Below are 71340 nucleotides of genomic sequence, written 5' to 3' on the forward strand. Positions count from 1 at the left end.
CTGTGCACTCTGGCGGGTCAAAGCAAGTTCGATATATCGTGGTTTCACCTATAACACAGTAAGATTTTTTGGCTGTGTCTGTGTGGACCCTGCTGCTGTGCACTAACATTTCCCTAGTGCTGTGAAATGGGAGTAGATCAAAGCACATTAGGGAACTATTAATGCGAGGCAGCATGGTCCACATGGACACTGGGTGACTGGCAGGACAGTGCAGGGGAGATTTATACCCCAGCTTGCCACAAACCAAATGTTTGTGTAGATCTGCTCTCAGTCTCCCCCACCTCACCCTGGCTGCTTATTCCAGTCTCTTTGCCCAGTTAGTTTTAGATTGTCCCCACACTCTGGCTCCTTATCTGGTCATTCTCTCCTCAACCACCCCCAGTTCCACCCCACTGGTTTCCAGTCCCAGACTCCTCTTCTAGTCAGTCCCAGTCTCCCCCAGGTCCCAATCTCCTTGCTCAGCAAGTCACAGTCTCTATCCCCTGACTCTTGTTCTATTTACCCAGCCTAGCCAGTAATACTCTCTTCCCCCTCCCTCCTCCCAGAACCAGTTCAGAATTTCAAAGTCCTGGCAATAAGGCTAATTTTTATAAAGTCCTGCCCATCATCTTTATGTTTTAACAATGCTAGGAAATTGCACATCATGCCCCCCCTTCATCTCCCCCATGTTAAGGGGATGTTGAGATTTTGCATAGAAACACTCACAATCCAGAGAGGGTTACGATTAAACATTTACCTTTAGCCCCCATGGCCAGGGGAGCTCCTAAAACATTTGAAATTCTAAGAAAAATATTCTACTCTTCCTTGTGCTGTTTGCATAGGAATTTATTACTCCTACTAACTGTTAAAAAGAGAACATAAGAACGGCCATACTGGGTCAGACCAAGGTCCATCAAGACCAGTATCCTGTCCTCTGACAGTGGCCAATGGCATGTGCCCCAAAGGGAACAAACAGACAGGTTATCATCAAGTCATCCATGCCCTATCACCCAATCCCAGCTTCTGGCAAACAGAGGCTAGGGACACCATTCCTGCCCATCCTGGCTAAAAGCAATTGATAGATCTATCTTCCATGAATCTATCTAGCTTCCTTTTAAACCCCGTTATAGTACTGCCCTTCACAACACCCTCTAGCAAGGAGTTCCAGAGGCTGACAGTGTGTTGAATGAAAAAATACTTTCTTGTGTTTGTTTTAAACCTACTACTTATTAATTTCATTTGGTGGCCCCTCGTTCTTGTATTATGAGAAAGAGTAAATAATACTTTTGAAATCTAGGTTTGAAATCTAGAAGCCTCTGTTCATTGGTTGAGCCTTAGTCGGGGGGCAGGGCTATCAGGAAGTCCAGGGCTTTATATAGCCATGAGCAAGTGACCAGGGAGCTTTGCAGACAGGGGCCTCTAACAGGGAGTTATGAGAGGGAGTTTGGAAGGGGAGTGGGAAGAGGGTGAGGTACACTTGCCAGTCTTTAAAACCTTTCAACCAAACTATAATCACATCTTCTTGATTTAAACAAAAACCCTATCATTAACCTAGGTAGCTGTAGGAGTGAATGCAGGCAGAAGCCCTGCAGCAGACTGGGGGCTATCCAGTTTATTGCACTCAGTGTAGCATGTATGATTACCTGCCCTGTGGGTGGGTGGCAATATGTGCATTCGATGCAAGGAGCTCCTGGCCCTCAGAGACTGCATACGGACTTTGGAGGCCAGGGTGGCGGAACTGGAGGAGCTAAGGAAGGCAGAGAGGTGTGTTGATGAGGCTTTCCGGGACACTGTAGATTTGTCCTACCTCTGGTCAGACAGCCCCTGTGCTGTTGAGGATGAAAGGCCCAGGGAAGCAGAGCAATCACCGGGAGCAGAGGGAAATGTTCCCATAGTTGGGACCCTCCTTCCAGATGGTGTTAGGGTATTCTCTTGCACTGAGGTTACCTCTCCGGGGGAGGGAACTCCAGTCACTAGGAAAAGGCAGGTGTTAGTAATAGGAGATTCGATCATTAGAAACATAGATAGCTGTGTTTGTGATGGCCGGGAGAACTGTATGGTGACTTGCCTGCCTGGTGCGAAGGTTGTGGATCTCTCGAGGCATCTAGATAGATTTATGTATAGTGCTGGGGAGGAGCCGGTGGTCGTGGTACATGTAGGTACCAGTGACATAGGGAAGGGCAGAAGAGAGGTCCTGGAGGCCAAATTTAGGCTGCTAGGGAAGAGACTGAAATCCAGGACCTCTACGGTGGCATTCTCAGAAATGTTCCCAGTTCCATGCGCAGGGCCAGGTAGGCAGGCAGAGCTTCAGAGTCTCAATGCATGGATGAGATGATGGTGTAGAGAGGAGGGGTTTAGATTTATTAGGAACTGGGAAACTTTTGGGATAGAGGGAGTCTATGCAGGAAGGATGGGCTCCACCTAAACCAAAGTGGATCCAGACTGCTGGCACTTAATATTAAAAACGTTGGAGAGCAGTCTGAGATGTAGAACTGCCAGGTCTGGGTGAAGTGCATGACCTGCATCCTGAGACAGGAGATAAGGAATGGCTGGGAGCTTAATCTGCTGTTGGACACAACTGAAGCAGGAAAGAGTACTGTGATGGATTTCCCCCACGCCCACTGCAAGGTGCCACCTGATGTACTGGAGTCCCACTGAACCCGCCCATTCCAGTAGCCTGGGCTCCCTCACCCTGTCCTTCTGTGCCCCACCCTCAAGCCTCCTCTAGCACACACACAGGTAGGGACATACCCAGCTGCAGAAAGACACAGACACTGAAATCAGCTCTGCATGGGAAGAATCAGCTATGGGATTGCCCAGCACTCAAGTGCGTAACACACTCCCCTCCCTCCCCCCCACCTCCCGCAGGTGCAAACCCAAAATTGTATTGTCTTGCACTACACAGAAAACTGTACAACATAAGCTCTTCACTCCCTCCCTCAATGTGGAAGAAGATATGCACAGCTTTCCCTCCCCCTGCCCCAGTTATGAATTGCACAAACTGGTTCAGAGAAAACAAAACAAGTTTATTAATTACAAAAGGTTAATTTTAAGCAATTTTAAGGGTTAGCAAATGGATCAAAGGAGAATACTGATCAAATAAAACAAATATGCAAGCTAAGTTCAATACACTAAAGAAACTGGTTACAAGTCATAATGTCTCACCTTAAATGTTGTTTTAGGCATTTCTTTCACAGGCCAGACACTTTTCCAGCCTGGGCTCAGCTCTTTCCTGCCCTGCCCCTCCCCCACCAATCCTAGTTTCTTAGATGTTCTTAGCAATCATCCTGGGCGGGATTCAGTGAAGAATGAACCAAGATTAACTGACTTCCCTGCCTTAAACAGGATTTACATAACGCGGGAATCTTTTGTTTCCCAGTTTGGTCCCTACTCCTATTAGTGGAAAAATACTAGTAGGCCAAGATGGGGTCCAGTACCAAGTGACACAATCGCATTACCCTGCAGTGACACAGCAGCATCCCAAGAAGCTTCTTAGGAAGGTAGGAGATTAGTATCATTCGAGCCCTAGTGTTCTCCCTAATGGCCTATTGATTAATCAGCCCACCTGATTGCATTTTGTCTGGTGGGCGTTCCTCAGGTGCAAACATGTTTGTAATGATACAGAGTCCATATTCCTAGCTTCAGATACAGAAAAGATACATGCATACAAATAAGATAATCATATTCAGTAAATCATAATCTTTCCAATGGTATCTTACATGACCCATCTTGCATAGAATATATCTTAGTTATGTCATATTCATATAACAATATATTTATGAATAATATGTGATGTAGGGTCACAGGTACTAAGCTTGTCTTGGCCAGGTACATACCATAAGAATAATTCTGGCCTTGTCCTGCCTGATCCTGTTCGTCACCCTTAGAATTAATGACATGAGGGAAAGGCATAGAACAGATTCCTCTTCCTCAGTAGCAGGAAGGCAATCCTCAAGCAGCAGTGCCTCCCGTGCCCTCTTGAACAGAAGAGAGGTCACTTCCTGTTCTTGAAGGTGGAGAAAAGATCAATCTCTGGCCATCCCCATGTCTGGAATATGTCCTGGAGGATCTGAGTATCCTGCTCCCATTTGTAGTCATGGGAGAAGTGTCTGCTGAGGGCATCAGCAATGGTGTTTCAGATGCTTGGAAGGTAGGCTGCTGAAATTTAGATGTGGTTGACTATGTACCAGTTCCAGAGCTTTATAGCTTCAGAGCACAAGGAGGAGGATCTTGTGCCTTCCTTCTTGTCCATCATCATCTTGATCACTCTGCCCGATCAAGGGCAGGAAATGGAGACAAATTTTTCTGACCATCTTGAGCTTCAACAGGTTGATGTGGAGACTGGACTTATAGGCCATTCATCCACCCTAAACTGTGAGGGTGCCAAGCTGGGCTCCCCACCCTGACAGGGATGCAGCAGATGTTATAGCCACTGATGGGGTTGGGTAGCAGAAAGTGATTCCTACACAAGGGGAGTCACTCCTTCTGCTAATTCAGGGAGTTCTTTATATGGAAGTGGACTGCCACTTGCTTTTCCAAGGCACCTTTTGTCAGAGAGTTCTCAACCAACCTTGGAAATAGCAGATGCATAACCTGGCATGATTGATCACAAAGGCGCACACTGCCAAGTGGCCAAGGAGCTGAAGACAGTTTCTAATTGATGTCCAAGGGCTTCCCTGAGTTGTTCTTACCAGTTCTGACAGAATCACAAATCTGTCTAAAGGGAGGTTCGCTCAGTTGTCACTGAGTCCAAGTATGCCCCTATGAACTGAATTCTGTGCACTGGTACTAACATGGATTTCTTTATGTTTAGCTGTAGGCCTAACTCTTGGAATACTGCAAGGGCATTCCGAGTGGATGACAACACTGCCTCACAACAGTAGCCTTTGATAAGCCAGTCATTAAGGTATGGGAAGATGAGAATTGCTTCCTGTCCACAGTAAGACACCACTACCACTAGAACCTTCAAGAATACCCTTGGAGCCTTGAAAGCCAAAGGGAAACATTCTGTACTGGAGATTATATTGGCCCTTAGTGAATCAGGTATTTCCTGTGTGATGGGTGAATGGCTATATGGAAGTAGGCATCTTGTAGGTCCAGGGATGAAAACCAATCCCCTTCTTCTAGAGTAGGAATTATAGTTGTGAAAGTCACTATCCTGAACTTCTGGGGCTTCCAAACTTGTTCAGCTGTTTTAGATCTAAGATCGACTTCCAATCTCCATTCTTTTTCGGTACTAGAAAGTATAATCCCTTGCCCCTGGAAGGGAAAGGAACCATCTATATCACTTCTAAACAGAGGAGAGAGACCACATGCTTTAGTAGAAGTTTGTGAGAGGGTTCCTGAAGAGGGATGGAGAAGTGTGGTGGAAAGGAGGGAGTATGTCAAAAACTTAACAATGTAGCCCAAAGCTATGACCTCCAAGACCCATTGGTCCATGGTGATCTGCTCACAATCCAGATGGAAATGGACAAGGTGGTCCCCAAAGTAAGGGAGATGGGCTAAAGGGTTCAACTGTAAAATCAGAGGAGCAGGAGGACTTGAACCCTTGACCAATCCATCAAAACTGTTATTTAGATTATGTCTGGATGTCCCTGTGTCTCTTTATAGAGAGGTCTGTAGGTCTTTGGTACTCCAAGAACTGACCAGGGCATGATCTCTGAGCAGTCTCTGATCTCCTGAAATGCTTCTTACTTATAAATGTATAAATGCCCAAAGAACAGAAGATGGTCCTGGAGTTCTTAAGCATGTGCAGGGAGTCACTCTGGGTCTCCAAGAAAAGTTTGTGACAATCAAAGGAGAAATCTTCTCCTGTATTTTGGACCTTTCTCAGAAACCCTGAAAGCTGGAGGCAGGATGCTCTGTGCATAACTACCATTGTGGAGATGGACCTGGCAGCAGTATCTGCAGCATCTAAGGATGCCTGAAGAGCCATTCTGGCCAACAGCTGATCCTCAGCAACAATTGATTGGAATTGTTCCCTGCTGTGGCAGGTGTTTAGTAAAGGCCAGGAGTTTGCTATAATTAGTAAAGTTATATTTAGCCATGACCTCCTTATAGTTTACGATCTGAAACTGCAAGTTTGTGGATGAGTAAGACTTTTGTCCAAGGAGATCCAGTCATTTTAGTCCTTGTCATATGGTGTAGCCATGGAACAGTGTTGTCAACCCTGCTCATTCACAGCATCCATTATGAGGGAGTGAGGTGTGGGATGGGAAAACAAAAGGTCACAGTCCTTAGCAGGCTCATAATACTACTTGTCTGCCCTTTTACACTTGGTGGAATAGTGTCTGCCATACCATCTTAAGTGGATCCAGGAGGGAGCTGCAGAGTGTCTGCTACCCTTCTAATGAGGTTCTGGAACTGTCTGAAGTCATTGGTGATGGAAGGAGGGGCAGGCATAAGTATCTTATCTGGCAATGACTATGAAATAGGAGTTTCAAGGGCAACTTCCTCATCTACCCTAGCTTCCAATTCCTCAAATGTTTTCACTTGTGTCATAAACAGATAGTTAAGGGTTAATAGAACAGTAGTACTTCATGTCTCTTTTGACTGTAAAGGGTTAACAAGTGTAAGTGACTGCCCCATGTGCGGGAGGGGGAACAGGCAGCCTAGATATGCCTACCTTTAAGATGCAATAGAGGCACAGCACAGTATTTGCTGCTTCTTTTTTTTACTCTCTCTGCTGCTGCCTGATTGGTTACTTCCAGTTTCACATGGTGTCTGGTTGACCGGTCAATTTGTAACTTTGGTGCGCATATCTGAGGTTCTATCGTAGGTTGGCTTGACATGATTTGTTCTTAAATAAGCTATGACAGGTAAAATATGCCATGTAAGCCTCACTGACTGTCGCAGAAATAGATTTTCAGAGCCTCTCCTCAGCCATTCTAGCCTCCACCCAGATTGAAAATCCCCCCACACACACACATTAAAGAAGTCTCAGGCTCATATGTCTGTTTTGGGCCACACGGGTTGTCATAAACAGATAGTTAAGGGTTAATGTCTCTTTTACCTGTAAAGGGTTAAGAAGCTCAGTAAACCTGGCTGACACCTGACCAGAGGATCAATGGGGGGACAAGATACTTTCAAATCTTGGTGGAGGGAAGTCTTTGTTTGTGTTCTTTGTCTTGGGTGTTGTTCGCTCTTGGGACTAAGAGGGACCAGACGTCAATCCAGGCTCTCCAAATCTTTCTGAATCAGTCTCTCATGTTTCAAAATTGTAAGTAATAGCCAGGAAGGCGGATTAGTCTTATTTTTGTTTTCTCAACTTGTAAATGTCCCTTTTTTGCTGAGAGCATTTTACCTCTGTTTGCTGTAACTTTGAACCTAAGGTTAGAGGGGGTTCCTCTGGGCTATATGAATTTGATTACCCTGTAAAGTATTTTACATCCTGATTTTAAAGAGATGATTTTTACCTTTCTTCTTTAATTAAAAGCTTTCTTTTTAAGAACCTGATTGATTTTTCCTTGTTTCAAGATCCAAGGGGATTGGATCTGGACTCACCAGGGATTGGTGGGGGAAAGGAGGGGGGATGGTTAATTTCTCCTTGTTTAAGATCCAAGGGGTTTGGATCTGTGTTCACCAGGGAATTGGTGAAGTCCCTCAAGGCAACTCAGGGAGGGGAGAGTTTTGGGGGGACAGGAAGTGCTCCTGTCATAAACAGATAGTTAAGGGTTAATAGAACAGGAGTACTTCATGTCTCTTCTGCCTGTAAAGGGTTAGCAAGTTCAGTGAGCCTGGCTGTCACCTGACCAGAGGACCAATCAGGGGACAGGATACTTTCAAATCTTGAGGGAGGGAAGTTTTTGTGTGTGCTGTTAGTTTTGGTTCTTGTTCTCTCTGGGTTCTGAGAGTGACCAGACGTGCAACCAGGTTTCTCTCCAATCTTTCTGATACAGGCTCTTATGTACTCAGAATAGTAAGTACTAGGTAGATAAGGCGAGTTAGGCTTATGTTTGTTTTCTTTATTTGCAAATGTGTATTTGGCTGGAAGGAGTTCAAATTTGTATTTTGCTGAAAGGATTTTAATTTGTACTTGAATTCTTAGGCTGGAAGGGTATTCCCAGTGTCTATAGCTGAAAGACCCTGTAACATATTCCATCTTAAATTTACAAAGATAATTTTTACTGTTTTTTCTTTCTTTAATTGAAAGCTTTTCTTGTTTAAGAACCTGATCTTTTTTATTCTGGTGAGACCCCAGGGGACTGGGTCTGGATCCATCAGGGAATTGGTGGGGAGAAAGAAGGGAAGGGGGAGAGAAAGGTTAATTTTCTCTCTGTGTTAAGATTACTTTCTCTCTCAGGGAGTGTCTGGGAGGGGGAGAGAGAAGGATGGGGGAAGGTGAATTTTCCTCTCTGTTTTAAGATTCAAGGAGTTTGAATCACAGTGATCTTCCAGGGTAACCCAGGAAGGGGAAGTCTGGGAGAGGCAACTGTAAGGGAAAGGGTTTACTTTCCTTGTGTTAAGATCCAGAGGGACTGGGTCTTGGGGGTCCCTGGCAAGGTTTTGGGGGGACCAGAGTGTACCAGGCACTGGAATTCCTGGTTGGTGGCAGCGCTACAAGTATTAAGCTGGTAATTGAGCTTAGAGGAATTCATGCTGGTACTCCATCTTTTGGACGCTAAGGTTCAGAGTGGGGAATTATACCATGACAACTTGCCTTGAAAGGGTGAAGGGAGGATGTAGAACTCTGGTCTCTCTCTGGGATGGTACTGGTGGTTTATTGAACTGTTACCTATAGGCAATCCAGTGGTTCTAAGATTGCCATTGCGGGGGGTCCATAAGGGAGAGGGAGATGGCATATAGGGCTGGTTCCACCATGCTTGATGCACTTCAACATCCTCCCTGAGTGAAGGCAGATTTCCAGAGGGGTTGTAGGAGAACCCCTATCAGAAACCGAGGAGACCAACTGGGAATCTTCTTCCTCCATGTTCTCCCATGGGAGAGAAGTCAATGGAAGAAACAAAAAGGAACAACATTTGAAGCCTGGGGAATTAGGCATACCCCACCAGAAGAAGACAAATCTCATGGGAGTAAAGAGAGCAGAAAAAGCAATCCTCTTACGTTAACTATACTAACACTAACAACGTTAAACTAAACTAACTTTAATAGAAGTGAAGAAAAAGGCTGAATATGCTCAAGATGGATACACTAGTGAGCCGTCTTGGGCCAAGGTGGTAGAGAAGGAACTCTGGGTAGTTCACCCCTTGCACTCCCATATAGCCTCAGTGTCTGCCATGAAGAAGTAAAGGACACATGCATGGGTTGAACAGGCACTGCTAGCTAGAAATCTCTGATTAAGGCCTTGAGAGGTGTATGTGCACCTATAGTGGAGCATCCATATGGGCATTACTTGAAGAGCTATCAGGTAGCTTCCAGTGCATAGAGGGCAAGTGAGAAGTGACTAGGTAGATATGCCAGGAGAAACAGAAGCAGGACATTGTGGGGATGACATTGGAGGACTATCTAAACATGAGGCCAGGAGCCTGTACTTTTGTTGCCTCCACACTGCAAAGTGGGCAGGTAAAAGCATAGGTCAAGTATTAACATATGTTTCGCCCCATGCTACGAGCCAAACACACCAGCATAGATTCAGGAGCCTTGTAGCAAGGGGGCATGGCCTCCCTCTGAGACTAATGGGGAGGAATCACAGCCCACCCTCTAGTGGGCGCAGCCAGGACACTCATGCCCGCCCCGCTGGAAGCAGAGGGGCAGGACAGGAAGTATAAAAGGTGGGTCCAGCATCTCAGTTGGGCTGGAGCCACTGAGGGAGACATATGCCTCTCGCCAGCTGCTAGAGCGGAAGCCTGAAGAGGATCTCTACAGTGCTGAGGACTCACCGAGATCGCCAGAGCTACCAGCTGACTTGGACACTGAGGAGCTACTGGGAATGACACTGGTGGTGTACCCCGGGGAGATGGAGGAAAACCCTCACATACAGGTACCTAGAGAGGGGAGTGTAGGAAGTAGCCCAGGGACACCAGATTATTGTCTGGTTGTGTTGTTGCCTGAATCCAAGTCAGTGTGTTTCTGCTGGAAACCTGCTGATCCAGTGGCAGAACACTCCACCACTGTTAGGGCCCTGGGCTGGGACTCAGTAGAGTAGGATGGGCCGAGTCCCCACTACCCTCTGCTGCCAACCTCACCTCTGGGTTGGCAGCCTTCCCCCACCTTAGGTCAGGAGGCCTGTGTTTGTCTGATGTCTGCCAGATCTAGGACGTCAGACTGAGGTGGAAGGGATAGCTCAGTGGTTTGAGCATTGCCCCCCAAACCTAGGGGTGTAAGTTCAATCCTTGAGAGGGCTGTTTAGGGATATGGACAAAAATCTGTTGGATGATTTAATTGGGGATTGGTCCTGCTTTGAGCAGGAGGTTGGACTAGATGATCTCCTCAGGTCCCTTCCAACCATGATATTCTATGATTCTACTGTTTGTTGCTCTGCCCTGCCTGTGGGTCTGAGCCCGTCAGTTGTTTGGTGCACCACCCTGGCTGAGGGCCTGAACCTCTAGGCTTGCTGCTCTGCCCTGCCTGAGGCAGATCACTGGATTATTTGCCTCTTGGCCCTGCCTAGAGGGCCAGGGCTGTAGAGACCGCTAATCGCCCAATAATCCTTGTCTTGCTACAGATCTGAGAACATTGGGGCGTGGCCTCCTTCCATGACTGAGGAGGAGGGATGACCACACACTCCTACACATGGTGCAGAATGCAGGCAGCACTTGCCTCTTGAGACAGAGGGGGACTGCACTTGTTCATAACCCACCATCAGGCCAAGTGTTACCCCTGGAACTGGATCAGCTGATGAAATGGTGGACTGAGAGCCAGCAGCAGCTGCTCCAGCAACTTGGAGGCCCAGGAGCAGCAGCTAATCTGACAGCTGGGGGTCCAGCAGCAGGAGTACCAGCTGCAGTGTTTCCAGCAACAGTCTGCCCTTCTGCCTAGCCTCTCCAGTCTGGCTCCCAGAGGAGTGGCTATCTCTGTGACCCCCGTGTTGTCAGTACACCTCACAAAAATGGGACCACAAGATGACCCAGAGACTTTTCTAATCATCTTAGAGTGGGTCTTCTCAGCTGTTGGAGGGCCCCAAACCAATGGGCCATACTTTTGGCTCCCTACCTAACAAGGGCATCCCAGGCCATATATCGTAACCTCCCCAATGATGAGACCCGCTACAATAGGACGGTAAGGATGGCTATCATGGACAACTTAGACATCACCCCCAGAATCTTTTGGCACCAGTTTTGAGGGAAGACCTATCAGCTCTTTGGAACTTAAAGACACCTGTTGGTGGTGGCTCCAACCCAAGTGTTATTCCACAACCAAAGTAGCTGAGCAGGTGGCTGTTGAATAGTTTGTGCATATCCACTCACCCCAAGGGAGTGCCTGGGTCCTGCGACATCTACCCACCACCCTGAAGGTGGCAGTTGGATTCATGGAGGACTTCCTGGATGGACAGGCTCCTGTGATGCCTGGAACCATGACGACGGTGTGAAGCCCCCCAACCTCAGCCTCAGAAAGGACCTCCAGTGCTAAAATAGCAGCCCACTGGGAGTCGAACCATGACAAGGACCATCATAATGGTCCCCTGCCGCCACCCGTCCCAAAGTCCTACAGGACACTTGCAAGCCACAGCAGAGAGGGGAAGATGAGGCCCAGACTGTCCCTGCCAAGATTTGGCCTCATTTCACTTGTGGCAGCTTTGGACACCCCCAGCAACAGCGCCCAACCATGGACTGCTCCTTTGTGCAAGTTTACACAGGGGAAACCCATGCCCGCTGGCGCCCCACTGCCAAGGTGCTGATTCCCATGGGCCTTAACAGGAAAAAGGTACATGCTCTGGTGGACTCTGGCTGTGGACAGACTCTAGTGTGTCAGGGACTTGCCCCAGCAAGTGACCTGGCCAGATTGGGCTCCTCTGTATCCATGGGGATGTGAAGATGTATCAGAACACTTGAGTGCCATTATCTATGGATAGTGTGACCTGGGTAATAACAGCAGGGGTCGCCCTGAAGCTGCCTTATCCCATCATCCTCAGACTTGCCTGGCCGGAGTTCACCAGGATTTTGCACACCAAAACTGCCAGAGCAGATGGCCCTTGAGGGAAACCCCCCATGAGGGCAGGCTGAGGTGTGCAGGGAGGCTCACCTAGCCCCACGTGCGGATCTCAGCACCCCCAGAGGAGACACTCCAACCCAGTCAGACAACCGGGGCAGCAATGAACCTATAGCGCGCAGCTCAGTGGCCATAATCTGAGCTGACAGGGAAGCACCTATGAGGGTTTCCCAGGATCCTCAGACCTGCAAGTCCTGGTTCCAGCGAGTCATGCCACCAGTGTCACCGGCAGACAGTACATAAGATGGCTTGTGGCGTCCCCACAGTCAGCCATTTGGGTCAGGTGAAGACCATGGCTGGGGTCTTGGCCTGTTTTTTCTAGCTGGGCATCTCAAAGATTACTGTGCTTCCTACCTGGAGTGTCAACTGACACTACCTCCAGAGGTACCGAAAGCTCCCCTGGTCCCATTTCTGGTGGTGGGAACACCCTTTGAGAGGGTCATGAGGGAACTAGTGGGGCCTCTCACTAAAAGCGCTGCTGGCTATCACTACATCCTGGTAGTGATGGATTAGGCCACCCACTTTCCTGAGGCAGTTCCCCTATGGAAAGCCACCGCATGAAGCATCATGGCAGAACTCCATAACTCCGGTGGGCTTACCCTGGGAGATTGTGACGCAGAAGGAGACATATGTCACCTCCTGGCTGCTCCGTGAAGTTTGCGGCCTTCTAGGGATCAAGACGCTGCGGACATCAGTCTATCACCCCCAGATGAACAGACTGGTTGAGCACTTCAATTGGATCCTCAAGGAGATACTCTGAAAGTTCCACCGAAAGACTTGTACCCTTGGGACTAACTGACCTTCTTCCTCTACTGCTTGCCATCAGGGAGGCACCGCAAGCCTCCACCTAGTTCTTGCCATCTGAGCTACTGTATGGGCGTCTACCTCATGGTTTGCTTGACCTAATATGGGAGATCTGGGAACAGGCCCCGACCCAGACCCAGACCCAGACCCAGGGGCTTCTACAGTATGTCATGCAACTGCAACAACACCTAACCCTGGTCGGGGATCTAGTGAGGGAGAATTTGCAGGCCGTCCAGGGGGCCTAGCCCAGGACTTATAACCGGGGAGCGCACTCAGACCTTAGAACCAGGGGATCAGGGCCACGTACTGCTACCCTCTGAGGAGGCCAAAATTCTAGCCCAATGGCAGGCTTCATATGAGGTAATCTGCCAGGCAGGCCCCATTATCTATGAGGTCCACCAGCCAGATCAGTGAAAAGAGTGCTCAATCTATCATGTGACCCTTCTGAAATCGTGGAACAAGCAAGAGGGGCTGCTGATCACTCTGTAATCCCCTTCTCCTTCCCTCCCCCCCCCCGAACAGGAGCTGGGACCCCTGGTCCCTGCAGCTGCCAAGCCCAAGGTGCCCCTGCTTGGGGACACCCTCACCGAGGAACAAGTCTGGGCCTAAAAGCCACTCATTCTCCACTAATGGTTTTTCAGCTGTTCACATGCTGTTCTGAAGTAGCCTTCTAAGCAATCTAGCAATTTACACACCTTAAATTCCTTCGTGGAGCTGGGTATGGGCTAGGCAGAGCAGTTTGAGATTATTTGTAAAGCTTTTTCTTTATTCAACCAATTCTACTATGAAGCCTGCACTTTGGAGAAATTAAGATCACATGAGGTCACCAGTTTTATTGAATCAAATTTATCCAAGAGAATTGCCAAAACCACGTGAATTCATAACAAGAGCTGACCACTGACAGTCATATCCGGCTGTGTGGGGGATGGTTGTCTTCCTGGATCTATTGTAGGTGGAGTGCAGGTCAACACCTGTGCTCCAGACTAAAGGTAACATTGCCAGAGCATTTCCATTTTAAAGGGATCCTTTCCACCTCTTCATAACTTTTTATCTTTAAGGCTGAAATTTTCTAATCTAGACTCTCCTTAAAGTGATTAAAGAATAAAATCAGCTAAAAAAGGCCAGACATTTGTAAACACAAGAAAAAGAAAAAAAATACACTTTTACCGTTATTAAAACAAAACAAAACACACCTTATGCTGAACAGCAGTATCATCTCTGGGGTTTGATGTAGAAACTAGACATTTTGCAGAATGGTTGCAGATACATTCTTAGCACAGAGAAAATCTTTTAGAGAATTGGCCTAGCACTGAGAATTTAAAAAATGGATTTTGCTAATGACCTATTAATACAGTAGTACAAATAATTACAAATAATGTTACTGTTCAGAAGCCCTCGGTCAGGATTAGGGTCCCACTGTACACTGAGGACTGTACAGACATATATGTTAAAAGATATTCCCTGCCCTGCAAACTTTTACAGTCTAAAAATATATAGGAGTGAGGGCCGGTGTATCACAGTTCTATTTACAGCTGTATGTTTGTATGAGTGCACATGTGTGATTTTCAGCTGCTGTTATCTCTTATAAGGATGTTTATGTAAGAGATGGAGCTAATAGCAGGGAGGAAGGAGCAACATACTTGAGGGGAAATGAGTGGTGGGAAAGAAACCACTTTCTTCCTCACTTAGGCCTTGAGGGAGTTTGAGACTTGTGTAGATGAGGTTCTGTGGTTTCTACAGTTCAGTCTGAGTTTTATAAGGATTAATCTCTATATCTCACATGAAAGACTGTTGGGACCCTTTTTTTAAACACACACCTGAGACAAATCTCTCTGGATCAGGATATTTGTGTGTGCTTTCCTGTATGCGCCAGCCTGTTTCAAAAGCTTCCTCTGCTAGTCAGAAATGTACTAACTCCTGCAAGAGCCAAGCATGTCATGGGAGAGCTGATGAAAAATTTTTCTAATGAAAAATTATTGATCACAACTCTTGTTTTGAAGACTACAAATGCCAAAGAAATGTCCTTTTTGTGAAAAAAAAATCAATTAGAAAATGTGTTTTTAATTATTTTCAAATATTTGATTTTTTTATTTCGCACTTTAATTTTTATTTTTTGTCTCCTTGTTCCTTCTGTTTAGTGACTGAACTTTGTCCCATGCTGCCAGGTGGTGTTTCTTGATTGGTGAGTGTGCCCCCACCTATTGGGAGAGTGTGGGATCAGCTCAGCTGACCTGCAGCGGACACAGGGTGAACTGCTGCTGCTATGGCTGTGATGAGCATTAGGGCTAGGCCAACACACAGTAAATGACTGACCATCTGCTGGTGGGATTTCCTAGAGGGCAGCTGAGCCACACTCCCTCCAGTCTTTGGAGCAAAGGAAAAATTTGGGGTCTGGTGATTGTCTCACTCTTTGCAGCTGCTTGGCCCAGGGTTTCCATTACACAGGCCTAGATTCTGGACAGGCCTTAAACATTGTGGAGTTGGGCAACTGCTAGCAGGGTTCCCAGCTGAGCTGTGCCCCTTCTGCATCCTCTCACATCAGCCTCCTGCTCTTCCTTCTCTCCCACTCTCATGCCCTCTTCCCACCCTTTTACCCTCTATAGGGGTTATAGCTGTGACATTTTCAGTATTGCCAACCCAAAAGTTAAAAAATCATGAGTCAGGGCTCAAAAATCATGGCATTGGCCCCAAACCAAGTTTTTTAAAAAAGATTGTATTGCATTTTTGGCCTAACTGTCGATTGTTGAATGCCCCCTGCCTATAACCAGTGGGTCTGTATCCATTAGGGTGACCAGATGTCCCAATTTTATAGGGACAGTCCCGATATTTCGGACATTGTCTTATATAGGTGCCTATTACCTCCCACCTCATGTCCCGATTTTTTACACTTGCTGTGTGGTCACCCTAGTGTCTGTCCATCCATGTGTGTGTTCATGTCCATATGACAATTAGTGTAGCCCCTTCACCTAAATTTATTAAGGTGATTTTTGGCCCCTGCTATGAGAACTTTCACCCCCACATCAGCCTGTCCCCTGCCCAGCAATTAATTCTGCTTTACAACCCTGCTTCACTCCTGCCCTCACATCAGTTCTGCCCTCCCACCTAACCTTTGCTCCCCCTGCAGCTCCAGGCTGAAGTTGTCCCACTGGAACAATCTCAGGCTTAAAAACAGTCTGATATTGCATCCAGTCCTATCTTCCAGGAATAATGAAGAACTTAGGAAACACACTAGCATGCCATTAAAACAGCTGTTCTATTCAGATCCTTTCATTGCCTTCTAGGGCTGCTTTATTCTGAGCTACCACCCTGTAAGCAAGGTAGAGGCATCTTGAAGGTCTAGAAGATGCCCCCCAGCATCCACACCAGGATTTTGTGATTCCCTCAGATGAAATCTACTCCCAGTACAACATCACTAGAAATGTTGGTCGCCACAATAAAAGCCCGTTTAGTAGGGTGGCCCTACTGCTGCAGCAATTTCTAATTTCCCTGGATGTGGCTTCCCACTCATGGGCAATTTCATCTCCCAAGGTCTTTGCCTCTGCATCACCCGCAAATGTCATCTGACCTGGGACCCACTAGGAAAACAGTCCCTCCCTGACCCACCAGATGGCCGTGCACAGCTTCCCCCCGGGCCTCCTCCATTTTTTTAGCCATTTCCCTCACAATCTTTTCTAGAGTTGCTGCACAGGGGTCACACGGGGGCTGGGAATTAACAGCTGATTCCTTTAAGGAAACATCACTTTCTGCTTCCACATTTGTAACTCTGTGTATAATCTGGCCCTTAGGTTTTTTCCAGTATGTGATCTTTCTTCACCATCAGCTTATGAAGATCCTCTGTTGAACAGTTTATAAATGGGATTCTCTCACAGCTCGCCACTAGGCATAGGCCCCATCTCTGCATTGCCAGTTCCAGATTCAGCGCAGCAGATTCTGCTTCATTTGAGCCATCTCCCAGGCAAGATAGTGCAGGGAAAATCCTTTCGAACAGTGTCTGCAATGCACACAAATACCTACACAGATGTTCCCCTCCCTGCCACTTCCTGGCTTGCCATTCCTTCCAGTATTTCAAAATGATGAATCTCCCCCCATGGGGGGTCGTACAAATGTTCGTGTTACTGACTATAAAAACTATGATCCACAAAGGGAAGGTGCTGGTAAAATTAGTTGGAGTCACCATCCAAACACACTGCTAGGTATGTGCTGCTTTTTCACCAGACCACTCATTAACAGAGAGCATCAGCTTAAAGTCTGCCAACTATGCACAGACTCCAGTCTCGTCTGCAAGATCAGCTCATTTCTTCTCAGGCAAAACTGCTTTTGCCATCTTGAAGCTGTTGCCACCAGTTGTAATATTTGCTTGTAGAACCCAAAGTATTTATTGAGACACTACAAGAAATAACTCCAGCACCAAAGGCAGGACTGAACTCCCAGCTAAACTCCACACATTGGATACAACAACACAACTTAACACTAAGATAAAGATACAGCCCCATCTATTGGTGGAAATGCTGTCTACACTAATCATTACTTATTTTCATTATTTTTTTCTCTAAGGGTTTGCTACATGGCCCTGCAGTTTCAACTAGAGGGGTGCAAACTGCACTGTGTGCTATTATTCTTTGCTGTAACTGCCCCACATAAACCCTGAAGGTGTAAATAAAAGGCACAAAATTTGCATTGCCATACTCCTGAAACAGGGCTATATTAATGCAAACAACCTAATTTTCAGTTTGCACTCACAGGGTCTACACCAGGGGCAGACAAACTTTTTGGCCTGAGGGCCGCATCGGGTTTTGGAAATTGTATGGAGGGCCAGTTAGGGAAGGGGGTCATGGCCCATCCCCCCATCCCATCTGCCCCTCTGGGACTCCTGCCCCATCCAACCCCCCGTTCCCTGATGATCCCCCACTCCTTGTCCCCTGACTTCCCCCAGAACCCTTGCCTCTGACTGCCCCACACTGCCCCACCCAACCCCTCCTCTCATTCCCAACTGCCCCCACTTCCCCCATTCAACCCGTTCCCCACCCTCTGACCAACTGACCCCTTTCTAGGTCCCCCCAATCACCCCCTCAAATTCCCCTGCCTCTATCCAACCTCCTCCCCTCCCCGCTCCCTGCCCCCTTACTGCGCTGCCTGGAGCACCGGTGGCTGGCAGCGCTACAACTGTGCCTCCCAGCTGAGGCCGGCCCATGCCGCCGCCACAGCGCAGGGCAGCACAGAGCACTAGGTCAGGGAGGACAGTGGAGGAAGGATCGGGGACTAGCCTCCCGGCCCAGGAGCTCAGGGGCCAGGCAGGAGGCCGGACCAGCTGTAGTTGTCCACCCCATTCTACAGAGTGGAGTTATAGCGTAGCACATTAGTGTGCACTGCTGTTTACACCACTGTAGTTTAAACTGCAGGGCCACGTAGGCATGCCCACTGCATTTAACCCTAGAGTCAGCATTGCTAGCTTGTTACTATCATGGCAAAGTCAGGCTGGATAGATGTAAGAGCAGGCTCCTGTTGGATTCCAGGAAGCGGGTGGGTATATTAGCCCCAGAATAAGAAAGGCCCTTTTCACTATAAGTTGAAAAGGGGTTACCTCAGGTCAACTAGGGATACCTGAGTACAATTAAGGACTACCCGAAACTTTCAAAAACCCCTCCTCAGGTGAGAGACAAGCTGCTGCGGGGCTATTGGCAGCAGGGAGAAAGGCTTCTCCACGTTGGATGGTTGCTCGTCTCTTTACAGTGGAAGCTACCTGCCCATTTAGGGGAAGAACTGGTGCTCCAGGGCCAATCATCATAGAATCATAGAATATCAGGGTTGGAAGGGATCTCAGGAGGTCATCTAGTCCAACGCCCTGCTCAAAGCAGGACCAATTCCCAACTAAATCATCCCGGCCAGGGCTTTGTCAAGCCTGACCTTAAAAATCTCTAAGGAAGATTCCACCACCTCCCTAGGTAACCCATTCCAGTGCTTCACCACTCTCTGAGTGAAAAAGTTTTTCCTAATATCCAATAATATCCTAAACCTCCCACAATAACAGGCCACATGCCCCTGGAGAGGGTAGGAAAAAGTATTCACCTTTGGTTTGTGTTACAAACGTTTGTTTTTGTTCGGTGGAAGGGTACTCCTTGGGCCTACTCGGAGGCCTTCTTGGAAACTATTGAGAAATAAACCCCAAGTAGGAGAATAAACACTATCTGGAGTGGGACTGACTTACTCAAGGCCCCCCTGCCAGAGGGGAAGCAGTGAGCCTGTTGGGGTGGAGGAGGTGCCTTGCCACACTATCTAGTGGTAAGTCAGGACCTCCCCTCGTTTTAATGCTCTGATGTGAAGGGGTACAGGGAACAAACTAGACGGTATGTCCTGGTCCCAGAAATATGATGCGGGTCAGATTGACAAGGGGACAGTCACATCACAGGGGCCCCATAATCACTGGCTCCAGCTGTATCAGACACAAGCAACACACTGATTGTGTGGGTCCTATCCTGCATTAGGGTAATTGTGGTATTCTCTGAACTGAGCACCGACCTAAAACTGGTACATCCTAGGGACAAGGATCAAGGTGTGGGGGAGGGGGTGACTGATTCAGTACTGAATGAGACTAAGGCCACGTCTACACTATCCGTCAGATTGGCGGGTAATAATTGATCCCTGAATTGATGCCCATACTCCACCTCGGCAGGAGTAACCGGAGTCAACAGCGGAGCCGCGACGATCGACTTGCCGCCATAAGGACAGCCAGGAAAGTTGAACTAAGATATTTCAGCCTCTCCACCCCAGTGTAGACCAGCCCTAAAGGGAGTGGTGCTAACTTTCCCTCTTGTTTTCCCTGTAATGGGCTGAGTAATTGGGAAGGTGTTGTGAAGTGGACAAGGCAGAGGGATGCTCTGTCCTCTAAATGGCACAGTTCCCTTCTTACTTACCTTCCTCTTACTTGCAAAGGAGGGGTGTGTACGTTTTTTAATCCCAGTGCTCAGGTTTTTTGAAGTATGGAAATTAGTGGAAGACCTAGTGAAACTGTGCTCTTAAGAGACAACTAGGATTGGAATAGCAGGGGGCTGCAGCAAAGGACTGAGGGCCACTGGCAAAGCTGTGAAACAGATACTTTGCCTTGCCCACATTATTCCTGATGGCTCACCCAAGAGTCATGCATAACTCCATTGCCCTTTTGTTCCTGTCTTTTTGGGACTGCCTTTCGCTCTAACTAGAAATTGCACACATCATTGCTTAAATAGGCCGGGCAATTCACCTAATGGAGAGAGAACAGCATATTAAACAGCTGCCTGTGATTTGTGTAGGCAGCAGCAGGGGGCACCAGAGATTTCTCTGCCTGCAGCAAATGGGCATGCTGTAGGCCTGACTTTAAATTACACATGCACCAGTAGAAATCAGGCTTTTCCAGTTATCCATGTTTCTTCAAAATCTGCAGGGTTCTGCCCACTGATGCCTAGAACATTCCCTGAAATTTTGGAATTGGTCAGCTGGAGTGTTCATAAGTTCTTATTGCACTACAAAAGGGAAATGCCATTGAGTTTACTAGCAGTAAGTGTTCTTCAGTTTCATGCCACTAAAGCGTGTAGAGAGAACAAGATAACCAGGACCCAGTCACGTGGAATTTGAGAAGTTTATTATGGGGAATGTTATATGCTTTGACGAACTACTGTTCTCAGTCTGAGTGTGGAACCAGGGTCATGTGTGGTCTTATAGATCTGGAGCGAGTTCATGGAGGGGATATACACACTGGGGTTGAATCTAGCCAAGTTACCTACTGCACAGTCACAGCAGGCAGTCAGTCAGATTGTAAGTGTAACATTTACTAACAGTCTATAGTTAGAGGGGGAGTAAGCTGTCCAGCTTCTTTCCTCAGTTCACATTCCACATTTGTCCTGTGAAGAAGAAAAAACACCAAGTAAAAACCATGAGTGACTGTAACAAGGTGATGCTCTGTCCATTCTCTGATGCTCCAGAAACTGCTCAGACCCACTCTCTTTTAGTGTTCAGTCTGTATTTTATTCCAAACCCTTCCACCAACACCGGGCAACATCAGTTTTTAATCCTACATCTTTCAATCCATCTTTACCAGGGCCCTAGGAGGAAAAGAGATTTCCTTGTCTTGGGAACTCTTTCAGTCTGGACTCAGGTAGCCAAGTCATCCTTTCCTTGTAGCACTTCCTTCCTGGCTTTTATCAGGTTAGCCGGCTGAGGTCTAATTTCTTCCTTACCTCCCCAGCCTCTCCTTCTGATTAGCTAATTGCTCTAGCAGTTGTCCCTGGAGGAACTAATTGAGGCTAAAGCCATGAGGCTGCTGTCCTACCTGTCAGATCTCAGCACTCTGTCATAGCAATGAAAAGGGAGAGTCAGCACCAAAAAGAGCCCAATTTTCTCCCCAGAAAATGTCATTCTGTACAGCTAAACAGGCCAGTCCTGAAAGGGGGGTTCTATTAATCACATGAAACATCAGCCTGTTTGGACCCATGCAGAGCAATCCTACATCCCCACCCATGCTCTCTCCTACACTGCTGTAACTCTGTGAACTTTGTGGGAGTTACTCTTGATTTATGCTGGAGCAAGAGAGATCAGAATCAGCCCCACTGGCTTTAATGGGAATTCTAGTTGTGCCAGGAGGGAAAAATCCACATGTAATCCCACTTCCTTTTGTTTCCTGCTCTACAAACCACTGCAGCTGCATGAAACTGCAGGTGTAGAATTCAGCACAGAGATTTTCACTGTGTTTTAGGCAATTTCATGCCCCGCATGTTTCTCTTTTCCATGAAGCTCCCTGAAGTGGCTGTTACAGGATCAGCACCGTGAGACATTTCAAATCCTGAATATGCAAGAGTTCTGATCCCAGAGTCATCTTCAGCTGATGTGTGGGATTTTCAAAAGTGCCTCAGCGGTGCACTGCCCACTGACTTTCAATAGCACATGTGCTCCTAAGTCATTTAGTTGCTTTTGAAAATCCCACCTGATGGGGCCCATTTTCTGCTCAGGAATAGGTTTATTTTCACTGTAAAAAGGGATTCCTTTCCAAGCCCAACATCTGCAAAATCTTGTATATTTTTCCAGGGACATGGGCTCATTTTCAAATACCTTACAAAAATGCCTCAGAGCATTTTCGATTTGGAACAGCTCTTCCTTTCATTTAACTACATCTCTGCATGCCACCCACTCTCTCCTCCCCCCACCTTCCCCTCTCCCCATTCTTATCGCTCTCTATATAGAGTATCACTCACACGTTACTCTAATCGCTACAGACTTGCAGCTGCTTTCCAGGTGAGATGTCTGACCACAGACTGTGCTGCACTCAGCAAGACGTGTTTGCCTGGAAAAGAAAAAACCCAAATGTCACATTCTATCAAACCACTGTTATAACCTCCACATAACTGCCCCATGCCCCAATTAGAGTATTCTCAACTCACAAACACCTGTGAGAAGTTGAATCCTGTGTGATGATTCCAAGGGGTATCCATGGATGTGAGGGACCTCAATACCTCCTGCCCTGAGCATGAGGAAGCCTTGTCTGTACTCACTGTGGGTTGGTTCCCCAACACCACCAGCCTGTGGCAAGACAAGCACTACCTTCCAGGCCCTGCTCTCTTTATTGGTTAATGAGAGATACACTCCAACCCTTGAGACATCAAAGCATCCATTTGCAATGTTAAGCCCCTCATCCACTGGACACTCTCAGCTTCTCCAAATCTGCTGTTCCCAATGAGCAGTACATCACAGCTGATCAGTTATACCATAGAACACAGCTCTGCTTTACACACAGCACTTAGAGATTTGTTTACAGAGAAAAATTAAAAAAACAAAAACAAAAAAGAGCAGAGATTCAAGTGATAAAAAGCAGAAATTTTGGACACAAAATGTTACATATAAAATAAAATCATAACATGCATTCTAGAGCCTACACTTTACTTGTCATGTCAGATAGAGCAAAAACTCACCCCAAATCCTTCCAGTGTATTACAGCCAACCTAGGCTGTGATCTTCCATTCATGATACAAGTATGCTGAACTCTTGCCTCCTCAGTGGAAAGATACAGAGTTTGTTTCTGTCCCTACAGCTGTAGTTTTTTAAAACAAAAAAATCCATTGTCTTCACTGGAGACTTTTCAATCACTTGATTAGCATTTTGCTCAGACTGTAAATAGGTGTTCATTCTGAAATATACAATATCCTCATTTAAATATAGACAGACCAATAGATAAACATTCTCTGTCTGAAAGAAACTTGCTTATCCACTGCTGGTAGGTGCACCCAACTCACAGAACTTAAAATATAATTTTCATTATATATGCATAGCTTCTTACATAGTACGCACACATACATGTTGCAATGATTATGATGGCCAGTGTGACAAGATTTCAATAAAGATCTTGCATCAGATTCTGACAAAGTACTATGTAAATACGAGACACTTATGCATCCCTGTGTCTTCCACCAGTTGGCACCAAGAGTTCCCCTGGCTCACAGCCTCCTTTGTTTCAGAATGACCTGTCTTCACAGCTGATCTATAAACTCATGGGCAGAATCTGACATATTCAGTAAGTCACTAACTATTTGATGAAACTCTCTTGAAATCTCCTCATTTTGGACTAATCCCTTCCCAAGACAGAGCTACAACATACACACAGTGTCTGGTGAGTTCCAGTGAGTCCATTGGCTGCATCTGGGAGGGACATGGGGCTAACATCCAACACACAGGCTGGTTGTGGCCCTTTGTCAATTGTGGTAAGGTACAGCAGCAAAGTGCAAATAAACATCACCCAGTTTAGTGGAAACAGAGAAGGATCTCAGCCAGGCCTCCTACCTCTTTTATAGTAACCATATATTAGCACTGAAGCTGGTTTGATGTTGGACACAGAAAGTTCTTGCTCAGCTAAGAAAGAGAAACTGATATTCTTCTGAGAGACCTGGGAATGGGAGGACAGAGGGGAGCATTAGATGTTTTCTTTTAATATCAATTTCTCTTCACCAAAAACCTACTGACATGGATTCCAAATATATGGGGCTCTCACCTTGCATGGCACCATGACCCCAGAGAGTCCCTGTTCACCTGATCAGTGTCTTTACAGTTGTCTTGTTAAGATATTTGGCTCTGAGACTAAAAATTTTTCAAAAGGCATCCGTTTAAAGCTTGTAGACATATATAACACCAGGGGGGAAATCTCTCTTTGAATATGTTTTCCATGTAGAAGGGGATACAGTTGTTCCTGGCTTCCACCTGCATCATTACACAATCATCCTGAAGCTTTAAACAAGGACATGGGAAAGAGAATCCATTATTAATAAGCATTAAACATAAGAGGCATCCAGATCCTGCAGAAATGCCCTTGTGAATGGCACTGGAATGGGTTACCTGGGGAGGTGGTGGAATCTCCTTCCTTAGAGGTTTTTAAGGTCAGGCTTGACAAAGCGTGGCTGGGATGATTTAGTTGGGAACTGGTCCTGCTCTGAGCAGAGGTCCCTTCCAACCCTGGTATTCTATGTAATGATATTATGATTCACCACTTCTATTCCTGTGAAACAACTGTGTCATCTAGTGGTCAAAGTGGGAACTGCAAAATAATCACTGGAGGCAAATTTTCAAATGTATTTTAATACCTAGATACCTATAAAATCTGTCTCTGGTTGGTTGGTTGTGGGGGTGTGTGTATATGGCCTAAGCTCGTCTGCAGGCATCCATGCACAGCTTGGGTATAATGTTTGTTTCATTAAGTGGGTTACTGGTTGTATGGAATGAAGGGGATGGCAATGTGTCCTGAGACAAGTGGGCTTCAGTGAATGCCTGCATGGCTTTGGTTGGCTGGCCCAGTCCTCTCCTTTTATCCAGCCCAGGGTACAACAGCCTGTAACCTCCTTTGCCCCTGGGGTGGCTTATTCACCTCACTCTCATCCTTCCACAGGATGGAACTGACTGGTACAAAGCCTGAGAGCATCTTTCCATCAACAATGCTATTGCACGTCCTGGCACAGGGGTCAGCAACCTATGGCATGTGAGCTGACTTTGAGCGACACACAGCCGCCTGCCGCGGTCCCAGCCCCCAGCCCAACTCAGCCCTCCCCTGTGGGGGCAGGAGGCAGAAGCTTGGTTCTGCTGCAGCCAAGCTTTCCCCTGCCCCGCTTCTTCCCCCAGTGTGGTGCTTTCCTGCCCCGCCTCCTCTCCTTCCCTGAGCCAATCAGCTGATGGCCCTAGCGAGGGGGAGGGGGGAAGAGCAGCAGCGTGCACATAGCTCCGTAGAGGATGCAGAGAAAGGTAGGGATGGAGCCTGGGGGAAGGGGGTGTGTCATAAACAGTTAAGTAAGAGTTAATAGAACAGAAGTACTTCATATCTCTTTTGCCTGTAAAGGGTTAACAAGATCTGTGAGCCTGGCTGCCACCTGACCAGAGGACCAATCAGGGGACAGGATACTTTCAAATCTTGAGGGAGGGAAGTTTGTGTGTGTGCTGTTAGGGTTTGGTTGTTGTTCACTCTGGGGGCTCAGAGGGACCAGATGTGCAACCAGGTTTCTCTCCAATCTCTTTGATACAGTCTCTTATATGTCCAGAATAGTGAGTACTAGGTAGATAAAGCGAGTTAGGCTTATGTTTGTTTTCTTTATTTGCAAATGTGTATTTGGCTGGAAGGAGTTCAAATATGTACTTGTATACTTAGGCTGGGAGGGTATTCCCAGTGTCTATAGCTGAAAGACCCTGTAACATATTCCATCTTAAATTTACAAAGATAATTTTTACTGTTTTTCCCTCTTTAATTAAAAGCTTTTCTTGTTTAAGAACCTGATTGTTTTTTTTTTTATTCTGGTGAGACCCCAGGGGACTGGGTCTGGATCCACCAGGGAATTGGTGGGGAGAAAGGAGGGAAGGGGGAGAGAAAGGTTAATTTCTCTCTGTGTTAGGATTATTTTCTCTCAGAGAGAATCTGGGAGGGGGATTGAGAAGGAGGGGGGAAGATGGATTTTCCTCTCTGTTTTAAGATTCAAGGAGTTTGAATCACAGTGATCTTCCAGCGTAACCCAAAGAGGGGAAGTCTGGGAGAGGCAACAGTGAGGGAAAGGGTTTACTTTCCTTGTGTTAAGATCCAGAGGGGTCTGGGTCTTGGGGGTCCCCGGGCAAGGTTTTGGGGGGACCAGAGTGTACCAGGCACTGGAATTCCTGGTTGGTGGCAGCGCTACAAGTATTAAGCTGGTAATTGAGCTTAGAGGAATTCATGCTGGTACCTCATCTTTTGGACGCTAAGGTTCAGAGTGGGGAATTATACCATGACAGGGTGGAACAAGGCATATCCCTTCCAGCCCCCTGCCAAGAGTCACTCAGGGGAGGGGGCTGGGAGCACCCCAGCCCTCTGCCCTGACCCCACACACACACACACACACTCAGCCTTCTGCCCTGCACCCCCAATACCCACAGCCCTCTGTCCTAACCCTTGAACCTCCCACACCCAGCCTTCTGCCCTGACCCTCCCACACCCTCCAGTCCTCTGCCCTGACCCCCCCCCACACACACTCAGCCTTCTGCCCTGCACCTCCCATGCCCCTAGCCCTCTGCCCTGAACCTTGAACCCTCCACACCCAGCCCTCTGCCCTGAACTCCCACCCCCCCACACACCCAGCCCTCTGCCGACCCCCCCCCACACTCAGTCTTCTGCCCTGCACCCCCCATACCCGCAGCCCTCTTCCCTGACCCTTGAACCCCCCCCACACCCAGCCTTCTGCCCTGCACCCCCCCCACACCCCTCAGCCCTGAACCCCCCTATCTCAACACACATCCAGCCTTCTGCCCTGCCTCCCCACAGTCCCATCCCTCTGCTCTGCAATCCCTCCACACTCCCAGCCCTCTGCCCTGCAACCCCCCCACCTCCAGCCCTCTGACCTGACCCTTGAAACCCCCTCCCCCACCCCAACCTTCTGCCTTGAGCCCTCCCCCGCCCCCACAGGTCTGGGGTCCTGGGTTCTCGGCCACAGGCCCTGCTCAGCCCGCTGCCGGCCTAGGTGAACAGAACCCCAGGCTGGCAGCGAGCTGAGCAGGCTGGTGGCATAAGATCAGCATTTTAATTTAATTTTAAAATGACGCTTCTTAAACATTTTGAAAACCTTTTTTACTTTACATTCAATAGCTTGGTTACATAATATAGACTTATAGAAAGAGACCTTCTAAAAACATTAAAATGTATTACCGGTACGTGAAGCCTTAAATTAGAGTAAATAAATGAAGACTCGGCACACCACTTGTGTGTTGCCAACCTCTGTCCTGGCATAACTGAAATGAGAGAGACCAGATCAGTCTGGACCATGAATGAGGAGGAAGTGTTCTGCTGCAGAGCACGAATAGCCTGTGAAGACCTTTCTGATTTACCTGTTGCAATGTGATAACTTAATGACATGGAGGAGAGAGAGAGGGTAGCTAAGGGCCCCCTGGATGGACAGGGCATGAGAGGAGGCCAGTTAATACAGTGCCTGGTTTCTATGGTGCTGGTGCTCTAAAAACACCTAGTGACAAAAGGGGTGTTGCCATGAAGCACAGTAAGTTTCATGCAGGGTGAGGGAGCTAATATTCCAAGTGTTTCACTAGGCTCATAGTACAGGGACATGATCCAAAATTATTGGACTTAGTTATCTGGGGGCTTGTGATGGGGGGGACTAGGCCTTAAGGGCCACTGCTTGGAGGCCTCAGGGTTTGCCACACCCATCCCAGGAAAGGAGCTGTGGAGAGATCCTCCCAAGTGGCCTAGAGTGATTGTGTGGAAGCAACCAATCAGGGGCCAGGAGGGCCATATAAAAGGAGCTGCAGAACAGCTCAGCAGTTAGTTGCTGGAAAAGAAAGGACTGTGTGCCTGGCTGAAGAGCAGCTGCACAGACAGCTAAGTGGGGGCAGGGACTGGGGCAGCGAGAGGCTCCTGCCTGCCTGCCTGCTAGGATTGAGCCAAAGACAATTTGTTAGTAGGCACTGGGGGAGCAAAGAAGGAGCTCCTAGCTGGATGCTGGGACTGAGGAAGGACTGAGCCCAGCCGTAGAAAGGTTGTGTCTCCAGGGAGGAAGCCCTGGGGATATGGCCCCATACCAGTGCTGGGACTACTTAACGACTGAGCCCATGGAGAGCTAAAGGGGTGCAGGGAGTAAAGGTGAATCATCCCCATTATAAAACAGCACTAACACTGTACCCAGCTATTCAGAATATATGTGCACTGCAGGGCATTGTTGGATGAATCAGAAATGCTTAGTTGTGTATCATAGGCTCTATACTGCTAACATCTAGTGGAGAATCTCCTTTTGCTCCAGTCATTGAGGCCCAAGTTTTTGGGGTAGGAAAAGCCAAGTCCTATGCACACAGTCACAGTACAGCCCTGAGGGCCATGCAGTTCAGCAGAGTGACAACAGGGAAGTCCTTGGGTGCCACATATTTGTAACAATATTTATAATCGGTATGCCTGTTTAAAACCCTCCTCTTCCCTGTTTCCCAGTTGGCTGGTTCTTGTCATTCAGGGAGCTGAGGCAATGGTGGAAAGTGACCTGTCTGAAAGGAGCAGATGAGCCAGACAGACATGCTGGCAGCTTCCCAGGAGCTGCACAGATCCAGGCAGGCACCCTGCCTGCCCTGCTGTGGGTGGCCAACCTAAATTTTAAAGGCCTGATCAGCGGTGCTGACCGGAGCCACCAGGGTCACTTTTTGACCGGGCATTCCGGTAGAAAACTGGACACCAGGCAACCCTAGTCCCCATGGTAAACAACCATCCTACAGGGATAACTCCAGTTTCTTGAAATAGTAATGGCTAAGTTGTTCTGTCGTATGATTTGGCCACCCTGATAGTGCATCGCCTTAACCAAAATGGGATCTTTTCTTATTTCCAGAGCAATTTCATTAGCTGTAATAGGAAGGTCATCTAGGAAAGAGACTCTATACGCAGAGTTTTCCTCACTGTTTCCCTGTGTAAAGGGGCAAACAGGAGAATGCTTCTGCAGTAGCATGTTTTTCTGATGGTCTATAATAAATGTCATATGGATGGGCAGCTAAGATCAAATCCCATTTCTTCAGCCATGCTGCCACTAGTGGAACGCCTTTGGACCCAGTATTTTTACCAGTAGATTATACTTCCTAACGGTAATAACAATATGGCGATGGAACAGATTGCCTCGGGAAGTTGCGGAAGCTTCTCCACTGGAGGTTTACAAAAGGAGACTGGACAGCATCTGTCTTGGGTGGTTTAGAAACAACAAATCCTGCATCTTAGTAGGGGTTAGACTAGATGACCCTTGTGGTTCCTTCTAACCCTATGATTCCATATCAGTGATTAAGGTCAATTGTTTCCCAAACAGGTATTCATTGGAATTTAATAACCTCCAAAATGATGCTAATGCTTCTTTTTTAATTTGTGAGTCTTATCTTTCAGCCTTTGATAATGTTCTGCAAGCAAATGCTATGGATTTTTCACTCCTATCTTTACAAATGTGTGAAATGACAGGCCCAATTCCTCCAGGAGAGGTGTCACAGGTTAGGTTAAGGGTAGGCCCCTGAGAAAATCTTTTGTTTGTTTGTTTTATTTTTTAAATTACAGCACTGTCATAGGTAAAGTAGCAAATTTCACAGGATGTACACAGAATGCCATCAGGGAAAGGTCACTGCTGCATTCTTTTGTATAAAAACAGACACTGAATTACCCCCAAACTGCTGCGATTTCCCCTAAAACGGAATGACAGAAGCAGGCATCCATGGGCAGTGTTACATCGAAGCAGAAGTTCATGTAAGGCTACTGATTTCCCGAGCATGAGATTAGAATGTACAGGTGCCCACTTTTACTTCGCTGCTGTAGGGAAAAAACTGCAGTACTAGGCTAATTCCACAATTTCTGCATAGTCGCAGTTTTCTCAGGGCCCTAGTTATTGAAAGCTCAGGATTACAACATACCAACAGGCTAGAACTAGTTTCTTTTTTACTACGTCAAAAGTTTTATGTTTCTTTTCCGTCCAAACCCACTTTATAGTTTCTGCAATTAATATTGGCAATATTGGAATGAATCTTTCATAATAATTGAACACACTCAGAAACAATCTAAGCTCTGAAACTGTCTATAGCACTGGAGTGTTCTCAACGGATTTTATATTCTCTTTTAATAGGTAAACCTCTTCTGCATCTACACAATGCCTCAGACAAGTAACCTGATTTTGAAGAAGAAAAGCATACTTATCTCTGTTAACTTAAAAACATATTTTTTGTAATCTCTTTAGTGTCTCCTCTTCATATTTTTAAATGTTCCTCTGAAGTCCTCCCAGTTATTAACAGATCATTTAAACAACAGACATCACTATTTACCTCCTGTAGTGCCTGATCTGTTATTCATTGAAACTGAACAGGTGTGCTAGCTACCCCATAAGTTAATCTTTCATACTTAAATATCCCTTTTGTGAACAGAATTTTTTTTGCATCTGGCTACACTGCCATCTGCTGGTATGCTTGGGACAAGTCTATTTTACTCAACTTCATTCCCTCTGTCAGTTTTGCAAATAAATCTTGTGGTTTAGGAAGTAGATACTTGTCCATCTCCAGACAGAGGTTTTTAGTGACTTTATAATCCCTAGAAATTCTTACACTACCATCACTTTTTAGGATACACATAATTGGTGCAGTTCTTTCACTGGATTCCATAGAGAAATTATACCCTGCTTTTCCAAGTCATCCAGTTGCTTTTCCATAGGCTCTCACAGAGCATATGTCACAGGTATAGCCTTCAGAAACTGAGGAATGGCCCAGGGTTTGCTGGTGTATGTCTTTAAACAAATCCATATCTGTACTAATGACAGCTTTATACTGGTCTTTCAGTGCCCCTATCTGGCAGATGATGTACCACAATCCAATTTAATCTTGCATAACTAAGCTCTGCCCATTATTGGGGGGCCATTTCCTTCCATTACAACTAATTCTAATGGTGAACAGACACCTTTATAAGTTAGAGTGACAGGGAGACAGCTTAATGCCCCTCTCTGCCCTTACTGCAATTCTGTCAAAGCACAATAGTTTCTTTTAATCTTACCTCAGATAACATTTTTTTTTGTAAGCTCCCTCAGAGATCATGGTCACTGCCACTCCTGTATCTCTCTCCATTATCAATATCACGTCATTTACCTTTACATTAACATAATAGTGGTGATGACATCTGTTCATTCTCTACCATATACAGTTCTGTGAAATGGTACAGCTCACATATCCTTTCATCTGGAAACAATCTGCCTCCAAGCCCGACAACTCCTAGTCACATAACTAGTTCCATGGCTCCTACCTGCCGTCATTGATGGCTTCATCTCATCCTTTGCTGTTCTGTGGGGCACTGTGGTAAGCCCAACTGATGTGTTCCCTCTTACCGCACTTCTTGCAGTGCAGAGAAATAGTGCTCCTGCTGGTGTGATATCCCTAAACCATAGTAACACGGCTTCCTCGGTTTTATTTGGAACCTGTGAGAGGTGCCGACCTGCATTGTCATCATCTTCCTCCTCTGCCGAGTCCCTTCTTTCCAGGCCTGGCTTGATGAGAAGAGTTTATTTTCAAATTTTGGTGTATTTTTCTTTATGGATTCAAACAACAGAACAGTCTCCACAGCTCCCTCTAGTAGCAGGTGTCACAATTCAGGGCAACTGCACCTCCCCTCTGGGGTTCAGCAAGGGCAACCACTCGATGGGGTAGTAGGAATTTTTTTCTTTAAAATACCAAGGAAATTAACTGTCCCAAACCTTCATTAATACAGAGTTAGGTTTACTCAGTGCTGCCTAATGCCCTTCCAGAATGTGGACAGTGGGTAACCTTAAACCTCTGAAAACAAGGAAATAAAAAGTGAAGGTACAAACCATTTCTGCAATGCAACCTTTACTCTGCCCTCTGAGTGATACTCCAACGTGCCAATAACACACTGTCCTTACAGATGCTACAGACACTCTGGGAACAGAGCACATAAGCACTGTAGGGCAAAGTCTAGCACCTACCCTTTGCTAAGGCAAAACTCAAGTTTAGATCAGGCATAGCAAACAGTGGCTACCTACACACAAATATTGACCACCCCAGATTTGCTAAATGTTACCATCTCTTCACCCTTGACCTGAGGATTCCTTCTGAGCCATTGGCTTCACTGACTCCTCACTAAGGACTGGAGACTAGTCATGTAGACCACCAGATGGCTGACAATCCCCATGGCAAGACACCCCCCCACCCCAGTACCCCATACTGACAAAGCCTACAGAACTCAATACTGAAATGAGGAATACTTGATCCCTCAAAGTACAGATGTAACTCTTCTCACTCCACAGCGACAGCACAGCCAATTTGCTCCACCATTCAATATGGTTACACCTAACACTTAGGGCAGCTGGTTTGCAGGCAGATAAAAGGCACAACTCAAACCACTGGAACACAACACAACGGCATGTTCTCTTAGTCATTCCTCTTGTCTATTTATTATGGCACTATCTTTACTGAACCACCTTATCTCTTATTCCAAAAGGTAAACAGAGAAACTTGTTTCAGAGTAGCGGTTGTGTTAGTCTGCATCCACAAAAAGAACAGGAGTACTTGTGGCACCTTAGAGACTAACAAATATATTTGAGCATAAGCTTTTGTGGGCTACAGCCCACTTCATCAGATGCATGCAGTGGAAAATAAAGAGAAACTTGTATCTGTCCCGGAGTATATTAAAAATGCAAAATTCAAATGACTCATCTAAAGTGACTTAGCAATATCCATCTTTCTTATCTAGCATAATGAATATGCTTTTACAAGCTCATCAGCAACGGACATCTACTGGTGTGGGGACAGAGTAATGCTGTCTCAATATAGTCTTATTAAGGCATCAGGGATCCAAACATATCCTAAACTTCCCATATTTTGTCTCAGTTATGATTAAACTGCTAACCCATGGAGTAGGTGAGTTCACTTTGGCTATGACTCTTTCCTTTTCTAACTGAGTGAACTTTGTCACTGTAGGTGTAGTTCTGCAGCCATGCATGACAATGGTGGACTGATGGGTCTGTATATATGTAATGCTTCCCACAGAACTCTCCTAGTCCCCTGAAGAATTCCAGGTATTGTGCAATCAATCTTCTTTAGTGCTGGGTGCTCTGGTATGCAGCATACCCACATACATATTAGGTGTACCTGTATGCAAGCTTCTCTGCTATCAGTAGTGTTGTAAATGCCTTAGCAATTAAGGGCTTGTCTACATCACAAAGTTGCAGCGCTGGTGAGGAGGTTACAGCGCTGCAACTTAGGAGGTGTACACATCTGCAGGGCATCACCAGCGCTGCAACTCCCTGTTTGCAGCGCTGGCCGTACTCCCGTTTTGTCTCGGGTGTAGAGGATCCAGCGCTGGTGATCCAGCGCTGGTAATCAAGTGTAGACACTTACCAGCGCTTTTCTTGACTTCCGTGGAATAAGCAGGTATCCCAGCATACCTGAGGAAGCCTCTCTGGTAATCAAGCAGGTCTCCTTCCCCGGTTTGCTCTCGCGTTCCCCGAACCCCCGAGCAAGCAGGTCTCCTTCCCTGCGGTTTGCAGGGGGGTTCGGGGAACGCGAGAGCAAACCGCGGGGAAGCTGGTTTCCTTCCCGGTTTGCTCTCGCGTTCCCCGAACTCCCGTGCAAGCAGGTCTCCTTCCCTGCGGTTTGCAGGGGGGTTCGGGGAACGCAAGAGCAAACCGCGGGGAAGCTGGTCTCCTTCCTGGTTTGCTCTCGCGTTCCCCGAACCCCCGTGCAAGCAGGTCTCCTTCCCTGCGGTTTGCAGGGGGGTTCGGGGAACGCAAGAGCAAACCGCGGGGAAGCTGGTCTCCTTCCCGGTTTGCTCTCGCGTTCCCCGAACCCCCCTTGAAGCCGCCCAACAGCGCTGCAGTGTGGCCACATCTAACACCACTTGCAATGCTGGTTGCTGTAAGTGTGGCCACTCTGCAGCGCTGGCCCTATATAGCTGTACTAATACAGCTGTAACAACCAGCGCTGCAAAATTGTAGATGTAGACATACCCTAAGTCTTCATCACTAAGGTGAAGTCTTCAATTGAAGACTGACTTTAGCTTTAACAGTTGCCACTGTTAAGGTGACTTCTCCTTCAGAGTATATTCTGGAATCAGGATATGCTACAAGCACAACATCAGACTGGATGGGACTTGCTATCTTTCTCAAACGGTGATTTGGAAAACATTTAGCTTCCACCTCAATATTAAGATTAAACTCTGCAAATAGAATAGTGATTTAATTTTCCACATTTGTGACATGTTTTTCCATAGGCTAGGTTTGTCATACCACAGTGTGCACAGAGTTTGTGTGTGAGTGACTGGTGTGTCTGCCTTGCTCTGACTCATCAGCAGTTGGGCTCTCCCCATGATGCCCTGTGTATTCTTTTGTGTAACAGCCTCTACAAACATGTCAGTATGTGGCCCAGACAAGATCTCTATTTTGTGGCTTGTGAAGCTCTGCAAATGCCTATTGCTTTCTGCAAGCCCAAATTAGGTTTCCACTTTCCTCAACAACCTTTCCTTTTGCCCTTTATCGGTGACACTAAACACAGTTCTGTATCAGAGAATATCATTTTCAAACTCTCATTTCTTGTTTTTTGCCTGAGCTCTATGACACTTAGGGGGAGAGTCTATCCGCTCTTCCCCTAAGTGTAGGTAAGACCACTACAGAACACAATTGGTACAGATCACAATTTTTTTCTTACAGTTACCATAGTTCCTAATCATTGTTAAGATCTCATCCAAAACAGAAGCATTTTCAGCTGGCTGCTGTAAGAACGTTATAAACTTCCAGAGCTTCCTCTCCCACTATGTGCAGTAAAATGGCTACTTTTATGCCAAGTTCTTTTTTATCTGCTCCCGAGGTTTTCATATAGATCTGGAAGGTTTGTTCCCATCTCCTTCAATTTGCAGCAAGTTTACAAAAGAAAGATAAAGGTGGGGCTGGCTTGCGATCCTCCCTGTCCAGGATTTTATTTTAAATACTATTTTCTAGTTTAACTGCTTTAATTTTGCCTTCACGTCTATGTACTCACTGTGTCTTTTTATTTTCTGTGGTTTCTGTTTGGTTTCTGCTGGTCTGTGCACTGCAGCTTCTTGTCTCTGTGTGTGGCAGTTTGCACCATTTACTGACACGCTGTGTCCAAGCAAAACCAGCTACTTCCTGCAGCCTGGGGTCACTGCTAACGCCAGACAGCTCTTTGTGAGCGCGCTGCAAGCCGGCTACTGCAGGAAGCCAGCGCGAGACCCGACACATGTCAATAACAAGATGGCCCCTGCAGATGGAGCAGGCAGCCGCCGGGTGCCTCTGCCTCGCCTGAGAGCTCCCTGGCAAGGGGAGGACATGGCGGCATGACCCGTTTTAAAGAGACAGCAGCACAATATACAGCAGTCTCCGCTCTCGTTCACACACACAGCTGTGGGCACAGACTACAGAACTGTCACCATGAAATACGTAGTAAAAGATTTTGAACACGCACCAGAGAGGAAGGATTTCACAGCGAACACTGTATATACTCCACTGGCCAAGGGAGATTGCACCCAGCCCCAGTGACTGGATGATGGGACATGACAGGTTCCCCTCTCAGCCACTCTTAGTTGTACTGGGTTGGGAGGTGGGGGCTAGGAGGGCTGATGTTTCTGCTTCAGACTCTTCAACCTCTCTAACCACTCAGTTACAAAACAAATAAACAAAAACAAACGCTCAAACTCAAACAAACAACAAACATAAGGCAAAGAAAAGCAAAGTTAAAGTGAGACTTCCAAAACAGCATAGCTGTACACCTGTAAATCTGTGTGCAGATAATAGTATGCTCCGCCCTAATTGAAAAAAATAGGCATTTTCTTGCAATATATGTGAGAGAGACAGAGAAACTTAGTCAACCTTTGGTATGTCAGACATACTCAGCCTCTTTTTCACTCATCTCTGTTGAGTTGCTGGATTTTTTTCCTTCACTTTCTAAATCTAGATTATTATTTTTTTAATTCTGAGAACAAACTTCCCTTGTTTCTGGAATTCATGTCACAATCACTGAACTCAGATAGTTTTTTTTTACATGTAACTCATAGGAGACAACTTTCAAGCACTTCTCTTCAACTGAAGAATGATTAGCAAAAACTATTTTGTGAGCACAAATCTTTTAAAAATGCATCTGAACACAGATTCAAATGGCTCCACAGAGGCTTGGGGAGCTCAAAAAAAGAAAATGTGGCACAAAATGAGTTTTGGAAGAGACTGAACAGGAGAATTTTATCTAAAACAGCAATTCAGAGAGTTAAACAGCCAGCTTTGCTGATGCTCCTCAATCCTAACCTGCAATCTCCAGTTATCTGGTTTCCAAGAGTCTCAGGCTATCTGGCTCCTCTCTTAGGTAAGGAAGGAGTTAATATTTTCGAATCTGTTTTTGGTTGTCAGAGTGAAAGTGAAAGCAAAGACACTGGCAGGCTGAAGACTGGTTCAGAGTTTGATTCTGGCACAGACGCATGATGTTTTAGGTGTCTGGAACCCCTTGCTTGGGGGACAAAATGAATCTAGGGCTCATCCTCATCTGTGGAATGCTGGCTCTGAAGGCTGGTGAGTTTAGGAGGTGTCAGCTGTGGGATTCTGGCTGGTCTACAGGGATACCTCTTTTAGAAGGCCCATTACAGCAGGGGTGGCCAAGCCCTCCCAGCCGCCTAGCACAATCTTAAGAAGTTCCAGACTCAGGGCGCATCTGCCAGGGCTCCGCTTGGTGCTGCAGCCCTGCTCCCGCTGAAGCCCCGAGACACCCCTCTCCTCTGGGCAGAAGCCCCTACCTCACCACCCTGCTCCAGTCTGTTAGGTGGAGAATGGGGGGAAGGGAAGTGGGCTTTCGTGAGCCACATTTTAACGGTAAAAGGGCCGCATGTGGCTAATGAGCCACAGTTTGGCCACCCCTGCATTATAGGCTCAGGGAACAAGATAGGGAACAGTTTGATTAGCAGCTTGTGTCCCAGAAGGGATTAGACAAATGGGCTCCATGCCTCCACCACCCTCCCGAGATGGATGGACCTTATGGTGGTGACACCAAGAGGGAGGTATGATAGTGTAAGTTGATAATCATGAGGGAGTGCCTAGGGCAGTGGTCCCCAACGTGGTGCCCGCGGGCGCCATGGTACCCGCCGGGGTATTTATGTGCACCCGCCTAGTGCCCAGCAGGGGAGAGAAGCCGCGGCCCAGCACCTGATGGGGACAGAGAACTCAGGCTGCGAGCACGGTATTCTCTGTTCCCAGCAGACGTGGGGTCTGCCTAGTACCCAGCAGGGGAGACAAGCCGCACCTGCCGGGGACAGAGAACTCTGAGGCTGCAGGCGCCGGTGTTCTCTGTCTTCACAGCTTCTCTCCGGCTTCTCTCTTCTCTCTGGATTCATATATTATGTTATATTAAATATGTTTTTCATATTATTTAATGTACAAATACAAAATAAGCCTTGAAAAACTGTTGGTGCCCGCCACACTCTTCTGAAAACATGAATGTGCTACTGGCCACAAAAAGGTTGGGGACCACTGGCCTAGAGTCTTCCAAAAGGATGATGGCAGTGGAGGATGGGGAAGTAATACCAAACTGGAAAGAGGTACTTCCGGGGAGGTGTTCCAGGGAAGGAGGGGAATTGTGTGGTGATGGTGTGCCCCAGGGCTCACCTGGATCATCCCCTTTTCTGTAGGGCTGCCCCAGAAAAGGGCAAGATGTCAGTGCCAAATGTCTTGTCCCAGTGGGGCAGCAGGTATGTGTATGTGTGTGCACCCCACCTCTCAGCTGGTTCTTTTCCTTCTCAGCAGAGGTGCCAATGGAGCTGGCCCCAGGGTCCCAATTACGCTCTGTGGATGTGGTCTTGGACTGTCATTATGTAGAGGAAGCTGTGGGTGAATTTCCAGGTGCCTTTGCTGGATCATTCTCCTCAGACCCTGCCACCCTAGTGCTGAGAGGTATCGGCATTGCTGATGATGGAAGCTTGGACAGTGTCACCAATTATGAGGCACCAGGCACAAAAACTGATTCCACTTTTCCCATCATCTTTGAAGTCTCAGGTGAGTGAGGAGCTGGGGATAGGAGAATTGCATGCCAGCCACAGTAATCCATGAGTTAACTGAAATCTGCACAGACTCAAGAAACAGAGCCCTGCCCCAGGGGCTCGCAGGAGATGTGATGGACAAAGGGATAGCAGGGTGAAGGGCGCTGTGTAAATAGAGACAGAGTCACTATCTGTCAACTTCCTAGCAGGGGGCTGCAGGTCGGGAGTGAGGGGCACTGTTAGAGCTGCGGGGTGGGAGCCCAGGACAGGGCTAGCAGGGGGCTGCAGCACTTACTTTAGACGGACAAGGTGAGTGAGGTAAAATCTTTTATTGGAGCAGCTTCTGCTGGTGAGAGAGACAAGCTTTTGACTTACACAGAGCTAGCTCTTATTCAGCCCTTCTTGAGATCCGAAGAAGAGCTCTGCATAGCTTGAAAGCTTGTCTCTTTTACCAACGGAAGTTGCTCCAATAAAAGATATTACTTCAACCACTTTGTCTCTCTAAAATCCTGGGACCAGCATGGCTACAACAACATTACTTACCCACATGACCCCCCCACCACAATATCTGAGCCCCACATACTTATTAATGAATTACCATCACAGTCCCCTTCTGAGATAATCACATTGGTTCTCCTAGTGAAAAAAGGTAAACCCATTATTTTCACTGATGGAGACTGAAACCCGAATAAACTGCTCTGATGATAATTGGGCTGCACTAGTATAAATCAGAATCATACAGAAGGGAGTTTGCACTGTGGCGAAAATCCCAGTTATATCAGTAGCTAAAGTCCCAATATAGACAAGGCCATAGACCAGAATATTCATAGATTTTAACTAATATATGCATCTATTTTAAGGCGAGAAGGGACCATTTGATAATCTAGTTCAGGGACTCCAAACTTCAATGCACTGTTACCCCCTTTTGACAACAAAAATTACTACGTGACCCCAGGAGGGGGGACCAAAGCCTGAGTCTGCATGATTCCCACCGTCCCAGGTGGTGAGCCAAAGCCTGAGCCATGCTTCCCCAGAAAGGGTAGGGGTCAAAGCTGAAGCCCAAAGGATCAGCCTCAGCCAGAGGACCTGTAACCTGAGCCCCGCTGCCCAGAGCTGAATCCCTCATGCACGGCTTCAGCTTCGGCCCTGGGCAGTGGGGCTCAGGCGTCAGCCCCAAGCCCTGGCAAGTATAAGCCAGCTCTGGCAACCCCATTAAAATGGGGTTGCAACCCACTTTGGTGTCCTGGCACACAGTTTGCGAACCGCTGATCTAGTTTAACATCCTGTATAATACAGGCCATCAAATTTCTCCCTTTTATCCCTGTATTGAGCCCAATCACTGGTGTTTGTTCAGAAAGGCATCAGTCTTGAGCTGAAGACTTAAAGAGATGGTAGTTGTTCCAAGAGCTAATCACCCTCTCTGTTAGAAAATCTGTCTTATTTTTCATTTGAATTTGATTGGCTTGAACTTCCAGCCATTAGTTCTTTGTTAGGCCTTTCTTACTAGATCAGGGGTAGGCAACCTATGGCACACGTGCCAAAGGCGGCACGCGACCTGATTTTCAGTGGCACTCACACTGCCTGGGACCTGGCCACCGGTCTGGGGGACTCTGCACTTTAATTTAATTTTAAATGAAGCTTCTTAAACATTTTAAAAACCTTATTTACTTTACATACAACAATAGTTTAGTGATATATTATAGACTTATAGAAAGAGACCTTCTAAAAAGGTTAAAATGTATTATTGGCACGCAAAACCTTAAATTAGAGTGAGTAAATGAAGACTTGGCACACCACTTCTGAAAGGTTGCTGACCCCTGTTCTAGATTAAAGAGCTCTCTCACACCTGGTATTTTCTCCCCGTGGAGGCCCTTATACACAGAAATCAAGTAACCTCTCATTCTTCTTTTTGATAAACTAAGCAGATTGAGCTCTTTAAGCCTCTCATTGTAAACATTTTTTCCAGCCCTCAAATAATTTTTATGGCTGTTCTCTGAATCCTCTGCAAAATTTTCAACGTTTTATTTAAAATGTGGACATCGCATCTGTACAAGTATTCCATTATCAATTTCATCAGAGGCATACACACTATACTCCTGTTTATATGTTCAAGGATCATATTAACCCTGTCTGCCATAGCATCACACTGGAAACTCATATTGAATGTTTGTCCTCTATAGCCCCTAAATCTGTTGGATGGTCACTATTTTCAGGATATAGCCTCAATTTTATAACTAGGGCCTGAATCTCCTGTTTCTAGATGTACAGTTTTGCATTTGGCTGTATTCAAATGCAAATTGTTTGAATGCGCCCAGGTGTAACAGTGCCTTTGTGGGTCACAACTGAGAATATCAAAGTCAGGACAAACTGCTGAGAAATAGGGCGGACATACCCCAAATTAGTGGTTATTCTCCCATGAGATATATCAAACCAGCAACGAAAGTAAACTTCTGTTTCACCACACTGGCTAACAAGAAGTCATAAAAGCAGTTTCCTTAGGCATTCCAGTCCGAGTCTGAAAACACTAGACTTAGATGAGTGGTTCTTTAAAACCAATTTAATCAAACAGAAGGTTCTTCTGATCCCAAAGGACCAGCCACACACCCAGGTCAATATATTACTCAGATCTTACCCAAAAATCATGCTGTTGCCAATCCTTTAGTAGCTACAATATAAAGGTTTATTTATAAAAGGAAAGAAAGAAAGGTGAAAGTTAAAATTGGTTAAAGGAAGCAGGTACATACAATAATTGCAAAGTTCTAGGTTCAGGCTTGTAGCAGTGATGGAATAAACTGCTGGCTTAAGTCAAGTCTATTGTTGCTTCCAAATCAATGGAAGGTCCTAGATCCCTTGGTTAGAATGCTCCCATTGATATAATTCCATAGTCCAGAGGCTTGAGCAGGAAAGAGCTGGAGCAGGAAAGAGGCAAAATGGAGGTGTTTCCAGGGACTTTTATAGCTTCTGCCATGTGGAGGGAAACCCATTGTTTCAAACAAAGCCCTCAGCACAGCTAGTGGAAAATCCTAGTTGACAAGATAATATTTGGAGTCACATAGGCAAGTCACATGTCTGTGCATGATAAGACACAGCAGAAGCCATTACATGTACCTCAAACAGCACGTTCACAGGAAAGTCCAATTAGGGTGGGTGAGCATCTTCCATTGTGAGTTAAATGTTCTTTTGATGGGCCAGTCAATTTCAACAGTTCCTCCAAGATGTGCTGGCTAACTACCTTGTCAGCACTGCTGCAGGCAAAGACATTTGAATCCAGGTATAGAACCAATACTCATAACTTCAAATACAAAATGTTACATGCATATAAATAGCATAACCATATTCAGCAAATCATAGCCTTTCCATAGACACCTTACTTGACAACCTGTGTACAATATTTGTTGCAATTATATAACAGTGGTAGCAACAATGATCTACATCAGAGGTGGGCAAACTTTTTGGCCCGAGGGCCACATCTGGGTGGGGAAATTGAATGCAGGGCCATGAATGTAGGGCTGGGGCAGGGGGTTGCGGTGCAGGAGGAAGTGCAGGGTTTGGGAGGGGGTGTGGTGTGTAGGAAGGGGTTCAGGGAAGGGGGTTGGGGCAGAGGAGGGGTACGGGGTATACGAGAGGGCTCAGGGAAGGGGGTTGGGGTTCAGGAGGGGGTGCAGAGTGTGGGGGGGCTCAGGGCAGGGGTGCAGGATGGAGTGTGGGAGGGAGCTCAGGGTAGGGGTTTGGGGTGCAGGAGGGGTGCAGGGTATGGCAGGGATGCAGGCAGAGCGTGACAGGTGGCTCTGGGCAGGAAATTGGGGTGCAGGGTGCAAGACGGGTTTGGGGTGCGGGCTCCAGCCTGGCGCCTCTTACCTGGAATGACTCTGGGCTGACAGCGAGGTGCAGCAGGGCCAGAGCAGGCTCCTTGCCTGCCTGCCCTGTCCGTGTGATGCCATGGGGGTGGCAATCCCGCAGGCCGGATCCAAGTCCTGACCGGCCAGATCTGAAGCCCTGACGGGCCAGATTTGGCCTGCAAGATGTAGTTTTCTCACCTCGATCTACATGGTCATATTTTAGTCAGATAATGTCACACCAGGTTACCATCTGGTCCAGTCCTTTCTGTATGATTGCCCCATCCTCATTGCTATTTACCACTCTGCCAGTCTTTGGGTCATCTGAAAATTTTATCAGCAGTGGTTTTATATTTACTTCCATATCATTGACAAAAATGTTCTTAATCCATTTAACATGTACCCTACTGATATTGTGTCAATGCTAATTTTTAAAATCACATGGGCATGCAGTACTGAGTCAAACAACTTACAAAAGTTTAAGTGCCTTACATCTGCTTTTATCAGCTGAACTTGCAGTCACAGCAAAGAATGAATTCAGGTTTGTTTGACAAAATCTATTTAAAATAAAAGCGTGTGGAGAGGCATTAATTATATTTCTGTCATTTAAATTTTTTATTAATTGAATCCTGTATCAGCTAGTCTATTATTTTGCTGGGGATTGATATCAAGCTAACTGCCCTACAGTTGCCTGTGTCATCCTACTTGCTGTTTTTGAAATGTGGCAAAACATTAGCACTCTTCCAGTCTTCTGGAATGTACCTGGCCCTTCAAGGCCCCTTGCTAGAGGCCTTGTGGTTCTACCTCACCTTGCCCCAGGAAAGGAGCAGTGGAGGTGGGTCCTTCAGGCCTGCTGAGAAGGGTTGCATAGAAGCAGCCAGTCAAAGCCCAGGAGGATCAAATAAAAGCTCTTGCTGGGCCTGAGCAAGTCAGTTCCTGGCTGAGCCCAGAGGAACAAGGCAGGGTGCTCCTCGCTGGTCACAGGAGCTTGAGAGAACTAGAGGGAGGGTTCTGGTGGTACTTGTGTGCCGTGAGGAGGAAGATGATCTGAGAACTTCAGCCCTGACGGAAGGGTGAAGAGAAGGGAGCTGTGTTTGCAATTCTAAGGAAGGGTAGAAGGGACTACAGCAAAATAGAGACAATGGATTTCGGAAAGGCACATTTTGGTAAGCTCAGAGAGCTGATAGGTAAGGTCCCATGGGAATCAAGACTGAGGGGAAAAACAACTGAGGAGAGTTGGCAGTTTTTCAAAGGGACACTATTAAGGGCCCAAAAGCAAGCTATTCCGATGGGTAGGAAAGATAGAAAATGTGGCAAAAGACCACCTTGGCTTAACCACGAGACCTTGCATGACCTACAAAATAAAAAGGAGTCATATACAAAATGGAAACTACGTCAGATTACAAAGGATGAATATAGGCAAACAACACAGGAATGCAGAGGCAAGATTAGAAAGGCAAAGGCACAAAATGAGCTCAAACTAGCTATGGGAATAAAGGGAAACCAGAAGACTTTTTATCAATACATTGGAAGCAAGAGGAAGACCAAGGACAGGGTAGGCCCACTGCTCAGTGAGGAGGGAGAAACAGTAACAGGAAACTTGGAAATGGCAGAGATGCTTAATGACTTCTTTGTTTCGGTCTTCACTGAGAAGTCTGAAGGAATGTCAAACATAGTGAATGCTTATGGGAAGGGGGTAGGTTTAGAAGATAAAATAAAAAAAGAGCAAGTTAAAAATCACTTAGAAAAGTTAGATGCCTGCAAGTCACGAGGGCCTGATGAAATGCATCCTAGAATACTCAAGGAGTTAATAGAGGAGGTATCTGAGCTTCTAGCTATTATCTTTGAAAAGTCATGGGAGACGGGAGAGATTCCAGAAGACTGGAAAAGGGCAAATATAGTGCCCATCTATAAAAAGGGAAATAAAAACAACCCAGGAAACTACAGACCAGTTAGTTTAACTTCTGTGCCAGGGAAGATAATGGAGCAAGTAATTAAAGAAATCATCTGCAAAGACTTGGGAGGTGGTAAGGTGATAGGGAATAGCCAGAATGGATGTGTAAAGAACAAATCATGTCAAACCAATCTGATAGCTTTCTTTGATAGGATAATGAGTCTTGTGGATAAAGGAGAAGCGGTGGATGTGGTATACCTAGACTTTAGTAAGGCATTTGATACGGTCTCGCATGATATCCTTATCGATAAACTAAGTAAATACAATTTAGATGGGGCTACTATAAGGTGAGTGCATAACTGGCTGGATAACCGTACTCAGAGAGTAGTTATTAATGGCTCCCAATCCTGCTGGAAAGGTATAACAAGTGGAGTTCCACAGGGGTCTGTTTTGGGACCGACTCTGTTCAATATCTTCATCAACGACTTAGATGTTGGCATAGAAAGTACGCTTATTAAGTTTGCAGACGATACCAAACTGGGAGGGATTGCAACTGCTTTGGAGAACAGGGTGAAAATTCAAAATGATCTAGACAAATTGGAGAAGTGGTCTGAGGTAAACCGGATGAAGTTCAATAAAGACAAATGCAAAGTGCTCCACTTAGGAAGGAACAATCAGTTTCACACATACAGAATGGGAAGAGACTGTCTAGGAAGGAGTATGGCAGAAAGAGATCTAGGGGTCATAGTGAACCACAAGCTAAATATGAGTCAACAGTGTGATACTGTTGCAAAAAAAGCAAACGTGATTCTGGGATGCATTAACAGGTGTGTTGTAAACAAGACACGAGAAGTCATTCTTCCGCTCTACTCTGCGCTGGTTAGGCCTCGACTGGAGTATTGTGTCCAGTTCTGGGCACCGCATTTCAAGAAAGATGTGGAGATATTGGAGAGGATCCAAAGAAGAGCAACAAGGATGATTAAAGGTCTTGAGAACATGAGCTATGAAGGAAGGCTGAAAGAATTGGGTTTATTTAGTTTGGAAAAGAGAAGACTGAGAGGGGACATGATAGCAGTTTTCAGGTATCTAAGAGGGTGTCATAAGGAGGAGGGAGAAAACTTGTTCACCTTAGCCTCTAATGATAGAGCAAGAAGCAATGGGCTTAAACTGCAGCAAGGGAGATTTAGGTTGGACATTAGGAAAAAGTTCCTAACTGTCAGGGTAGTTAAACACTGGAATAAATTGCCTAGGGAGGTTGCAGAATCTCCATCTCTGGAGATATTTAAGAGTAGGTTAGATAAATGTCTATCAGGGATGGTCTAGACAGTATTTGGTCCTGCTGTGAGGGCAGGGGACTGGACTCGATGACCTCTCGAGGTCCCTTCCAGTCCTACAGTCTATGAGTCTATGTGGAAAAAGGCCCAGGGAATAGCAGCAAACCGGAGGCAGCAGTGTCTTGATGCGGTTTATAGGATTCCTGGGTTGGGACCTGGGGTAGTGGGTGGGCCTGTGTTCCCCCATTGGCCACTAGCAAAGTGACCTAAGCCCCAAGAAGAGGACAAGTTTCCTTCAGAAGCCTGAGTGAAGGAACCGGATTTAAAGCTCCCAGAGACGGGGCTGACGACCCTCATGTGGGCAGATAGTTTGTTGGACTTTTGCTACCCCGGAAGGGATTCATCTATTGAGGACAGTGAGTTGGCCAGAGGGCTGAGCCTCTGAAGACCTGCCTAGCGAGGTTGACAACTTATAGAGGGTACCATGAATGGGGAAAAGAGGATTGCAGTACTGCACACAGCCAATAGGAGATACTCAGGAGGTGAATGCCCCAAGTATTTCAAGATTTATTTAAAATGAACATCAGCAGGCCAGAGATCTCCTCAGCCAGCATGTTTTTATGACTCTTGGGTGCCAGTTATCCAGGGACCTGGTGATTTAAATTATTTTGTGCTTTATAGATATTGGTTAACATACTCCCTAGTTACTGAGTTCTTGAAAATACTTCATCATCCTCATGGGATATGAGTATGTCATCCTGCTTCTTTTCAGATACAGAACAGAAATATTTATTGAAGTCTTCTGCCTTTTTAGCATCGTTATAGCTCAGCGGTTTGAGCATTGGCCTGCTAAACCCAGGGTTGTGAGTTCAATCATTGAGAGGGCCAGTTAGGGAACTGCAGGAAAAAAATCTGTTTGGGGGTTGGTCCTGCTTTGAGCAGGGGATTGGACTAGATGACCTCCTGAGGTCCCTTTCAACCCTAATATTCCATGATTCTAATGTTCCCATCTCCATTAGTAATGGGCTTATACCATTGCTAGGATTTCTTTTGTTCCTCATATACTTAAAAAACTCCTTATTGTCCTTGCTCCTGCCAGCCATGTTTTTTTTGTCGATGTCTTTAACTTTCTTTATCAATTTTCTACACTTCATAACTTCTAAACTGGAGCCCTTCTGAGTTTCTAAATATGCCCTTGACTGGGAACTGCTCCACTCGGCACCAGACTCAATGCTAGTACAGGCATAAACATTGATGTTGGTACCATCAGCCCTACCATTGGAGCCATCGTAACAACTATTAGTATTGCCTTTTCCTGAGAGCTACTTTTCATCCCTTTCACTGATATACTCCTGCAGTACTGAGTCCTGGTGCAGAACTAGCATTGGAAGGGGCATACCCAGTTATGCCAGTATCAGTACAAACTGCCACCATGGCCTTATTGGCCTGCCCTCCCATAGATCTTGGAGCAGGGTCCCCTCCAATGTCTCAGCAAAGAGGAGAAGATTTCAGTTGCCTCTGGTGTTGCTGGCCAGAGCACCCTCCCCAGAACTGGAGGGAGCCTCTGATGATGTGATAGAAGCAGTGAGGGAAATGCTCCAGCTGCCTTCACCATCAAAGGAATCTTCTTTGTCCCTGGACAAGACAGTTACAGTGGCTCTGACACCAGCTGTTGATGACTTCAGCTGGCATCCCAGGAGCTACTCTCGAGGACAATGGATACAGGAAACTGTGGTCCAGGAAAACACACACAAGGTATTCAACAGCCTCAGCACCTTGAAGAATTGCCCTCCTGATTAGTGAGGGCATCCTAGATCCAGCCAAGATCTGCTGCATACTCCCAGCCTCACCCCCTCTCAATGCAATGGGTGAGCTGTCTTCACCCAAATGCCATTACTTAAGGCAAGGACAGCAAACCAGCAGCCTGCAGCACTGGCTTCCTCAAGGGGTTAATATTGGTCTGTCAATCACCTTGCTTCCTTTCCTGATTGGCTAAATCTGTCCCAATGTTATTAGGCCTTAGACCCTTCCTGAGAGGTTGCTAGGCCGGATAGGAATGAGGGCGGGCTCAGCCTGCCTGATATTTCCATTGGTGTCTTTTTGTGATTAACCACACGTTCCATATTGCTGGGTAGAAAAAAACACTCCTTCTCTGGCTCTCTAATTAGCAGAAGAGGATGAGCTTAGATTGTCCAGGACAACATCATATTTTGATTGGCTGCTGCCCTGCTCGCCTCAGCTTTGTATTGGTGGGTGAGACATGTTGCTAGGCCGAGTAGCTGGCACTGGGACCTTCCAAGGGTAATACGGGACCGCGGGAGAACTTTAAAAATGAGGGCCACATGTGGGGCATCTTGGGATGGATGTTTTTGCACACCCTGCCCCAGGCAGTCCTACCAGTGCAAGTCAGTTCTTATCTGGACCTAGTTTCTGTGGGTGCACTTGCACCCGTGGACCTCAGTTGGAGCTGCTACTGCATGGCAATTTTGCAGTGTGCAACCCTGGGCTCCTGAACTCTAATTCACCACTGTCATAAGCACATGGACACCTTCCTTCCTCCTTAGATAAAGACAGAGAGAGAGAGAGTGCAAAGTTGCATGGCGGAGTTGATAGTATAGAAGTAGTTACCATGGGAAGGTGTGAGGTGACAGTAAGGAAGAAGGTGGGAATGAGGGAGGGTAGGAAGGGAGAGAGCAGGGCAAAGGAGAACATGATGAAGGGGAACACACTTGATGGATGGGATGTTGGGCTGCTGAAATGGTCAGAGGAGGAAAGCTGCAGATGAGAGATCTCAGCTTCAGTGATAGTGAAAAAGGAGGAAAAGATAGCAAGGGGGAAGGAAAGAGCGGCCTTTTCTAATCTTGCCGAAAAAATCAGCAAAATTTTTAGTGGAAAAGTGGAAATGACAAGAGAGGGGAGAGTTTAAGGTTGGACATGAAAGTGGCAAAAAAGTGGTTGGGGATTTGAGGATAGTCTGCAATGAGAGTGCAGAAGTGCTGTTTGACTAAAGAGAATGTAGGAGGAGAGAGCTTGAAAATCCTGATACCCACAGTTCTATGCTGTCAAGCAAGCAGCTAGCAAAGTGCGTCACACTATTCTCTAGTGCCTGGTTCATAGGCTCCACAGGATACTTCTGCTACAACTTACTACTTCCTTATGTCTACACTGCCGTTAAGAACCTGTGGCTGGCCCATGCCAGCTGACTGGGCCTCAGGGACTCAGGCAGCAGGGCTGTTTAATTGCAGTGTAGACTTCTATGCTTGGGCTGAAGCCCAGGCTCTATGACCCTCCCACCTCGCAGTGTCCTGGAGCCTGGGCTCCAGCCCAATCCCGGACATCTACACTGCAGTTAAACAGCCCTGCAGCCTGAGCCCCATGAGCCTGGGTCAGCTGGCATAGGCCAGCTGTGGGTGTCTACTTGCAGTGTCGACATATCCAGTGAGATCAAGTGGTAGAAGTCTGTGTTGTTGATCTGAAAGTCCTGAGTTCAAACCAGCTGATGATATATGCAGGGAAAAATCATGTGTGATAATGTAATTTAAAAATATAATCATATCATCATAATGAATGTGCATCAAACTAGCAGCAGAATTACAGCTATCCGGTTCACTGGGCTCTGCAAGCATCTTCCTCACTGTGCACCTTTCAAATTGGCTGCATGTTATACATTTAGACTATCTCTGAAACATCTTGGTATGCTCATGCTCTAACCTATACATTTCCTTGCCCTCATGTCCCGCCAAGCTGCCTTCAACTGAGGACAGAGTTCCTTTGTGGAAGAACGTACACTTCACCCTGGGTCTGCAACTCGACAGGGGTATAAGGGTGGGGTAAAAGGAGAGGAGAGGGTGCAAGAAGGGGAGTATCACAGCTACAGGACTAGCTGCACTTCAGTCCCCTTTCCAATCTCTCTCATAGAACCCAAATCAGGTCTTGGACCTCTTGCCCTTGTCTGTTTTAGGATGGAATCTTGTGATTCTTCCATACTTGGATCAAGGCTGGGAGCAGTGCCCCATGTATGACAGCTGCCTATCACCATGCAGGTCCAACTAGGTTTTGGACACCTGTGTTTCCTTCCCTTGGGAACCTGTGGCCAGTGATAATGACCAACAAAATAATCAACTATTTTAAAACAAAATATTTTTACGTAGCAGTTGAAACAAAGTTTTTCTCCTTATTCATGATGGTTAGAAACTTAATTTTTTAACTGAAGCTGAAATTCTCATGCAATTGTTTGATTTCAGCAGGGGCTAAAAGAAAAAGTTGGCAAAGCTACTACAGGGTCATCTTGAGCAATCTTCTCCTATCTGCCTGGACCATCCCAGATGGTCACCTGTTGGGAAGCCCTTAATCAAAGACATTCTCACAAAAACAACCTCATCAGAGCCAGGCCAATATACAGTATTAACAAATTATTAAAAGCACTCTCATATTTTGTCTCGGGGAGTATAGCTGAAGAGTGGGCAGGCAACAAGAAAGATTGGCATGTGCTTCAGTAACAATAATTGATTTGGCAGGTAGATTTTCTCTTTGACAGACACACATCTCGAGCTGTTGCTGTACCCTCAATACCTCTTCCTTATTCAGGCTGGGACCTTTAATGTTTCAGCATCCCCTTTGCTCCTAGGTTTAAGCTTGGGAAGAATAAACCTTGCTAGCATGGTTGGTATGTAGGCAGGTAGGTATTTCCCAAATTATAGCTCTCCCTATTGTTCCCTTAAGATCATCTGTCTGTTATTGTTTTGTTCCCTGTGGTTTTCCCCCAACAGCCTTTGAGATTATCCAGTCTGGCTGCAAAGTTAAAGCAAACAGGTAAACTGAGGAATATATGGTATTCATAAAAAATAATACATATGACTGCTTCATTCACCACAGGAACTTCTTTAAACAAGCTGGGAGACCAATGTTACATGCTAAGGCTCTTGTGTTTCCATAGCAGCAGCCTTACCCCCTTTTACGCTAGGTGAGACACAGCCCTTGGTGTCTCACTAGATTAGGTCCCTACTGAAACTTGATCCTGTTTTTCCTGTTCCATTCATCAAACTACCTGTCTTCTCTTTCTCATTACAGCAAGTTTGGTACCCGTCCCATATGCGGAATCCCTGCTGCATGCAGACTGTGCTGGGGAGGAAGTGACCTGTGAGATCTCTCCATACAGCCTACACCTGGCAGATGAGGGGCCCAGCCAGGCCTCCTGGTTCATGGGGACCCTGAAGTTGTCCAGTGGGATCAGCATAGCCCTGGTGCTGAAAGTCAGCAGTGACAGTGAGGAAGATGACAGAATGGCTGTGCTGCATCCACGGCTGAAGGTCCCTGTAAGCAAGGAGGGCACAGTGCTGACCACAGGTAAAGAACGTTGCAAATGAGGGGAAAAGACCTTAGTGCTGGAATGCACCTACTACACCAGGGAGCACTAGGGGAGCCAGATACTCCAGGGCTGAAGCCTCCACACCAAGGAATGCTAGGGGAACTAGAGACCCCAGGAATACCACCCCCCTCTGTAGTCCAGGACTTAAGGGAACTAGAGAAAGGGACTGCACATGCTGAGACTCAGCAGGATAGATAATCCTTCCCTTCTTGAGGGAAGCTCAAATGTACAGGACCCTCTGGGCCTCCTGCTATCTGCAGGATGTAACCGCTGGACCACCAGTGTGCACCCTTGATCACTCTGCCCTTGCATTTCTGTGCCCCTTGACTCCCCAATTCTGGCTCCACCGTTCTCCCCACCACTGTTATTATAGGACTATAACAGAGTTTGAAAAAGGACTAGATAAGTTCATGGACGTTAGGTTAATCAATGGCTATTAGCCAGGATGGACAGGGATGGTGTCTCTAGCCTCTGTTTGCCAGAAGCTAGGAATGGGCAACAGGGGATGGATCACTTGATGATTACCTGTTTTGTTCATTCCTTCTGGGGCACCTGGCATTGGTCACTGTCAGGATACTGGGCTAGATGGACCTTTGGTCTGACCCAGTATGGCCGTTCTTATGTTCATTATTTTCCACACCACTGTGACCCTTGGCAAGTGCTATGTCTGCTCTCCAAGAGTTTGGTGTAGCAAGAAGAGCAATATGCACTTACTCCCCGTACCCTGCTAATAGCGCTTCAGCCTGCAGGATGGGATCTTCTTCGGGGGAGACATATCTCTAACCTTTCAACCCAGCATGGCCAGTCAGTCCACAGCATGCTTCCTCCAGGTGGGTGGAACTGTGACCCAGTCCCTGATGTACTGCCAGGGGAAGCCTTCCATAACCACATATATTTAATTCTCTCTCAGTCTATTTCTCCTTCTCTTTGTTCCTAGTTGAATTCCAATTGTCATCTCGCACCCCTACTTTGCGTACCCGATTTGGCACCTCCGTCACCCTGGACTGCAGCTTTGCCTTGGCTTCCAGCTCTCCTCTGGCCTCGCTGGAGTGGAGGCTGCAGCACCGAGGCAGCGGGCGTAGAGTATTCCACTACCAGACAGGGGACATGGCACAAGCAGAACAGTCAACGGCCCATGTGGATGTGGTGCAGCTGCTGGAGACTGGAGATGCATCACTTAGCCTGCATGGAGTGGGTGTGGGGGATGAAGGGACATACATCTGTTTAGTGTCCACTCACCAGCACCAGGCCCAGAACATCATCCAGCTGCAGTTAGTTGGTGAGGCAATGATGCTATAAGGATACCTAGTCAGGGGGCGATAGGGGAGACAGGCCCCATTCACCAGAACCTCACCCTTCCCTCTATCTCTCTGCCCCCCTCCTTGCTTCCCCAGCCCCATCCAGTGGGGATGAGGGACTCCTCTGTACTACTCCATCCCCTCAAACACAGTTTATCACCGGCTGGATTTAATTTCCTGTTTACCCCCCTCCAGAGCCCCCAAGAGTCCGTTTGTTCCCAGAGTTGGTGTCACGTGAGGGGAATGGAGCCACTACCCTGACCTGTGAGATCTCTGGCTATTACCCCCTGGATGTGTCAGTGAAGTGGACATGGGAGGCCCCTGACGACAAGGACAAGGTCCCTATCTCAGACTCAAGCACATACTTCTCCAGCCATAGGCAAGCCCAGGATGGCACCTACAGCATCAATTCATACCTGAGTATCAACACAGCCACAGAGCTGAGACCTGTCACCTACAGCTGCCATGTCTCGCATCTGGCCCTTGAAGAGCCAATCACAGCTAGTGCCCAGCTCAGAGTACCAGGTAAATGGGGAAAGGAGGGTGAGTGCTCCTTATTGCCCCTGCCTCTCAGCTTTTGCTTCAGCCCTCTGATCTAGCTTCAGCTTTTCCCTCACCTATCAATTGGCGGGTACTATAACCCCATCCCATTTGGAACACCCTCCAATTTCTCCCAATTTCCCTGCCTGCCCTCATTCCCCATCCCTTCTTTCCTCTCCTGGCTTCTCAGTCACACTTCCTCAGCTCTTATTGCATCCTCTAAAGCTCTTTGTAAAGCATGTTCTCTGCATTGTGCAGCACCTTACACTGTTAAGGGGGAAGTAGTTTCAAGGGAGCAAAAAGGCAGCACTTGGACCCTGATCCTGCTCAGCGGACTCCTTATTGGGAACCCAACCATGCCCCAAGGACCCCAATACACTGTTGTCTGTAAGGGAACCAGGACCTTCTTTGCCCCCACCCCCTTCCTTCCCCAATAGGAACTCAGGATAGTCCCTGCTCCCTGTGGCACTGTTCTACCCAATAAGAAGCCAGCTTTGCCTGAAAGCATACTCTGCCCTCCCCCCACCACATACTTCTCCCCCGATGGGACCTGATGCTGCCCTGCGGACTGTCATTTCTTTCAAATGAGATCCTAATCTTTCCCCAGGAACCACATCTCTCCTCCAATAGGATCCCAGCTCTGCCCTGTCTGTGATCCATGTGAAGAATTTTAGCTCTCTGAAACAGACTCAGATGAGCTTCACATCACTGACTCCTCCTCTTTCTCCAACAGAGCAAAAAACATCTAAAGGGCTTGTGGGAGCCTTCATTGCTACGTTCATCTTCTTTGCTGCTCTCGTTGGCCTCTTGCTCAGGACAAGAAAAACAGGTAAGAGTTTAAAGCATTTCAGCCTTCTCATTAGCCTGAGGTTCCGCAGTCAGAGCTCCTGTCTGGCTCTCTACTGTGCCGCTGGCTGTGAGCAGCAGAGGCTGGAGTATCTCGGAGGACCTGCTACAGCTTGTGCTCCTGCCACTCTAATTACAGTGCTTCCTGTAGGGAGTAGCATACCTGGAAGCTCCCTCACAGCCAGCTGTTCTGCCTCCTTCCCTACAGCAGCCTTGCAGGGAGAAGCCCGGACTGGAGTATTTAGGAGATCCCCATATACCTCATGCTCCTACCGCCTTTTCACTGTGCCTCCCTGAGGGAGAAGCTGGAAATGGAGTAACTGGGAGATCATTCCGTAGCTAGTGCTCCTACTTCTCTTCTTACAGTGTCTCTTGCTGTGGAGGAGAGGGGGTAGCTCTTAGGAGTGTTAGTGATGATAATGTAGTACTCAGGCCTATATATTTGCCTGAGACAGAATTTTGGGTCTTGTTTGTCCATTTGACTTTTGATATTTTTATATTCTTACTAATAGGTATGAACAAAGAACAAAGACACCGTGTGTTACACCTGTCTACAAGCAGATCAGGTGAAAACAGAGAAGAGATACAGCTAAAGTGTTGCTGGGCAGAATGAGTGTGTAATATATGAGCAGACACTTAAAGGACAGTCCTGCCTCAACTCCTCTCCCGAGATAAGGTCAAGCAGCCAGTTGGGAGGGGCAAGAGGATTGGGGATGAAAGTATAAGAAACACTAAAAGCCAAAGAAATCCCTGTCCCTGACTGGAGCACAACCTCACTCCTTACTCCTCCCATGGGATACAGAAGAGGTGGTACTGAAGCCCCCAGACCCCAAACCCTCCAAAATGACCATAAATTATAAGGGGTAGGATCAAAGGTGCACTACTTCTGGGTCTTCTGTTTTCTGTCTACATGATAAGAACCAGGGCAGGGGGAAGGGAAAGCCCTTAATATAGCCTACCATCGCCCTGGTAGCTGCAGAACATGGAAGAGAATGATATTTTATTGATGGTTTTTGTCACCCTGAATCTCATTATTTTTCTCTCTTTTCAGTTGATCCAAAGTCTGAGAAATCTCTGGAGACTTCAGGGTAAAAGGGACAGTTAACTCAGTTACCCTTATTCCTGCGCCCCCTCTGACAGACTCCATACCAGATGAACACCCAACCGCTCTAAAATTAACCTCCCATTTTAAATTAATGGAGCTGTCATGTTTTCCAGGGACTCTCTTGCAGCTCTGCAGGAAGGGATTGGAGGACTGTTGTGACCCTGGAAAGGTGTAGTCAGAGAAAAGGGGTTGTCTGCATCGTGTGAGTGAGAGTAATATCATTAACCTCCCTGTAACACTGTTCTTCTCACACTTTCAGGTACACAGAGCTAGATCCACAAAGGGATGTAGGCATTTTAGGTGCCTAAGTCCAACATTTAGGCACCACCAAGATCCTCAAACCTCTGCTCAGCTGGTGCTTAACCATTTAGCTGCCTAAATTCCTAAGGCACCTAAGGTTCTGCTGGAAAAGTCCCCTAAGCACCTAAGTTTCTGCCTGTGGACATACACAAAATCACTTAATTCCTGATGCCACTGAGCTGCTTGGTTCCCTAGCTCATGCATAATCCCTAGTAGGATTGTCAACCTAAGCAATACCCTACCTTTGTCACCTCCAGGGCCTGATCCCAGAGGCATGCTCAGAGCATACCTATCAGATCACGCCTTGAACAAAGACAGCTGGGAGCAAGCAGGTCAGAAATTTGGTGGGTGTATGTATAGACATATGTGTGCATGTGTACACCGTCACTTTGCCCATGTCATCCTTAGCTTTTAATCCCTCCACTGGCTCTCCCTTCTCTATCACATCAAATATAAGATGCTTGTGTTCACCTTCTAGCCCCTTCTTGGCCATTTCTCACCCTACCTATCATCTCTCATTTGCCATTGAACTGTTGATGCTCACCTCTGATGGGCCCATCGTGCCAGTCTCCAGTGGCTGTAGGTTACATTTTCAGACAAGCATCTTTCTACTTTCTCCCATGTTGTTCAGCACACTTGGGAGGGGCTCCCTTAAAACATCCACAAAGCATCCACCTTCAAATACATTCGCAAAACGCTCCTTTGCCATGATGCCTGTAAATATATTGACAATGGTTAGAATGCCGATCAGCCTGACCATTATTGTCTCATTGTATCCTTTTATTTCCCTACAGATCTCTTGTATTACGCTTAGATTGTAAGCTCTTTTGGGCAGGGACTGTCCTTTTGTTCTGTTGGTACAGTGCCTAGCACAGTGGGGTCCTGCTCACAACTAGCGATCCTATGTGCTACAATAATTCAACTAACAACATTATTAGCTTAGGGTAGAGCACTCCCCAATAATGTAAGAGGCCCAGGTTTGTATCCCTGTTCTGCCTGAGTTGGAGCAGGGACCTGAAGTCAGTTCTCCCACATCCCAGGTGAGTGCTGTAACCACTGCGTTGTTGAGTATTCTGGGGTGGTTATGTCTCAGTGTCCCCTGCTGAAGCTGTTCCACTTGATATGAGTGAAATCTTTTTGGAGCCGGGCCTCTCCCACATCTCAGGGGATTGCCCTGACCACTGAGCTACGAACTCCTTGCTTTGTCTCCTCTTTCTTGCCCAATGAATATTTAATTATTTATATGAAGAAGTTCTTCAGCAGGAGAGATTGAGAGCCAGTTACATCCCTTGTTAGTATCTTGCTGAAATGCTGTATTTGGGAAGCTCAGGGTGGAGAGGGTGTGGGTGAGGAGTGGGGCTCACTCTGTAACTGGCTCAAACAAGATTCGGTATTCACTGCACTTTGTGCTAGTTTGAATTTGACTTCTGAATAAAACCCTGTTATTTTTCTAACACATTTCCACTTTAACTCGAAATTCTTCTGAATTGGAAGGTCTGGGGAGGGAGAATCATCATGCTACCACCTCTCAGGAGGGGTGGAAGGACGAAATTGCAAAGTGACAGATCACAGTAGAGGTTTACTGGTTATTATACAATTCTCTTCGTTGTCCTTTTCTGCAAACGTAATAAGGTAAAAATGAAGTATTTCATTCCCAGCCTCATTCTGTAAGGAGCAATGTTTAGAGGACTTATTCCTTCACCCTCCCACTTCCCTGGGCCTTCTCGCATGAACAGAGAGCAACAATACCTGAAGTCTGGAGGTGCAAAAAATTCAATGTTTATTGGGGTGAACTTCTAGCAAGCGTAAATCGAAGTTCCTCTTTCCTTATTTTCAATAGGAAATAGGCCTGGATATCTATATCCTAACAAGCAATATGAAGTGTAACCAATAGGAAACAAACAGGCCTAAAAGGGCTGTCTCAGTAATGATCCCCATCCCCATGCAGGAGTTTCAACCACGGCAGCAGAAAGAAAACTCAGCAAAAAGAAATGGGGGAGGGGGGGAAGACTTCAGGACCAGATTATATTTGCATACACACACCTAGGTGTTCAGCAAACAGAGCTACATTGCCAAGGTGATCAATTTTGGCTGGTTTTGGGATACAAATCACTTTGAATGCAGGGGTAATGAAATGTTGTCATCCTTACTGTATGAATAAAGGGCAGCAGAACTGTGCTTAGCATGCCCTGCTTAAAGGGGTCACTCTAACCTCAAACCCACTTGCTAAGCAATGGGTAGTGATGTCACATCCCAGTGAAAGTCAGAGGGGTTAGGGAAAGGTGTCTTATCTAGGGATGTGTTCTTCTTCGAGTGATTGCTCATATCCATTCCAGTTAGGTGTGTGCGCCGCGCGTGCACATTCGTCGGAAAACTTTTACCCTAGCAACTCAGTGGGCCGGCAGGTCGCCCCCTAGAGTGGCGCCATCATGGCGCTTGATATATACCCCTGCCGGCCCACCCGCTCCTCAGTTCCTTCTTACCGCCCGTGTCGGTCGTTGGAACAGTGGAGCGCGGCTTAGCTGACCTCCACTTCCCTAGCTACTCGTAGTTCTCGTATATAGTTATGCAGTTATAATCCTTTTATATATATATTTGTATAGTTATACGTTTTTTCTTTGCTAACATAGTTAGTTTAGTAATTGTTAGCGGGGTTCAGGAAGTAGCCCCTTCCATGAACCCGGTGCCGGAGCCCATGCACGGCTCACCGGGTTTTAAAATGGGCTCGGCCTGCCAGAAGCCGATGCCGAAGGGAGATCCACACGACTCCTGTTTGAAGTGCCTGAGGGAATCGCACTTGACAGCTAAGTGCCCCATTTGCAAGGCTTTTAAGCCGAGAACAAAAAGGAGCGGGACTTTCACTTACCCCTCCACCTTTGGCGCCGAGCGATGATCAAGCGGCTGGCAGAAGCGCCTCCTCGGCACCGGACCCCGCCGGTACTGCCAAGGCCTTTCGGCACCGGCCGTCGCCAGCACCGAAGTCGACTCGGCACCGCTCCCTTCCTCCGAGGTCGAGAGAGCCTACAATTCCTGCTGGTGCCTGACGGCTCCCCGGCACGCGCCGTGGTTGAGCCCCCTGCTCCTGCTGCTTCCGTGCCACCTGCATCGCAGCCAGAGAGCTCGTCTAAGTCGGATTGCCTGACACCGACACCTGCAGAGGCACCGATGACATCGGCACCGTCGATCCCGGTCCCACAAGGGCCATAGAATCCGGTGCCTGACGGCTCCCCGGCACGCGCCGTGGTTGAGCTACTGCTCCTGCTGCTTCTGTGCCAACGGCACCGCAGCCAGAGAGCTCGTCTAAGTCGGATCGCCTGGCACCGACACCTGCTGCGGCACCGACGACGTCGGCACCGTCGATCCCGGTCCCACAAGGGCCGTAGAATCCGGTGCCTGACGGCTCCCCGGCACGCGCCGTGGTTGAGCTACTGCTCCTGCTGCTTCTGTGCCAACGGCACCGCAGCCAGAGAGCTCGTCTAAGTCGGATCGCCTGGCACCGACACCTGCTGCGGCACCGACGACGTCGGCACCGTCGATCCCGGTCCCACAAGGGCCGTAGAATCCGGTGCCTGACGGCTCCCCGGCCCGCGCCGTGGTTGAGCTACTGCCCCTGCTGCTTCCGTGCCAATGGCACCGCAGCCAGAGAGCTCGTCTAAGTCGGATCGCCCGGCACTGACACCTGCTGCGGCACCGACGACGTCGGCACTGTCGATCCCGGTCCCACAAGGGCCGTAGAATCCGGTGCCTGATGGCTCCCCGGCACGCGCCGTGGTTGAGCTACTGCTCCTGCTGCTTCCGTGCCAACGGCACCACAGCCAGAGAGCTCGTCTAAGTCGGATTGCCCAGCACCGACACCTCTGAGGCACCGACAACGTCGGCACCGTCGATTCCAGTCCCACAAGGGCCGTAGAATCCGGTGCCTGACGGCTCCCCGGCGCGCGCCGTGGTTGAGCTTATTGCTCCTGCTGCTTCCGTGCCAACGGCACCGCAGCCAGACAGCTCATCTAACTCGGATCGCCCTGCACCGACACCTACCGAAGCTCTGACGACCTCGGTACCGTCGATCCCAGTCCCACGAGGGCCGTCGAATCCGGTGCCTGACAGCTCCCCAGTATGCACTGTGGTTGAGCCTGCTGTTCCCTCCACGCCGGAGACATTACCAACGGCGAGGGATCTCATTGCCATGACAGAGTCGATGCTGCCTGACCCCGGCACCGCCGGTGCGGGTAATACAGTCTCTTCATGTGACCGTCCTCTGTCAGCACAGCAGAGCGGCACCGTTCATGATCACGGTCCCGCAGACACTCCAGATCCTGTCGGCACGCCCGACACCACTTGCAGTCCCGGTGCTGTTTTCCTCATCGGTACTGGTCGCACTCGCTGCACCGGTCGGTATCCCGTTCGCCGACCCGCTATCGGCACCGTTCCGACTCCCGGCACCGCGACAGGTACCTTGACTCCTGTAGCCTCTCCCCGAGCCTCGAGATCTCGGTCGACCTCCAGGCACCATTCTGGTTGCGGGTCTGGATCTCGTTTCAGGTACCGGTACGCCTCCCGGTGCCGGTTCCCGGTGCCGAGTTGGGCAAGGTCCGATAGAGTCAGAGACTCTGCCTGTGCCTTCTTTTAGTACCTCCATGGCCATCCGGACACGCATCCGTGTCATCCCACATGCGCAGATCTTATGCTCAGGATCACGATTCTGATACGATGGCCAGCGGGCGCCAGCCCCTTAACCGAAAGAGGCTTGGCGAATGAACCTGTTTGGCCGCCAGGTGTACTCTGCAGAAACCCTGCAGCTCTGGGTAGCAAAGCAACAAGCCTTGCTTAGCTGCGATAATTATAGCACCTGGGTGAAGGTAGTTTAGTTTATGGAGTTTCTCCCTCAAAACTCCCGCCAAGAGTTCGCTGCCGTCTTGGAGGACGGGGGAAAAAGGGTACCCAGAGCGTCCCTCCAGGCCTCGTTGGACGCAGCAGACTCTGCAGCCAAGACTCTGGCCTTTGGTGTCGCCATGAGGTGCATCTCATGGCTTCAGGTTTCAAACCTCCGGCCGGAGCTGCAGTATGCCATTCAGGATTTACCCTTTGTTGGTAAAGGCCTTTCGTGGCAAAGACAGCCCCAGGCTGCCAAGCCTGATGGACAATAGGGTCCTAATGCGCTCTCTCAGCATGCATATGCCAGCGACCAAACGCAGGCCTTTCTGTCCCCAGCCGCCATACTCTGTGCCTAGCCAGAGACAGGACTTTGGCAAACGGCGAGGCCAAGGTGGTCGCAGACGAACGTCAGGACCCCTAAAGAGCCAAGGTCAAGGTCCCTCGCAATTACCACTGGGACCAAAGACGAACCTTCCAAGGTGCGCCTGAGGGCGGTGTACCAGTCACAGGCCGGGATCCCAATCCCGCTTTCTCCTGGCGTTGCCCCAGTTAATTTCAGATCGCTGGATCCTGCGCACGGTGGAGCATAGGTACCACCTCTAATTTGTTCCAGCCCTGTCCCCCTTCAGGGACCCCTCTCACGAGCAATTCCTCGTACAAGAGGTGCAGACGCCGATGGACGAAAGGGGCAAGGGGTTTTGCTCCCATTATGCCCTAGTCCCCCACTCGAACGGAGGTCTCAGACCTTCCTAGTCCTGCACGGACTCAACTGGTTTAGGATAAGGTTGAAGTTCCGCACGGTATCCCTGGGAACCATTAGTCCATCCTTGCCTCCTGGGGGCTACTATGCCGCCCTGGATATGAAGGACGCGTACTTTCGCAACGCCATCTTCCCTCCGCACAGGAGATACCTCCGCTTTCTAGCCAACTGTCAGTACTTCTGGTTTACAGCCATAGTCGCCGCCTACCTTCGCTGATGTCGGATATGCGTTTTTCCGTATCTGGACGATTCGCTTATCCGAGGAGACTCTGAGACACAAACCACTCAGCGCGTGGGCATCGTCACGGTCTTATTCACAGGTCAAGGCCTGATGATTACTATAGAGCAATCCACTCTGGTTCCCACGCAGAGGTTGGACTTCCTAGGGGCTATCCTGGTCTCCTACCTAGCCGGAGCCTGCTTATCACAACTGCGGTTTTAGGCGATGGCAACAATCATCTGAGGTCTGCAGGCTTTCCCAACGACCTCGGCTCGTACTTGTCTCAGTCTCCTGGGTCCATGGTTGCCCGCAAGTTTGTAACCAAACACACCAAGCTCCGCCTCCGTCCTCTCCAAGTCCGGCTCACCTCGGCGTACCACCCGGACAGGGAGCCAATGGTCATGGTAGTCACTGTTCCCTCGAGCACCTTAGGCTCCCTAGAGTGGTGGCTAACTCCCTCCCTGGTGTGGGCAGGGATGCGGTTTCATCCGCCCCAGCCTTCACTGCCCCTGACGACGGACGCGTCATCTCTCTGCTCAAGTGCTCATGGTCACCTCCGAGCTTAAGGCCTTTGGTCTTCTCGGGAGCTGGCATTCCACATCAATGCCCCAAAAATGAGAGTAGTCCGCCTGGCGTGCCAGGGGTTCCAGCGGCAGCTGCGAGGCCGTTGTATCTCGGTGGTTACAGCCAACACAGCGGCCATGTGCTTCATAAATATCCAGGGAGGGACATGGTCCTCCCCCCTTTTGTCAGGAGGCCATCCATTTCCGGGACTTTTGCATGGCCCACTCGATGGAGCTGGTGACGTCCTTTCTCCCAGGCGTTCGGAACGTCTTGGCGCTTTGACTCAGCAGGTCTTTCCTGTCTTACGAGTGATCACTCTGCCCCATGTGAGGCGTTCTGCTTTCCAGAAGTGGAGATGTTTCCTCACATAGACCTGTTCGCTCACCGCGAGAGCAGAAAATGCCAGATGTTCTGCTCCTTCCAAGGTCCCTCCTCGGGATCGATCTTGGACGCATTCCTGATGCCGTGGAAAGGCCAACTCCATTATGCCTTCCCACTGTTCCCACTGGTTCATTAGGTCCTGCTCAAACTCCGCAGGGGCAGAGCGCGCATCATCATGATCACTCCAGAGTGGTCCAGGCAGCACTGATATACCACATTGCTCGGCCTGTCAATAACAGACCCAATTACCCTGCCACCCCACCCAGACCTCATCACTCAGGGCAACGACAGGCTTCGTCACTCGGACCTGCAGCCTCTTCGCCTCACGGTGTGGCTGCTGCGTAACTGAGCTGGGGTGACAGGAAGCCTTCCACCTGGTCAACGTACCGGGCCAGGTGGAAGCGTTTCGTCTACAGCTGCAATACGCTCAATCTTGCTCCGGCTGAGGCCTCGATCCCCTCTATTTGGCCTGCCTCTGGCCTTCAGCGGCAGGACCTGGCGGTATCATCGCTGAGGATACACTCAGCAGCCATCTCTACCTTCCAGCCAGGCTAAGGTGGACGTTCCGTGTTCTCACGCTCTATGGGTTCGAGATCCCTCAAGGGCTTGGAGAGCTTGCACTCTCGGGTGCGCCGCCCAGCCCCAACCTGGGACCTCAACCTAGTTTTAACCAGACTTATGTCTCCCCCAGTCGAGCCGTTCACGACTGGCCCTCTGCTATACCTGTCTTGGACGACAACTTTCCTCGTAGCTGTTACATCGGCCAGACGGGTCTCCGAGCTCAGAGCTCTTACGGTGGTTCCGCCGTACACTAGGTTTCACAAAGACAAGGTGCAGTTATGACCGCACCCAGCTTTCCTCCCTAAGGTGGTTTCGGCCTTTCATGTTACCCACAGCTCAACGCAATGGGCACAACCATTGCACTCCTTGGACATCTGTGGAGTGCTCGCATTTATATTGCGCTGCCAGAACCATTTCGTAAGGTGCCCCAGCTCTGTCACGGTAGCGGGCCAAAGGGAGGGCTTGCTTGTTTTCCTCTCGGAGGATCTCATCTTGGGTGATGGCGGACTTCCGCACTTGTTATGATTTGGCTCATACTTCCCCAAGCCACATCATCGTACAGTCTACCAGGGCTCAGGCTTCATCTGCTGCCTTGCTGGCTCGTGTTCCTACCCACGAGATCTGTCACGCAGCTCCATTGGTCCTCGGTCCATACCTTTGCTTCGCAGTATGCCCTGGTTCGACAGTCAAGAGATGCTGTAGCCTCTGGCTCAGCAGTTTTCATGCTGCCACATTTCACTCCGACCCCACCGCCTACGTAAGGCTTGGGATTCACCTAACTGGAATGGATATGAGCAATCACTCGAAGAAGAAAAGACGGTTACTCACCTTTGTAACTGTTGTTCTTCGAGATGTGTTGCTCATATCCATTCCACACCCGCCCTCCTTCCCCACTGTCGGAGTAGCCGGCAAGAAGGAACTGAGGAGCGGGTGGGCCGGCAGGGGTATATATCAAGCGCCATGATGGCGCCACTCTAGGGGGCGACCTGCCGGCCCACTGAGTTGCTAGGGTAAAAGATTTCCGACGAATGTGCACGCGCGGCGCACACACCTAACTGGAATGGATATGAGCAAAACATCTCGAAGAACAACAGTTACAAAGGTGAGTAACCGTCTTTTCTGCTTTAAAGGGTCCTAGATACTATTTGGTTCTTTTTTCTTTAGTGTTCAAAGGAAGAGTTGAGTAAACTCAATTAAAAGTTCTTGTTTCTGTTGAGTAATTACTAGTGCTGAAATCACTGATGAGCAGTTCTAAGCCTTCAACCTGTTGTGAGGACAGTGTTGCAATGAAAGGCAAGAGGCAGCAGTAGATGGTCTGTTTTATATTGGTAAGAGGAACCCATAGACATTGACCCCCAGCCCTTGTTGCTGCCAGCTCCATCTGGCAGATATGTCTGTGGAAAAAAGTGAGGCAGATGGCAAACAATATACATTAGAGGTTATGAAGTGTAGAAAATTGATAAGGAAACTAAAGACATCCAGAAAAAAATCCGTGGCTGCAGAATTAAGGACAATTAGGAGAGATTTTTAAGTATACCAGGAACAAAAGAAATCCCAATAATGGGACAGGCCCATTATTAGGTGTAAATGGTAAAATTGTTAATAAAATGATACAGTAAAGGCAGAAGAGTTTAATACATATTTCTGTTCTATATTTGGAAGGAAGGCAACTGATGTATTTGGATTGCATCAGGATGATGAATTGCTTCCCCATCTGTTAGTAACTAAGGGGGATGTTAAAACACCATCTAGTAGGATAACTGTTCTAAAAGCATCAGGACCCAGATAACAAGGTCCCTAAAAGAGTTGACTCGTGAAATCTAGACAATATCAGTAAAGCTCATGCTATATGGACAGATATAACTGACAGATTTAAAAAAGGAATGATCAGTGGGAATAATCTTTGAATGGAGGTGTTTCTAGTGGAGTTCTACAAGGTAGATGATATTTAATATTTTTATCAAAGGTCTGGAAGTAAATATAAAATCACTGCTAATGAGATTGGCTGATGACACAGAGATTAGCAGAGTGGCAAATGAGGACAAGGCAGTCATCCAGATGGTCTGGACTTCTCAGTAAATTGAGCTCATTCAAGCAGAATGCATTTTAATACAGCATTTTAATTAGATATATTTAAGTCACATATCTAAGAAGAAAGAATGTAACCAAATGAGATCTCTGGAAAACAGTGGCTCTGAAAAGGATGTAGGGATCATGAGATCCCAAAGCAATGCTGTGGTAAAAAATTCCTTGGAGGGGAGTAATGAGTAGTATTAGGGAAGTGTATACTGGTAGACTTCATTAGTAAAACCGCTACTAAAATACTGCTACGAAGAAACTGAGAGATATCTGTATTACATTTATGAAAGTTATCTCCATGGATTTGGTGGTTGGTAACTGAGGGCATGTCTATACTTCAAAGTTAAGTCAACTTAAGGTAAGTTTACATCCAGTAATTAAATTGGTTGTGTGTGTGTCCTCACTAGCAATACTTGTATTGATGCACAAAGCAGTGCACTATGGTTAGCTATCCCACAGTGCAACTAGCCACAGGGGGTTTTGGGAAGAGCTTACAACACCTCATGGGACTGAAACATTGAGGCAGGGGGGAATGGAAACATGGCTTTGGCTTCCCATGATGCAGTTTCCTCCCTCCCTCCTTACCCTGATATCAATGACACTTTCTCATACCGTTTTTTCAAAAGCCTGGCTTAGCTGTGCGTATGCCATACCCCAAGAAGTATGGATCCCACTCAGCTGTGCACTGTTGTGAGCATTAGAAACACCTTTTGCCTTATCCTGCAGTATTTCCAGTGCTGAGAAAGGCACCACCACATGGAACATTGCCATGTCATGCAAGCAGCCTTACTGCAAGCCATAGGATGAAAAAATTCCTGGTTGCTGCTGGCAGTCATGCAGCAGCTGAAAAGGGTGGAGCACTATTTCTGGTCCTGGGAAACCAGCACAAAGTGATGGGATAGCATTGTTATGCAGCTATGGGATGACAAGCAGTGGCTACAGAACTTTTGAATCCATAAGTCCACTTTCCAGGAACTATGTGCAGAGCTTTCCCCAGCCCTGAAGCATAGCAACACGAACATGAGACTTGCTCTGACTATGGAGAAGCAAGTGTTGATCGCTTTGTGGAAGCTTGCAATGCCAGACTGCTACTGGTCAGTGGGAATCAATTTGGAGTTGGTGAATCCACCATGGGCTCTGTTGTGATCCAAGTATGCAGGGGCATTAATCGACTTCTGCTAAGAAGGATAGTGACTTTGGGCAATGTGTAGGACATAGTGGATGGCTTTGCCACAGTGGGGTTCCCTAACAGCGGTAAGGTGATAGATGGCATGCATATGCCTATCTTGGCGGCAGACCACTTTGCCAAAGAGTACATAAACCATAAGGCATAATTTTCAATGGTGTTGCAAGCACTGGTGGATCATAGGGGGCATTTCACCAACATCAATGTGGAAGGGTCAGGAAAGATGTGTGATGCACGCATCTTTAGGAACACAGGTCTGTTCAGAAAGCTGCAATCAGGGATTTTTTCCAGATCGCAAAATAAGCATTGACGATGTTGATATGCCAATTGTGAACCTGGGAGACCCAGCCTACCCCTTGCTCCTGTGGCTCATGAAGCCAAACACCAGCCACCTGGACAGCAGTAAGGAGTATTTCAACAAGAGGTTGAGCAAGTGCAAAATGGTGGTGGAATGTGCCTTTGGATGTTTAAAGGGTTGCTGACACAATTTGCTTACTAGGTTGGATTTCAGTGAAAGCAGTATCCCCATTGTTATCACTGCCTGCCGTGTGCTCCATAATATCTGTGAGGCAAAGGGAGAGAAGTTTCTGCAGGGGTGGAGTGTGGAGGCAGATAGATTGGCAGCTAATTTTGAGCAACCAGATACCAGAGCAATAAGAAGAACCCAGCAAGGAGCTCTACATCTCCTGGATGCTTTGAAAACCTGTTTCAGTAATGTGCACCGCTTATCTGTGTTGTGCTTTTCCCTACCATCTCCTCCATCGCATCAATTTCTCTGTAACTTCCTCTCAGGCTACGTCTAGACTACCCGCCATATCGGCGGGTTAAAATCAATTGCTCGGGGATCGATATATCGCGTCTCATCTAGACACGATATATCGATCCCTGAGCGCGCTTATATCGATTCCGGAACTCCACCAACCCCAATGGAGTTGTGGAATCGACAGGGGGAGCCGCGGACATCGATCCCGCGCGGTGAAGACGGGTGAGTAATCTGATCTTAGATATTCGACTTCAGCTACATTATTCATGTAGCTGAAGTTGCGTATCTAAGATCGATTTCCCCCCATAGTGTAGACCAGCCCTCACACACACACTTCAGTGATTGGAATAAATAAAGAGCATTTAATTCTAGAAACAAATACTTTTATTGCACACACATACATTATTTTCCTGTTCTTTCTGTTTCTTTAACCTTGGGCAAATGGTGGAATAATATTGGGAGGGGAGAAACCAAGTCAGTTTGTCTGTGAAAGCACAGAAGTCTTGCCCATCAAAGGTCTTTGATTGGCTGCCTTTTGTTCTTAGTACTCACCTCAGCGCTGAATGGAAGAGATACTGCACACCCCACCCTCAGCTCCTGGAATGTTTTGTGGAGGGGAATTGGGAACATGGCAGTGCTTGCAGGCAGTTCTGCAGGGGCTGCATAGCGAGTTTAGCCTCAAGCTGCTTTTCCTGAAGCTCAACCAGATGCCTCAACATGTCTGATTGGTTCTTCATAATCCACATCCTCTCATCCTGCATGACATGCTCATGCTCCTGGAATGCTCTCTTGCTTTCCATGTCTATGTCCAGTTTTTCAGACAATGAAATCCTCCAAGATCTTAGCCCTGTCTCAGAGGTCCTAGAAGCCTTATTGTCTTTCTAAACATGTCATCACACTGTGATGCGCTCCCTGGGGTGAAGCCTGGGACTGTGGGACCGCTGTGCCCCCTGAACTCTCCAGACTGATCTATCTCTTACAATGCTTTGCTAGTGACAAGCAGCAAACCCCTGCAGATGCTGTTATCACTCAGCACAACAGGATGTGGAGTCCCACAGCCAGCTATATTGCATGAATGCTCCCAGAGCCACTCATGAATCACACAGGGAAAGGAATTAGCCAAATCCCCCCAGCTCCCAGACTTGTACCTCAGGAATATACCGTCTGATGAGCAGTACAAGTTTATTAGTTGGTTCACCGCTTCATCAATGGAAAGTGGATATACACCAGCCTTTGTAAACCTGTGCAGATTTACCAAACACATCAGGCAAACTCACTGGTAAAGCTAAACAGTAAAACAAGTTTATTGACTATGAAAGATAGATTTTAAGCAATTATAAGTGATAAGCAAAAAGTCAGAATACCAAAATAAAATATAAGCATGCAGTTTAAACTCTCAACCTTATTAGACTGGGCAACATCTAGATTAAGCAGTTTTTCTCACCTCACTAGATATTGCAATTCATAGTACACAGGTTTCATCCCTGAAACCTGGGCCAGTCTCCTCTGTTTGAGTCTTTGATCTTCTCAGTGTCTCTGTTGCTTGCAGCATAGGTGAGAGGAGAAGAAAAGGCGAAGTATGGGGGCACTGTCGTCTGTTTTATACCCTTAGTTCCACCATGTGCTTGGAGAACACAAGTCCAGGCATGTTTGGTGGGCATTGCTGAGTCACCAGGCAAGGTTGAGCAATTCCCCTGATGTGGCTTTGTGCAGCTGAGTCATTGCTTTGTAGCTCCCTTGCTTGGACAATGGCTGTTGATGGTTGTTCGACACCCACCTGGGTGTTGGTTATCCCCCTGGTTATTGTCTTTGGTGAGCTAGTACCTGGGCACTTCCCAAGCCCACAGCATAGTTTTATGACAGTCATACAACACAATTTGCATAACTTCACTTTCATTCATGATATGCAGATATAAGCAGAGTCAGGATGAGCTCTACCCTGACATCTGGTGGTGAACTGTGGCGAGTTGTGGAAAAGAACTTCAGGGGCTGGTCTTGTTTTCATAGGCACACTCACCCTGCCTAGCATGAGCCCACAGCCACCCAAATGGTCACTTTGACTGCTGTGGGATCCCCAGTTTCTCTCAGCTTGAGGAAGAATAAAGTGTTGTTACCCTGATTATGTGAATCAATGCCAGTGGAAATGTTTTATGACAGAGGAACTCACCATCAGCTAAGTAGCACTTGCTAGACACGGGACATGTGTTCCAAAACCCAAGAGTCTAATTACAGGTTGATGTCCTGAATCCACTTTGGGTCAATGGTTTACCAGCAGTGGGGCTCCCCTACTACAAGCTGAAATTACTAAAGAGCTGAGATCACTGAGTGCTGTGTTAACTAGTGAGGGAGCCTGAAGATATTTTGCTTAGCTGCTGACAGAGCAGTGCAGTTTGTGGGATGGTTGGAGCAGCCTATGGGATGGCGAGTAGAGTGAAGCAGAGTGGAGCTGAGTGGTTTTCAGGATGGTTGGAGTAGCCTGTGGGACAGCAAGGTGAGTGGACTGGGGCAGGGCACGGCAGGGCGGAGAAGAGCAGTTCATGAGATGATTGAAGTGGTCCACAGGATGGCGAGTGGGGTGAAATGGGGCAGAGCGGAGCAGTTCGTGGGATGGCTGGAGCGGCTCATGGGATGGCTGGTGGAGTGGAGTGGCTCATGGTGAAGGCTGCAGCAGAACCCCACGGAGAGGCAGGGCAATTGGCCTCGGACCACGTAAGGTGCCCCTTAACACCCCATGCACCCCTTTCCCCCTACCCCATTTCCACCCAGGCTGGGTGGGTAAAACTCTGCAGATAAACTTTTGAACTCTGGGGCTGCACTGACCAGGGACAGAGACTTTTGTGTTGTTGAACTTTTGGATGATTTTTGGGTTGCTGGACTCAAGAGACTTTTGGGGTGTTGGACTTTTGGGACTTTGGGGTGATCTTTTGGGTGTTTGGTCTTAAGACTCTGAGGGGAAAAGGATACTGCCCGATTTACCTGGGGGTGGGTCTTTTGCTCATGGTTTGTGTTATGAATCCTGTTTGTGGTGTTTCTCCAACATAATGCCACATTGTTTCCCTCCTTTATTAAAAAGATTTTGCTACACTCGGACTCTGTGCTTGCAAGAGGGGAAGTATTGCCTCTAAGAGGCACTCCAGGGGTGGTATGTAATTGTCCCAGGTCACTGGGTTGGGGCTTGAGATGGTTTTGCATTGTGTTATTGAAACGGAACCCCTAGATACTGAACCCAGCCCTTGTTGCTGCCAACTCAGATGGGCAGAAGGGTTACACATATTTAGATGGAACAAGGGGTTTGAGCAGATCATAATCTTTCCCACGATACCTCACATAGTATGCTTTGCATGAAATATCACAATTGTATACAAATGATGAATATGAGGGTTAAAGGGCATTTCCCTGGGGTGTAGAGCTTCACACACACATCTTCTTTTCACCCCTTCTAATTAGAGCACTATGCAGATATAAATTTATACCTGTGGATGCGGATATCCGCAGATATAAATCAGTATCTGCAGAACCCAGAGGGCTCTCCCAGGAAGTGCAGCGGTGAAAGGAGCAAAACATGGAGCTGCCACTCTCAGGAGCCAGTGCCCCACACCGGCAGCTCTTCTGGTGCCGCTGTACCACCCCTAGCCCTATCCTGTGGTGGGGCTATACAGACCCCAGACAGGAGATGCAATCACATGACAGCTGCATGGAAGGGACAGGGGTGGGGCTAGGGGCAGTACAACCATGCTGGAGGTAGTAGTCACCCTAGACGTGCAGAATCTGAGATCAATGCCAATCCCTGCCAACCAAATCACCCACACGTTAGGGTGGAGGGACCCTGAAATCACTTGGAGTGGTGGATCACATGCTCTGTTGTTTGTAGTACAAGCACTTGTAATGAAAACTTCCCCCATTTCCCCTAGATGACCCTATGTGATATCAATCTTCTAAGGGTATCAGAGGTGGCAAGGGAGCAGATGCTGCAAGCATCTGGGTACAGACCTGGTCCTTATGTTGCTCTGCTGTGTACCACGGTGATGCCAGGAGAATTAATACTGGAGTGGCATGGGAAAGTGTCCTGTCATGGTAGAAGAAATAAGGCAGCCCTCCTCAGAAACCTTCTGCAAAGGATTGCAGAGTACCTCCATGAAAGTTTCCTAGAGATATCCATGGAGGATTCCTGGGCATTCCTATGCACATAAACGGTCTTTTCAAGGGGGCCACCCTCTGTGTAGCTGGAGCAGCCATTGGGAAGCAGATACTCACTACACTTCACTTTTTCTTTACATAAAACATAAAGTATAAGAGCATGTAACCCCTACAGTTAGATTGGAATTACATACTTACCAGAGGTGCCTTTCCCAGCATCATGCTCAGCCACCATGCAGTCCTGCAAACAGTTGGACTCTAGAGTTAAAAATAGCTTCTGGCTCTTGGGGTGAATAGACCCCAGCTAACTTGTCTCCCATTCTCCTCTTCTTTCTCATCTAGAATGTTCTCCTCATTGTTGCCTGAGGTAGCCTGAGACTCAGACTCCTGGGATGTGTCCATGCTGTATTTGGGGTAGTGGTGAGGTTGCTGTCAAAAATCACATGCAGCTCATTGTAGAGCAGCATGTTTGTGGTGCAGAACCAGAATGACTGTTTGCCTTCCTTGTCTTCTGGTATGCCTGCCGAAGGTCTTTGATTTTCATGTGGCACTGCTGCATATCCCTGCTGTAGCCCTTCTCTCCCATGTCCTATGTGATTTTTTCCATAAATCTCTAGTTTATTGTGCTGTGTTGGAGCTGTGCCTGCACAGACTCTTCTCCCCACAGAACAATAAGTCCCACCATCTCCTATGTACTCCAGGCTGGAGCATATTTGGAGTGTTGAGTCACCATGATCACCTGGACTGGTGAGCTCTCCATGCTGATCAAATAGGAAATGGGAATTCAAAGTTTCTGGGGCTTTAGCAGGGGAGATGCTGTTTCCTGTGTACCTTGCTTCAGTGCAGTGGAGTTGAAAATGATGTCCAGAGAAGACATAGTGGAGCATTGTGGGACATCTTCTGGAAGCCAATTCAGTCAACTTACATAAGACTGTGTCTTCACTGACTCTCCATTAACTCATTAATACTGAATTAAGTCTCTCGCAGACGTGGAGTAATTAAGTCAACATTACAGGCAAGTTAGGTCGGTAGAAGGGACCTGGTAGTGTAGACATATACATTATTAGGTCAACGTAAGGCAGCTTTGTGATGTTATTCACATAACCTGTAACCGTATAGATCATTGTTGCAACCACTGTTAAATATTTGCAGCAAATATTGTACAAAGGTTGTCATGTAAGGCGTCTATGGAAAGGTTATGATTATGCTATCTCTATGGGTGTATCATTTTTGTAGCTGAAGTTATGAATATTGGCTATGTACTTGTATATCAATGTGTTTTTATTCTAAGTAGCCTCAGTGAAGCATTTGGTCAGCTTCTTGAGAAGGGATTATTCTCAGTAAGTGCCCAGTCAAGAAACACTTAACTGACACCAATAGATATGCCCTCCCAGTTTAACAGCAAACCATCGATAACTACACTTTGTGTATGGTCTTTCAATCTGTTGTGTACTCTTTGTGACAA

General features: G+C 47.5%; 1 protein-coding gene and 1 long non-coding RNA gene across 19 annotated transcripts; one reads left to right on the plus strand and one right to left on the minus strand.

Moving 5' to 3' along the window:
* Nucleotides 1-20489: 20489 nt before the first annotated feature.
* On the minus strand, nt 20490-35205 carry LOC127047194 (uncharacterized). 12 transcript variants are annotated; one of them, XR_007773326.1, is made up of 7 exons: nt 34897-35205; nt 31340-31387; nt 23900-24132; nt 23692-23794; nt 22827-23041; nt 22113-22201; nt 20490-20765 (listed from the first exon to the last, which is right to left on the minus strand). It is a non-coding gene; the product is annotated as an uncharacterized LOC127047194 (long non-coding RNA). The 12 variants fall into 12 exon arrangements; XR_007773324.1 differs by having other exon boundaries at nt 31340-31391; XR_007773325.1 differs by lacking the exon at nt 31340-31387.
* Nucleotides 35206-36284: 1079 nt separating this feature from the next.
* Nucleotides 36285-55810, plus strand: LOC127046645 (tapasin-related protein-like). Of its 7 annotated transcripts, XM_050943969.1 has the most exons (9): nt 36285-36434; nt 37656-37907; nt 49966-50241; nt 50998-51093; nt 51201-51542; nt 51757-52086; nt 52835-52930; nt 53460-53513; nt 53999-55810. In XM_050943969.1, exons 1-9 carry the CDS (start codon nt 36386-36388, stop codon nt 54037-54039), a joined length of 1536 nt encoding a protein of 511 aa, XP_050799926.1. In that variant the 5' UTR covers nt 36285-36385; the 3' UTR covers nt 54040-55810. The 7 variants fall into 7 exon arrangements, with proteins under 7 accessions (XP_050799926.1, XP_050799948.1, XP_050799905.1 ...); XM_050943991.1 differs by lacking the exon at nt 53460-53513; XM_050943948.1 differs by lacking the exon at nt 53999-55810 and having other exon boundaries at nt 53460-53992.
* The last annotated feature ends 15530 nt before the right edge of the window (nt 55811-71340 follow it).

Source organism: Gopherus flavomarginatus, chromosome 1 (assembly GCF_025201925.1).
Source record: "Gopherus flavomarginatus isolate rGopFla2 chromosome 1, rGopFla2.mat.asm, whole genome shotgun sequence".
Classification (NCBI taxonomy): Eukaryota; Metazoa; Chordata; order Testudines; family Testudinidae; genus Gopherus; species Gopherus flavomarginatus.

Coding starts and splice junctions, on each gene's coding strand:
- LOC127046645 (XM_050943948.1), top strand. CDS start 36,386: ATGAATCTAGGGCTCATCCTCATCTGTGGAATGCTGGCTCTGAAGGCT. Junction 37,908..49,965: donor CATCATCTTTGAAGTCTCAG/GTGAGTGAGGAG, acceptor TTCTCATTACAG/CAAGTTTGGTACCCGTCCCA. Junction 51,094..51,200: donor CCACAGCATGCTTCCTCCAG/GTGGGTGGAACT, acceptor CTTTGTTCCTAG/TTGAATTCCAATTGTCATCT.